This window comes from Halichoeres trimaculatus, unplaced genomic scaffold, assembly GCF_033239565.1.
Source record: "Halichoeres trimaculatus isolate MK-OKI-2021-1 unplaced genomic scaffold, fHalTri1.1 fHalTri1_scaffold_13, whole genome shotgun sequence".
Lineage (NCBI taxonomy): Eukaryota > Metazoa > Chordata > Actinopteri > Labriformes > Labridae > Halichoeres > Halichoeres trimaculatus.
This window is the reverse complement of record NW_027437191.1, coordinates 7,774,550-7,845,963: the sequence shown is the minus strand read 5'-3', so window position 1 is coordinate 7,845,963 and position 71,414 is coordinate 7,774,550. Positions and strand designations below refer to the sequence as shown.

The 71,414-nt window shown below is 39.8% G+C and overlaps 4 protein-coding genes across 5 annotated transcripts; 2 read left to right on the top strand and 2 right to left on the bottom strand.

Moving 5' to 3' along the window:
- Window positions 1-13,602: 13,602 nt before the first annotated feature.
- Window positions 13,603-22,636, bottom strand: LOC141802296 (poly(A) polymerase type 3-like). Its single transcript, XM_074685834.1, has 18 exons — window positions 22,578-22,636; window positions 22,327-22,393; window positions 22,127-22,208; window positions 21,892-22,001; window positions 21,725-21,778; window positions 21,472-21,583; window positions 21,259-21,348; window positions 20,952-21,090; window positions 20,645-20,717; window positions 20,399-20,519; window positions 20,115-20,199; window positions 18,834-18,887; window positions 18,499-18,618; window positions 18,230-18,330; window positions 17,783-18,000; window positions 17,119-17,367; window positions 16,886-16,977; window positions 13,603-13,752 (listed from the first exon to the last, which is right to left on the bottom strand). Exons 1-18 carry the CDS (start codon window positions 22,634-22,636, stop codon window positions 13,740-13,742), a joined length of 1,839 nt encoding a protein of 612 aa, XP_074541935.1. The 3' UTR covers window positions 13,603-13,739.
- A 3,724-nt stretch (window positions 22,637-26,360) lies between these two features.
- Window positions 26,361-40,400, top strand: agbl5 (AGBL carboxypeptidase 5). Of its 2 annotated transcripts, XM_074685177.1 has the most exons (17): window positions 26,361-26,464; window positions 27,711-27,996; window positions 28,096-28,267; window positions 28,416-28,582; window positions 28,724-28,901; window positions 29,035-29,213; window positions 29,699-30,281; window positions 31,454-31,623; window positions 31,829-31,964; window positions 32,196-32,413; window positions 32,512-32,714; window positions 34,006-34,182; window positions 37,850-37,992; window positions 38,114-38,166; window positions 38,360-38,553; window positions 38,783-38,916; window positions 39,008-40,399. In XM_074685177.1, exons 2-17 carry the CDS (start codon window positions 27,782-27,784, stop codon window positions 39,083-39,085), a joined length of 3,000 nt encoding a protein of 999 aa, XP_074541278.1. In that variant the 5' UTR covers window positions 26,361-26,464; window positions 27,711-27,781; the 3' UTR covers window positions 39,086-40,399. The 2 variants fall into 2 exon arrangements, with proteins under 2 accessions (XP_074541278.1, XP_074541279.1); XM_074685178.1 differs by lacking the exon at window positions 34,006-34,182 and having other exon boundaries at window positions 39,008-40,400.
- Window positions 40,401-40,564: 164 nt separating this feature from the next.
- ost4 (oligosaccharyltransferase complex subunit 4 (non-catalytic)) lies at window positions 40,565-42,124 on the bottom strand. The gene is made up of 3 exons (XM_074685043.1): window positions 42,121-42,124; window positions 40,856-40,993; window positions 40,565-40,687 (listed from the first exon to the last, which is right to left on the bottom strand). Exon 2 carries the CDS (start codon window positions 40,990-40,992, stop codon window positions 40,879-40,881), a length of 114 nt encoding a protein of 37 aa, XP_074541144.1. The 5' UTR covers window position 40,993; window positions 42,121-42,124; the 3' UTR covers window positions 40,565-40,687; window positions 40,856-40,878.
- Window positions 42,125-42,479: 355 nt separating this feature from the next.
- selenoi (selenoprotein I) lies at window positions 42,480-55,926 on the top strand. Its single transcript, XM_074685042.1, has 10 exons — window positions 42,480-42,689; window positions 46,107-46,175; window positions 46,683-46,791; window positions 47,285-47,359; window positions 50,862-51,124; window positions 53,241-53,349; window positions 53,430-53,478; window positions 53,573-53,753; window positions 53,847-54,026; window positions 55,290-55,926. The coding sequence occupies exons 1-10, from the start codon at window positions 42,633-42,635 to the stop codon at window positions 55,395-55,397; spliced, it is 1,200 nt and encodes a 399-aa protein (XP_074541143.1). The 5' UTR covers window positions 42,480-42,632; the 3' UTR covers window positions 55,398-55,926.
- The last annotated feature ends 15,488 nt before the right edge of the window (window positions 55,927-71,414 follow it).

Here is a 71,414-nt window from a genome sequence, read left to right as displayed (position 1 = left end):
AAAAAATGGACGTCATCTTACGTGGCTCAAAGTGAGGTTGACACAAAAATTGCTCCCCCTGGTGGCTGGCTGCAGTATAGGTAAAAAAATCTGGCTCGCCAGTCATTACAGATGGGCTGTGGTCAAACTTTAAAAAATTAGTACACCTAGTAGAAATGTTTCTCACATCTGATTGTTGTGGTGATTTAAAGATATTATTTGGATTCCTTGTATTCAAGTCTTCTTTTTTTCAGGAAAGTTTCGTTTTCAACAAGCATCAGTTAGAATTCAAAGTCCAGTTAAATTACGAGAATAGCAGTTGTTTCTGAGCATCCCCAATGTTTACAGCCTCATTCAAAATACTGTGTTTGGTATGTGGCTTTTTCAGTTATCCATACACACACTGTACTGAAGTCAGACTGTTTTGATAACCCAGCCATCAAAGTAAGGGTAAGTGTTACATCCAAATTTTTTTATCGGAAGCATGGCTAAATTGAAGGGTAGGTGATGAAATTGTTGCTGTTTGCTCTTGGTCTGAAAGCCTGAGTTTGTGTGCATAAAGTCAGATTTTTTTTTCACAGCATTTTCAATATGGCACCTGCCATGCACTTCCTTCCAGGTGATGTTACAGTGACTTTGTCTATGTTTTTACAGTCTGTTATTTTTCCCTCAAGCAGTCAAAATTAGTAAAACCCTTTAATAAAACTATAGTAAAAACTCTTAGCTGGCCTGAAGGTGAGGTGTTAACTGTTCCTTGAATTCAATTATTAGTGTAGCCAGCACAATGTAATCTTAGCTGTTAGAAATCATGGTTTACCCTCGGTTAAAATAACTAACATCATGTAAAATCATCATACTGTTAGGTGTACAGGCCCTGCTCAGTTGCTAACATTATAACAGGCATATTAGGACAATATCTTTCAGCATTCCCTTGCTCTGCAAACAAGTGTTTTACAACAGACACAGCAAGATCCATTAATCAAACTCCACTTGTTAGGCAGCAGTGGCCCTCGCCCATCAAACACTAAATACTTCCTGAAAAGCACAAGTTCTAGCTCCATTGATAAAGGCACTAAAGGCTTTTCAGTGTGTCACTGAGGCGAGCAAACACCAAAAAGATTGTTGGTGTCAGCCCACAGCATGCGCTATAAGATGGGACCTGGGCATGTAAAGTAGACCCCCCTCCTTCCCTTTCCATCCATAACTTAAGCAGAGATCAGTGGCTAACACTCTTAATCCCAAGGGGGTGCTTTCTGAGCTGTAATTTAAAAATAGCGTTTTAATAACACACCACTGCTACAGTACATTAATCTCAGAATTAATTATCTACCCCACCCCCAGCCTATTTACTTGAAAGAGGCTCTTTGCTGCATTTCTTGTGTTTTAGTTCTATTTATTCCAAGAGTGAGCGGATAAAGAGATGCATGTGGAGTGTCTTGTGTGGCGTGCAGTAATTATGCAGTTGCCAGTATATTACCGGTATGTATATGAAAACCAGCGAATACATCAGAGCTGCAGGGTGTCGTCAGCGTTAATGGTCAGATAGGTGAGATGTTTTTTAGGCTGCGGAACTGGAAACAACAATTCAATTACGGGAGGCATTAAATAAAACTGGAGTGTAATCTAAAGATATTGTAGCAAACAGCCACCGTATGGAGAATAACTTCATGTTCGTTTACATTTTTATGCAAGAAAATGTTTTTAATCAAACGTCACTCCTAGCGAAAGAAAATCAATTCCGAGGAGAAATTAAAGAGTGTAATGTGACTGCAAGCCAGGCCTAAAGGCACAGCAAATATTCAAAAACAATATTAAACTGCGATAAATAAAATATGAACCTTCTTTGGCAATATAACATTCAAGCGTCAGGGGACGAGGGCACTTAATGCAAGTTAATGAAACACAAGAATCACGTTCAAAGGCGCAGCAATCACCGAGCATTTGTGGAAAAGTGGTGATGGTGTTGCTGAGCCCTCTGGCAGAAGTTGCAGGCTGACAAGAGATCAAGTTGAACACTGACACTGATTATCAGTATATGAGCCCTGGATGTTAATAAAAAAGACGTTAAAGGAAAGAAAAATCCTCCTTGTTCTGTTTCCCCTGCGCTTCCTCCTCTTTCCCCTGATTGACTGACTGACTGACCTCTATTGTCATAGCCTCACAGCTGACAGTGATCTCCATACATACATCACTTTGTATGTTCTCGGCTGAATAGAGGCAACGTGCGCGCGCTCTGCATGAGGCAGGTGCCCCGGGTCTGTGTATCACAGATAACCTTTACAAGGAGGTGTAGTTCACGCCTCCAGGCCCCCGCACCTTCCCACTATCGCATCAAAGGATCTGGATGTGGTTAAATTCAGTCACTGGAGAGACAGTCGAGGCTTGGCATGCATGATTGATGTCGAGTTTGCAACATTAGGTATCATAAGGTGTAATATAGGAGATAGCGCTAAGTGCGAGATTGCATTTGAGCGTGTTGAAGGGAATAGGAACTGTTTGACAGCTCTGGGTGTTTTATGGTTTCCTGCTGGTCTTTTTTCCATTCTGGAAATCTGACCATAGCTATAAAAACAAAGACCTGATATCAAATTGTGTTATGCAATGTGCTAGTTCCCTTCTGCCTCACTTTTAGCCTGCATTTGTGCTCTCTCTTCCTGTCTCTTCAACAAAAAAAAAAAAACCTCACACTTGCAAAGAGAATCCCTGGCAGACTTTCATGTTTCAATTAGGCTTTGATTGAGTTATGAAATATACAAGACTAAGAGCCAAACCATGACAAAATGACATACATTTCTGTTGTTTGTGACATGACTCCACTCAGATTTCTGTGTCTCCTACATGACATCCTATTAATTTTGTTTATATCGAGGCAGGTGGTTGTCAGTAAAAGTCATTTCGTCAATCAATTTTTTTCGGACTGACTATTTTTCAAATGAAAAAATAAGTTGCTAATTTTGTCAGTGCTCTTTCTAGACACTGCAGGTTTAATTGCTAATTGTTAACTGGGAATGAATGCATTTGCATATTAATTAGTTAGCCCATTTGCATTTTTAATTTGCTGCCTTCAAAGGGGGTGAGATAAAAGGTCGCACAATTCTGAATAATTTAAATAATTTATGCTCCATTGGTGAAAAGAAGCTGAACAGAAGTGTTCTGCGGATATTAACCCCTGAGAGCTTTTACCGAATAAAGCACTCCAAAAATTGTTTTAACAAATCTAATTAAACGGAAAAAGGTCTGAACACACAACCACCCAGAGCACTAGGAGCTAGAGTGTGTCCTCGGGAACAAAAAAACGCTCAGGAGAGAGTGATGGAGGCTGTATGGATGTGGAGGACGAGACTTCCAGCCCTCCACCCGGATATGAAGGCCTCTCGTAGTCTTTTCATCATTCAGATTGATCAAATACCCCTACAGGAATGCTGATGGAGTCAGCGCTTGGTACTGTAATAGTAATTCTCTCTGAAGTTAAGCTGCTCTTTGCAACGTGTCGTACTTCATAAGCAATCAAAGAGATGCATGTGCTGCGGTGGATCCTTGAAAGTTAGCCGAGACTAATTTCGACGAGGCGTCTAAGTTGTATTTTTTAATGAATGACACTACCAGCACAAGTAAATTCATCAGATGATCACAGGGAAGAAACAACAAATAGACAGCATTTGTCAGCATGTGTTCCTCACTTCAACTTTCTTCTCTTCAAACTACTCAAGTGTCCATTTGGAAGAAAAACTTCTTTCCGTTTTTGGGTGCAAAGAGCTGATATATTCTCTCCCTCTTCTTCAACCAGGTCCCGACTGCATTGTGAGACTGTCTCCTCTCCTTTGTCCCAGTGATCTTAATTACAGGCCCTGGGCCTCGTGCACAGAAGCCCATTTAAATCAGAACACATCCAGCTTCCATTATGGGCTTGGCATTTGGTCTTTGTGCCCATGCTCTTAAATTACATGCTGCCAATCCTAGTGGGCACAGGCAAGATGAGGAGCGGAGGATGGGTGAGAGATGAGGTGAGGGGGGGGGGTCGAGAGGGGGCTGAGAGTAAGAGCGGCGGGGGCCACAGGCTACACTTGTCGTCTGAAAGCCCCCCTCCCTCTCTCTTCGTCTTCTTGTGCCCTCTTTATCACTAGATAACTTATGTAAAGTAGCAGATGAAACCCATTCCCATTCACGTCGGCCTGATTGTCAGAATAAGCTTGCATTCCTTTGAAAAGTGATTGACCGCCTGAAAGGGTACAAATTAGGGGCCTGTTCGTCTTTTCTTCTCCGGTCGTGGGGTTTATTTGCGGCAGATTCACCCAGGCCCAAAATTAAGTGAACTCAGGCAGGGATGAATGGGAGAGCTCTGATTGAATAATTGATTTCCTTTGTGCGGCCTGTGTTTAAGAGGGATAACTAGACATCCTTTGGAGTGTAATGATTGTAATTACTGCGATGACTGGTCATGTCAAATATGACACAGGAAAGGACTGTTATTAACCTTTATTCTCCACATGGAGGGAAAAAAAACTAACCCGATATCCTCTTGTCTCTTCCTTCTGTATATGTGTTTCACCTCTGGTGGAGGCTTGGCTGGCGTAAGTTGAATGCATGGATGAACTCGTTCCCTGTCTTCTCCTCCTGGCCCATGAAAGGTAGATGGGTAATTGACTGTGCAGTCGGAGTCACCGGTGTGTCAATGACTCAGATGGCTAGTGAGCCTTGGGCTAACTCTCAAAGTACAATGCATTATGGTCCCCGAATATCAGTGTAAAAGATAGGAGTTATAGCTCATGATATCTGTCAGTTTCCCATGAGCTGACCTCTCAAGCAGCACGGCCTGAAACAGGCTTTAATACACTCAGTGCATTCGGCTACAGCAGCGAAACAGACATTTATCACATAGCGATCAGAAACCGTCTGCTGGAGTTACCAGACATGTGGTCCGTGAGACTCTGAGATATGACCACAGTTTACTCAGACGCAAACAGAGAGGGCTAAAGCTAATTGTTTAAAGCTGCGTGGAGAATGTAACACTAACCAGTTTGAAGCTGGCCCAAGCTGTAAGACAAAAACTCTCAATGTATTTATTTTCTTCTCATTACAGTAGTGTGTGTACTTGCCTTCAAAGTTTGTTTTGATAAAGCAACTGTAAGGAACCTAATTTTGGCAGCCTCCCTCGGACTAAGAGCCACATCTTTTTTCTTTGCTGACTCAGACTGTATACAAAGACTTTGTCTCTCCAAAACTGTGAATTACTTGTCATAGTCTGACCTGGTGGCCGCAGTGAAAGGGATTGATATGACTATGCTGATAAATGAAAGACGTTCATACCCTTGTTTTTTTTTTTCTGTTAGTGTGTTTGTTTGGCAGGTCATATAGAGGAGACTGCTTTCGTGTCACTGCAAAAGCTAGTTGCTAATTTGCATATCCATTCAATTTGGAGCAATATTCTGATTAAGTGTAACTTCACAAATACATTTGATATGTTCATTCACCTAAAATATGTTAATACACCTTGTCTTAGCTGCTAAATTCTCCAGTATGTTTGATAGAAACAGTAGATGAAAATTTTATGTCAGTTTCTTGATATTGTGCATTCATTGTTACTGTATCACTATTGACAGCACGCCTTCTTCTCCCGTCGTAAAGAAAAAACTGAACCCAAAATACCCTCTTGAAGTGGGCTGACATACTCTGCTTTTGACATATTGTGGAGTAAAAGCATGCACAGAGGCAACTGGCTTGTGGAGCCAATAGCTGGAACGATGCCACTCCTCTACCCTAACCAAACCGCACATTTAACTCACAGATAGTAGATATTAAGGCCCACAGCAAAACAGATTCTCGTGTTGATCTGAAGCGGACACTCACGGTTAGGGAAAGTTCAGTTACTCTTATTTTGTTAGTCTGCAATACATTTCTCCGACCCATTCCACCTCGTCTTTGTTATTCTGATGGTACAGAGTAGGAGCCTGCATTTCAGTCGTAATACCACACTCCTTCTGGCATCAAATAAGTAATAAAAGCCAAACTTCCTTGGAAAATGCAAACACCTCCACATAAATCCGTGTGATTATGCTATGTGTTTTAGTTTTTGACCTATCTGTTACAATGGAGGAGGCTGGATTAAGACGATACAATGGCCAATGGCACAGAGACCTTTAAAGTTTGACTCCTCTTAAGGGGAGCTGTTGTTCTGTCCTTGTTTTTATACAGACTGGTCAAAGGCAAAGGGCGTTACAGTCATTTTATCAGAACCTGTTGGTCCGAAAACAGCTTCTTGCTATGTCGACAAGATGGTGATGGGAGAGTGGGCCAAAACAGTAAAGGTGTGGGTCATAATTGAAACCAAACAATGAGCTGGAAGAGGATAAAACACTTCTTAATCTGAAAGGAACTACGGCATTTGGTGGTAATTTCCTGGTGGGTTGGTCAATCCCTTCCACATTCCGGGGAGTCAGTGTCATTTGATCCTTTGCTGATATGAAAATAGAAAAAAAAAAGTTGCTTGATTCGGCTCTAACTTTAGAAGCTTCTCTTGAAACGTAGAAGATTAAAGGGAAAAAAAAACTCCCCATTGAGATTAAAATGTGCTTTTCGAGAAAAAAAAAAAAAAGTACTAATGCTCAGGTTTAATTTGTACTTTAAAATTGTCTCACTCCAAGCCAAACAGCAGAGAGAAAGGGCTACGGTTATGATCCTAAAGCTGCTCCAACGACAGTGAATTATGTGAATTATTAAAAGACTGTAGGGCCAGTGAGAAAGCCCCGTGGTGATTTTCATGCGATAAGAAGACATTTTATGATTCACAGCTGTAAGGCCTGAAGTCAAATAAAGCTCATTTGGATGTGAAATCTCTAAACTGTAAGAGTCCATGGAGTCAGTCACTTATTCAGCCTTAAAAGAGTGTCGAGAAATTACCAGTTCAAAAGTTGATGCTGTTGATTGTAGTTGAGGCAGTGAGATATGTCTGTATCTTTTGGGAAACTGAAATGATTGGGATAATTCCTAACAGGTGGATGATTTTTGTTTATTGGTGAAGGAGTTGTCCTGTTACTTGTATTTTACTTGACCATTTTTGGACACTACAATGTCTAGTTCCAACCCACAGCTTCTATGTAGTGCCAAACTTGGTTCAGTTTTCCAACCCTCGTAGCAACAATCAAAAGTCTTTTGGCCTGTCCAAGAGATCCATCAGGCTGCAGACAAAACTTTTAAAGACTTGTTCCCAACCTGTCACTGGAAACCACAGGCCTCATTGCCCCTCAGCTGAACCTCTGCAGTCAGTGCTGCCAGCCCTGCCAGCTGTGGAGACAACTGAAAAACTTAATTTGCAAATTCATTTGAAGCCTTTAATTAGGTACCACAAGTACTTGTACAGGAGAAGTGTGACCGGTGAGCTCAGACAGATGGCACCAGGGAAACAGAAATACATTTTCTCCAGGACCGAAGTGTGGCATTAGTAAGAGATACTTAGCTCAAACTGTGTGGATTGATATGTAGAGAGCAATAATCTTACATTTTGTAGGATTATAGATTTCAACATTGTGGTGTGTCACAGCCGAAACAAAATAAGCTAACAATACCTCTGTACCAGCAAGTATGCCTGTAAGCCACCATGCACAATACCAAAATCCTGGAGCTTTATTGTCTGTATTTCATTTATGATATATTACAGGACCTGTGAATTTCCTTTAATAGGTTTGCAAAATGTTGACAGAAAAGCTAAATAAATGTAGCTAATCAAACCTGCAGAAGTGGCTCTTTGCAGCCCAAAACAACAGGACCTCAAACGCAATCTCAGATCCATCATAAACTTTATCTTCAATGTGATACGTGCCTTAGAAAACTTAACTGTATGTCTGCTCAGTAGTAAGCAATAAAAAAGCTCTCAGCCAAAACGTCCTGTCCTGTGCACTGCATTGCAAAAGGCAATGTATAATGTAACTGAGTGTTTTTGATCAAAAGCAGAAAAAAATTCATTCTTCTCAGATTTATGCCAGGTTAACAGTATTGTTTACTAGATTATTATATCCCACAGAGTGTGGCCTTTCTATCTGTTTCTGATGAGTCTCAGTTTCACGGTTAATTATATGATACACACAGGCCTCCCTTTCGGCTCAGTTGCAACCTCTGATAGATACAGATTTTCTTGTGATTCACCTGCTGGTAAATCTTCACTTTGTTGTCATGGAAGAGTTTTGTAAAAGGTCAAAAAGCAAGCTTTATTTGATCTATCTTAAAGAGAAGACAAAAACTTTTGAAATGTGTGTTTTTCAAATGGAGGATGAGTTGATTCATTTTCAACGTATTCTAGGTCATTAAATCTCAAAACACATAGTCAAGCAGACTGTTTGCTTGAGTTGATTGTTTTTTTTATTCCAGAATGGTTATTTGGACAAACTAGCATGCAGATATCTTTTCTTAACTCTTTCCCTGAGAGCATTATTTGATAGTTTATATCGATTTGTAAACAGACACCTGACATCTGAAGTAAAGGTTTTATCATTAACTTTCAAAGTATGCTAGCTTTACTCTTACTGTACTCTACTCCCAATTTTTAATCAAAAAATCAATAATTCATGATGCTGGGTAAGTTTACCTTGATGTGATATGCACTACTGGAAATGGAAACCTATATGATCTGAGTTTTGAAGCAGCACAATCCAACATAACACCAGACACATTACAGCAGACTGCGGTCGGCTTCAGATGGTCAATGCTACTCTGACAACAGCATACTACAACATTATTCTTAGACTGATGAAAACTGATCTGTGTCAATTTTTTGTTTCCTTGATTTTCCTTTTATTAACTGTTCAAAATGTTTACATAGTTCCAGACCTACATAACCATTCCCATCAGTGTGTTGTGTGCGCAGTGCTAATTTTGCAAGACTGACTCTTTTTTTAACAGCAACATTTAAATGCAATCTTACATTAACTGATTTCTACTTTGGTCCAAAGGCGCAAAGAGTTGAAGCTCCTGCAAGGAGTTTAAAAGTGGTCATGGCGCACAATAAGACTGATACGGATGCTTCTTTATGAGCCAAAAAATGTAGACATGATGATTAGCGATAAGACCAACTATTTCTTTATTGTAGGTGTTAGACCAGGCAGTTGACAGAATGCTGAGGAAACAGCTTTCCTTACCTTTTTATAACTACAAAAATATTCACAATAACTGACGTGTCTAACCACTGAATGAAAGCAGGGTGAGATTTTCTCTCAGAAGACTTAACCTTGGCATGTTCAAGACAGACTCAGCAAAGTGTAGAGACAGTGTTAACATCTTTGACCACAGGGGGCGCCCTCATCAACTTACAGTATAAGTTCATCACAGGGGCTTAAAACGGGTATGGTGGAGCTCTGTTACTTTAACCCATTCATCGAGGCATAACTTTAAATCTTTGACCACAGGGATGCATAGATTTGAGAAGAAACCATCATTTTTGTGTTTTTGCTTTTGATTTTCTCAAACTGATGCCCTTAAAAGCTTCCACGTACTAGACAAAATTGTACCTCCAAGAAATGTTGTTAATACTGGAAAATTAGCGGTTCAGTCTGACCTTTGGATGAACAAAGAAAACTTAACTTTTTATATCTTTATTTGCACTCATGAGAATGATCTCAAAGAGAGGCTAAAATGGAAGTAAAAATCACACATAAAGAAAGACTCTGAATATGGAAAGTAAATACCATCATTATGACCAAAAAAAAGTTTGTTTTTTTTCCCCCTGAGTCTATAAATGAAGACACAAATTAAGTCTGGAGTTGGTTGCGACTGTGCCATCCTGCTATTTGTGTTCCTTAATGACTTTCTAATTCCTCATCAGTGGGTAGCGAGCCTCCACAGCAGGCAGACAGGGAGCAGTGGCAGGGTGCCATATAGGAACAGGTGCTCCTCCATGTCGTGCTTATGCTGTCCGTAGGCCTGGGTTACATCCTGTGGGTTGATTTTAAATTGGGAGCATTTCAGCGGGTTCACTGCTTATGCTCTCAGCCTCACTTTTTCAGCTTTTAACTCTGAGTGCCTGACGTAGACTCCAGATTTATTTTTGGCTTATGCTAACTTGGCTAGCCTTGTTTTGAACACATTGGCAAAGAGTAAGCTGCCTGAATCATCAGCGAGCAGAGAGAAAATAGGACACGCTTACCTGCTTCACTGCAGAGACCTTTTATTAATGGCTTCTAACAAATAGACCCATTGAAGATTTTGAGCTAATATGTCAATAACATGTTGAAATATTTTCATTTATTTATCAGAACCAGTCACATGTACCCACATTACTCAGATTGTTAAGTTTATCTTTGTTAATCAAGTTGTTATAATATGCAAATGATGTGTGGATAAAATAAAACAGACTGTAGTTTATTTTGTTAACACTTCTGACTCATGACCAATAAATGTCTCTGTGCTGTGGAAATAGAAAATGTGCAGACATTCAACTCCAATGGAGAAACAACCTGTAAATTACACAAAGTCACATAATTTGATGATGATAAAAATTGTCATTGGTGCATTTTTGTAGGATGGCCCTGTGTGCATTTTTCTACTGAGTAGATGTTGAAAGTATGTTGTGTCATAAAACTTGTGGCTCAGAGCTCTTGTAAGGAGCTCTGAGCCAGATCATCTTATGTTTGATATTTTGTCTTGATTTTTACTGATCTTGTCCTGCGGATTAAAAATGTTTATTTTTTCAAGCCCTTAATACCTGTGGACCTGGATTTGCAACATACCCCATCAGGTCTTGATGCAGCCTAAATGATCTTTTTATCCCACTGTTGCCCATTGATTCATATTTTACACATACCAAATGCACTGTGTCACAATATATTGGTCAGGGGTGACCTTCTCATACCTATATATGAATTTAATGTAACTTAGTTATGAATTTGTGTGTGCTATATTCACACTCTCCACTCAATTTAGCACCTGTTAGAATGCAAAACCACACAAAAAATGTTTTATATGTATATTATTTTTAATTGTTCTGGTAGTTAAGGATTAAACTGAAAAAATCTCACCTTGCTATCTTCTAACAAATGAATGCATCATTCATCAGTAACATGTTCGTCTCCTGTGACACATCAAAATAGCTTTATATTAAGAGTCAGTATTCTTGCAGATGATTATGTTTGCTTTGGTATGGATCAAAATTAACTTCAGACTATCTTATAACCAACTCCCTTAAGTAAATGTACTGGAATGGATCACAACCACCAATAAAATTATGTCTTTCCATAGACAGGGTTTCAAATATAGCTGGAATATTACTTTTGGAGGACTGGCATCATAATAATCATTTCCATCCTGCTTTCACTCCTTAAATATATATATATATATATTTTTTTTTTTTTTTTAATTAAACTAAAATGTGTTTTCTGAAATGCTAATGCCGTAACTGTGAGTTGAAGTAAAAACTTGTTGAAGTTAGATCTTGGTTCAACCAGATTTCAAAGTTAAATTTTCTACTGGGAGGTGTGCAGATGGCCTAGTGGTCGAAGTCACAGCTCATGAGATTCGCCCTTGAGCGGGTAGCCCAGGTTTGAGTCCAGCCTGCGGCCTGTTTCCCACATGTTCCCCCACCCTCGCCCCTTTGTGTACTCTATCCACTGTCCTCTCCCACCACACTGAAGGCATAAAAAGCTCCCAAAATGTTACTTTTTTTTTTTTTTCGACTGGGGTGCTCGACTTTCAGACATAATTGAATTATTGTGATGAGCACATGTAGAATAACCTCATTTGCTTGTTAACACAACTGAGTTTTCTGTCGTTAACTTTACATATTTATGTGTAAAATCTTTGAAAAAATCTGGACGACATCTCTGGATGAAGCTTTCAGAGGATGAACCAATGCAAGTCACTTGATTCTGGATACTGCAGACTCTTAAACAGATGCATGACGTGGAGTCGTAGATAACTCAGCAGATCTTCTTGCACCACATTTCTGTATCCTCATGTAGCTGCTGCCACTTCTCCACTTTGTAAGTATGATGTTGTTTATATCATGAAATAAACTCTTTCATTTTATCCCAGAAAAACATAACATTTCTCTCCACTCACTCAGGAAGTTCGCAATTTCTGTATTAATCTTTAACTTATTCCCTTCAGTAGTTTTGATTTAGTGAAATGCCTGACACCATAATACTCTGACTCATTATCTAATGTATAAGTTAAAAAATAGATAAATAAAGGCACTGTGAGTAGTTTTTATGTTGTGTTGAATCTGATGACCTTTTTTTCAGGATGAGGACTGCAGGATGCAGATCAGAGAGGTGATGTATGATTTCTATCTGTGTAAACTGACTGTTTTTATCAACCATAATGTATCAAAAAAAAAAAAACTGTGTACGCACTCATTAATCACCATTAGTTAGCTTAGATTGACTGGAAACCTTTTTGTTTTTTAGCCGCGTTTCCACCAAGCAGTCCGGGTCGGTTCGTCTCGGTACGGTGCGCTTTTAGCGGCGTTTCCACTGACTCATCCCTAAAAACCGAGACGAGCCGTCCCACTTTTTTGGGACCCTTTGCCAGGGTGCCAGACTGAACCGATCCGCTCTCGAGAGGTGGAGCAACACACTGCAGACGGTTGATTGGTCGAAAGAATCGTCACTTACCCCGACAGCGGCTGCATTTCTCCTGGCGGCTCACAGACTTCTCTGAAACAAGAGCTTGATTGCACTTTGTAACAGAGAGTTACATGAAAATCACAAAGAGGACGAAATGCTGCATGTCTTCCATCCGTGCTCTTTGTTTACTGTGTCGCGTTTTCTTCTTTGTTGGATTTAAAAGCGGGGTAAGCTTCTACGGCGTCGCGCTATTGTTTACCAGCTGCTGCTTCCAGCATCTGGCTTACACGCTGCCCACCACGAGAGGGCAGAGTTTGCTGTGAAAATGCAAACTTGATCAGACTTAACTGTCCCAAACCGTCCCATACCGTACTGAACCAACCCAGACTGCTTGGTGGAAATGCAGCTTTAGTGAATTCTGTGAGTTTTATATGTTTCCCCTCACTCTTGTTTCAGTCTTTTATCTGGTCAGTGCTGACAAGTTAGACATTTTTCCTACATCTCCCTAAATATCTTGCGGGCTTGGCAAAAACACTGTGGTTACGTAGCATTTTGCTACCAGATAGCTGTGACATATAGTGAGCAGTGCTTCTTTGCAAAACAGAGACTCTTTAAAGGGGAGGGACTAATCAAGTTTACTTACAAGATTAGGAAGCAAAAGTGTTTCTTCACATTGATCAGCTGTTGTCAGCTTCTCTCTCTTCCAGTGTTTTTGCTTCTTGTATGGAGTCTCCTAAGGTTATTAATTGAGCTTGATATTGGGGAGACTCTGAAATATGTTTGTGATGATGTTGATAAAAAAATGACTAAATTACACTGATATTAAAAACTCATTTAACCTTCTGCGCACAATCAAAGAATAAAACTTGTTAACCCTAACAAATCTCCATGAAAAGAACCTTATTCCTGAAGCTGCATTCAAACAGCAGAATGATCCTACCTCAGGTTTATCAAGAGAGAGGATGAAAACCCCCTGACAATTTATCACTGCAACAGTACAACAACATAGTGGCAATTTTTTTATTTGGCCAATCACATAAAACAAAAGGGACACATACTGACACTGTACAGCTCACTCGCAGTGGAGTGGGGTCATGAGATCTGCACCTAGCAGGTGAACTCTCATTTACATTTGACTTCAACAAACACTTAAACACAAGACTTTTCTTGATGGAAGGTTGTGGATGTTTTCCATCCTCGTCACCAGCTCAGTCAAAAGCGCCCACTGGAAGAGAAAGCACAGATATGGTTATGAGGTTAAGAGGTTCATGAACTGGTGGGTAATCCCCCAGAAATAAAATAACACCTTTGGGTGCCAATAAAGAATCGGTAGTCAAACTGTCAATGTCCACAAAACAAAAAATTGTGTAGAGAAAAAAACAGATATTAAAGGTTGATGGTGACTGTGTGCCAGGGTTTAGAGGTGCTGCAAAAAATGAGTAGATTATTTATTTATGGCTTTAAATACCATCAGGTAATCTGAAGATTTAAGTACAGACAAAACAACCATGAGCTGTTTTACTCCAGCAAAATGCTGAATTCCTTTGAGGAAAACTGACACACACATGCACACAAAATACACCCCAGTAAGTGTGTCTGCCATGACACCTATCCTCCACCACGCTGGTCAGATCACTCACAGCAACATAACAGCACACATCCACCGGGCCTCCTCTGATCTCACCCGGGAAGGAGACAACACTTTCATATCAACACCCTGTCATCTCTCAATGTGCCATCTCCCCCTTTGAAGGTACACTAGCATTGTTTCAGTTTCTCACATGTGAAACTCTGCCTTTTATCATTCTGTTTTCTTGGGGCACAGAGGAGAGGAATGGGAGATGAAGGGAGCGATTTCATTTTAACTCGGACCCACCAAAGTGGAAAGAAACGGCATGTTGACAGGCGTGTGAAAGGAGCACTGCGGGGTCAACTGGGGAACTTCACAGACCGGTTTAGAAGTCTTAACAAAGAGAGGACTCGGCAACAGAGGAGCAGGTATCAACGGTTTTGTACAAATCTAAAGTTACCTCTAAAGGCTAGTTTCTACGGACGCCTACACACACTCTGCACATACAGATTATTGTTCCCTCAGATTTAACCACATAAAGTCAAACTAGCTAACATGCCACCAAAGAGTCTTAAGACAGAAGCTGGAGAGATTCGCTCCTTGTCCTGAATTACCAGCCAGCTGTAAACTACAAGTCCCATCCCACAGCAGGAGGATCACTCCTCCCATTAGCCTTGGCAAAGTGCCGACTACAAATGCGAGATCTGTGGTAGTCTGGAGGCCCAGTTGGGACAAGACCCTCTGTCACTCACGGCGACACATGTCATAAACTCATTGTCTCGCCATCAATCCGGGGACCTAACCACCTCCACAGCAGATGGAGGCCCAGCAGGAAGACAGGGGGCCATGCCCTGAGCCTGTGCCCCACACAGAGTGCACACGGCGGGAGCATGAGGGGCCACAACTACAGGGGAGCCCCTTACCCTGGACTGGACCTCCTGTGGATACACCTCTGGATAAAGTCCTAATGCTGTCCATGATTAATTAAACGCAAATGTAAGTATGCAAACACTGCCCTGCTATAGACAACTCTGTTCCTGTATGAATCTGAACTGAGTGAATAACTATTTTAGAGTTTCAGATCATCGTTTAACTCCTTATTCAGTTTCTTTTATATGTCAGCTGCGACTTTGTATCACAATACAACTTGTGATGAACAACTTAAGGTCTAAAACCACCCTGAGTTCAAATCCCTCCACAGTTTAAAAGTAAAATAACGATAAAGACGGTCTGTGAAGGATAAAGATGTCTTGCCTCCCTTGAATGGGGGTATGTAATGATATTCATAAAGAGACCACCTACCGGGGGCACAAGAAAAACTGTTCCTAAGCAACAACATACACGCTCTTACAAGCTTCATCTTGGGAAATTTTGACCGGATTGGGATGCAAACAACAGAAAACCTTTAACTAGGCCATGTTATGAGTCTGCTCCCTATGGCTGAATATCTGTGTGTCTCGTCTGGCACAAATCCCTCAACTAATGATACACATTCTGCCTCTCAACAAGGAAACAATGAAGAGGGTAGAAGCAAGACTATGGTGTGTTACTGATAGAAATATCAATCTTTAAAAGGACTCTTTCTGTTTAAACAATTCATACAATTAAACTCATAATTAATGATTCACTATTCATACAGAGTGATGAAGTCTAAAGGGCATTTTTGAGCCCTTAAGGAAATCTTACAGGGCAGATTTTAAAGCTGCTCTAATGCAGGGGCTCAAATCAAAGGTCAAACAGTGGTCACCCAAACTCAATAATTCTTGTTCTCCCACTCGCACTCAGAAATCATTTCACATTATGACTCGATGAGAAACTCTGATGGCTCAGGTGCATTTAAGAAGTCTGGTGCCCATTCCATGTAATTAATTGTTGAGTCCCAGCCAAGGAACTGCATCATGGGATTACTGAATGTCAGAATCGAAGAAAAACGCCCAGAAAGAGTGGAAATTAATTCAAAACCCTGTGAAAATATGAATCCACAACTGAGGACGTTGTCGTTGTGTACATTATCTATGGAGGAGTGTATGATGTAAAGCCAGAGACTGCACTCTGTATTTCTCCAGCTCTCTCCAGCTGTCTGCTGTGCAGTTTGTGTGTTTAACAGTAACAGATCGAATGTTGATTTTTCGCTATTCTCAAATCTTGAGCGCGCTTGCTATTATCCTCTTCATCCAAAATTGGCCCAAAAACAATTACAGTTTGATAATGAGTGATGTTTGTTTCTTCCTTTTCCCTCATTACGATTAATCAAAGACTGCAGATGACTTAAAAGCACCACTCTGTGACGAGCTCACACGGGTCAACACGAAAAAGAAAAGGAAAAAAAATTGTGGGTACAGCACTTCCAGGAAAGTGATCAAAGAAGAAAATGAAGCATTCTGTTTCAAAAGCTCATGATAGATTATTCTCAAAATATTGTTTATATTTATTATCTCCTCACTGTTGCCGTCATGGTGTCTGTAAGTTGTTGCATGAAGGCAAAAACATCAGTCTATAGACAGCTAACTGAAAGTTAATGCTAATCTGTATCAGGTCCTCTGCCACTAATTGACTTCTCTGTGAACAGTGAGTCTGAGTACTTCATCCCCACCTACAGTTGAGAAAGAGGCCAGCAGAAAGGCTTCACTGCCCTCTAGTGGTTAGAAAATAATAAACTTGTGCATCCTTGAATCTACCATGAATACCGTATGTGTCTGTCATAGTGGGCCCAGTAGTGATTAGTAAAGAGAAAAGTGTACAGCAGGAGGGAAGTATACAAAGGAGTGTGTGTGATAATGTACTTTACCGTGAAAGTTTCAGTTTGATGGTGCACTTTGAAGTCATGGTAGGCCTTTGAGGGCTTTGAGGCTGGTCTGGCAGCTCTTTTTCAGGCACAGTCTGAGAAGAACAGAAAAAAAAACATACTTTTATAAGCACTTTTTCCATGCAATAAGGGGATCTTATGGCTCAAGTCATCCAAGCTATAGATGTTAATCAAGTACAAACTTAGAAATAACTTAGCCAGATATTTTAACATACCAGCTGGAGTTTCGGTTTCTTGTTCAGTGTCACAGGCTCAGAAGGGCAAGTTCTCTTATTGTTTGGAGAAGTTGCAGGTTTCTTGACAGGTGTTTTCATGGAGTGTTTGTTGATGACCCTGGTGAAAAACTCAACGCTAGGGTCCTGGAAGGTCTCAGTGTCAGGTTTCAACTTTTTGGTTGGAACCTCTGGTTCTGTTGCCTTGGTGCCCATTGATTGACTTGAGCTGCATGTCACGGAATTTAATTCCTGTTGTAAACAAACAAAAAAACATCAAGTTTAAGTGACAGAGAAAGTTTTTGTATCTTAATTTAGTTTAGCACAGATCCTTTTAGCGAACAACCAGCCTAACTTTAGCCAAAGGAAAGTTCTCAAGACTTTCAAATCTAAACAACACAGTTGTCAAAATGTTGGTGTAAATTTCTTGGATGAGGCCCTAAAAAAATTAGTCAAGTCATCGCAGGAAGGAGCAGCAAGAAATGTTGACTAAAGCTTGCAATGAGAAGAATATATATGATCCATAATCCAAAGACTGCTCACTAAGTATCTCTGAGAAAATCAATACCACATTAAATGTTTTGGTTTTATGCACATCTATATTTAAAGGTACGATAACTTCCTGGAGTTTTATGGGATTGGAGTGGAATACACCTAGATGAAATACCTTGTTTGCTTCCATCTTTGTTGCTGGCGTCAAAGGCTCAAGTGGAGCTTTTCTTTTCAAGCCCTGCACTGTGTCAGCAATATGGCATTGCCTTTGTGGACGGAAGATCATTTGGCTCTTGTTAGCCAGTTTCCAAGTTTGGTCTTCCTTTAGCACATATTTTGCTTCTAAGGTCGCTCCCTTCACAGGCATACCATGGCTTGCTGCCAGGCTATGAACTGCAGAAAAACACACAAAAAGAAGACCCTAAAACACATGTATTTAGGTTGCTTTTTTGTCTTTTTTTTTCCATTTTATTTTGTTGTACTTCCTAATATTTTCACTTTCAAATATCTGTATTTTTTAATCTTATATAGTATTTTAATTTTTCTGTGTGTCCTGGAAAATTGTCAATAAAAACCTTTGGTTACTTTTCTTAAAAACACTTAGAAGAAAGTAAAAACTTACTATGACTGAAGAGAGGTTGGAGCTCCGTCAAAAGGTTGACCACTTTGTATTTAAACTCGTCCATGTTCAAGACAAGTCCCATGAGCCAGCATGTAGTAACTCTAAAACAAACCAGAGAGATAAACATATAATAAACAAAATGCAATATGTGAATAAATTACAGGAGATGAAAGAAATGAGATATCACAACTGACCAACCAAGGACTAACTCTCAAGAGTGTATGTGTATGTGTATATGATATGGTCACAACCAAATCACATGTCCTTACTTTCCATCCTCCTTTTGGGGAGCAGGGAAGGCCTGTGTTTTTAAGTGGACCCTGGAAAAATGCTGATTTTTTTCAAGCGTTCCCACCAGGTGTCGGATTTTGGATTCAAAGAGGCTGGTCCTGATGAAGTGAACAAAAAAAAACAGGCTCAGAAAGGCAAAGGCACAACAAAAGCTGGGAATGAAATATTAAAACTGTTTTCTCCATCAAAGAGAACCACAGGCGTGAATAAGAAGTGCTCTCGCCCCAAGATGTGATATTATCTACAAAACTGTCTGCAGTTGTTCTAGTTTCACTTAAACTTGGCTTTTTGTTGTTCTTTGCCGTGTACTCACCACTCTCGTTGCTCTTCTTCTGTTGGTGAGGACAACTGCAGCATAATGTAATGCCTTTAAAAAATAAGAGAGAAGACAATTACAACAGATGATACAGGACTAGAATTGTGCTATATAAATCATGCTTACAGTTGCATCAACTGCTGAGAGAATTCATGATCAATATTTTAAGCAGACCTAGCTGCAGCAGAATAACTCAGACACATTGTTTTTATCATACCTCACGTACCATGAGCACCATTTTCAAGACAAAACCTGTTTTGGCTTTTTAGTATGGCCTTCATGAACCGGTTTGTTAAACCTTAAAAGTTACTCTTAAATTCAGTTTTTTGAGCTGCTGATGTCTTAAACACTCCTTACTCTAATAACCACATCAATAGCTGCTAAAAAAAAAAAAAATGCCTGCCCTGACCTTCTAAAAGCTAAACGGATGTCTAATCCTCAACAGCTAAAGAAGAGTATAAATGTAAGCATATAAAGTGAACAAAACACTTATTTATGAAAGGTTTATTCACATAACCACAATAGAATCAGTGCACAAGAAAACACAAACATTAGATACACCTAACTTTAAATGGTTTCAGGAACAAAAGGCTTACATAAGACAGCAAACATGAAAATCTTTTACACTTAATCAGATCTCAAACCATCAACATACCAGATCACTTGAACATGCTTAAGGCAATGTTCTGAGTTAAAAACAGCAAAGTGTGATATTTAAATCCATTAAACAGATGTTCATTCACACAGAGACAAATAGCCCTAGATTTAATTTACAAGTTAAGTCAATCAAAGACTATAAATAAAATACAAATCATGATACCAGCAAGTAGCAAAATCACTGTTACACGTTACACTGAAAGAGGCATCCAAGAAATGGATTAACAACAAAAACAAGAAAAATCACAACTTCTGTCTCTGTCATTAGGAAAAAAAAAAAATATGCTGCATTTTTCCAGCACAAACAATCATTAAATAAACTTTCATAGCACAGTGTGTACAAACAGTTTCGTATCATTTTACATAACACAGAGCAATGCTTTTAAAACAATATATCAATCGGCATAATGAGCACAAGATCATGTACAAGAACAATGGTATCACAACACTTCACAAAGGTTTTTCATTTTGTACAGCCAAGAACATACAAATCTAAACTTTTGATTATATATTTTAAAAGTGATACGACCAAAAGTGTCCACATGTAAGAAGAATTATACATCTCAGAATATTTCATACACATAATTATACATAGACTCCGCTGATCTCCACAATACATACTTGTACTTCTCAGAAAAATCTGAAGCTTCAAAGAGTTTGGACCAGTTTTCTGTCTTCTTTTGGATATTTTCAGTGATTTCATATCCTGTGGATGAGGCAGAGAAACTCGTTAAATTGAAGTACTTTGTAAACAGAACAAGATCACTTTGAAAAGTCATAAGTTTGTGATGTGCTTTGGTTGAAACTTATTCTGAAATTAAAGATTATGTAGAAATTTGAACTCATGACCAAGTAATGAAGCATTTTCCCAAATAGAGGAAAAAATTAGCTGAGTAAGTATGTACCTCTCTGAAACTCTTCCTTCATGATGGCCAAAGTAGAGCCGGACACATTGCAGGTGGAGTTCTGATGTGGGTATGCAGGCGTGATGACAGGCATCTGATGTGCACGGTCACTTGGATTTTTCTGTAAATACACACAAAGACAGATTTTCAGTGTTTCAGCTTCTGGGAACATGACTAAAATGGTTTTATTTATTTGATCATTTTTAGATTTGCAGTTGAAAATTCTGATAGATGTAGAAGACTTACCCTGGGATCCCACACAGGCAGGTTGAATCCATGGTCCACTGGCCTCTTCAATACAACCGGGATTGGCCACTCCCTGAAAGACAACACAAATCATCAAATCCTCCGCTGATTTTTTTCTCAATTAATTTTTCACCGTGGTCACATTTTAGATCATAAAAACTTTTCAATATCTCTCAGTTTTTATCTAACCAAGCAATATCTATGCCAACTTAATCGACTGTAGTAAACGTCACAGCTGAGTTTTCTTGTAGTGTGCGTCTTAATAAGGATTTTTTTTTCTCAAAGGGGCTGAAATGGATCAACTTACCACATGTTGTAGACTTTGAAAAATTTCTTCACAAGGGTTGATGCTGTAGCATTTGGGTAGACCTGGCAGACTCTGGCTACCATTATCGCCCATGAAACACCACCCAGGAAGCCCAGCATGTTGGAGTATATGCCACGTCCTGAGGAGTAAAGGGTAGACATAAAACACAGTTTTAGACCTTGAATCCAGATGACAGCAACTTTCATTTTCTTGCATAGAATTTAACTTTGTCTTTGAATGTCATTCTTGGAAAGATGGATGAGCTCAGAATAAGCATCGCTTAACTACATGTGATTGTGTTACTCACGTTTGGCCCAAAGCTTGATGGCTCTCAGGGCCAGCTGGAAGTTCATGACGTTTGGCACACTGCTGAGGATCTCTTTTGTGACTCTGAAGCCTGAAAGAATTAAATGGAAAAATTTGAATATTAAGACAGACATTGCTTAAAGGGTTAACCACAAAACTACAACTACTAAAGAGTTACAGACATCAGGTATTCATACTGAAGCTTAATGCTTACCATTAAGACTCCTGACACAGTGTTTGTCGAGGCCTCTCACAATGTTTAAGTCGAGGAGGTTTATGCTGTCAGGAACGCTTCTCTGGGCCACAATGGCAAAAACCATATCAATCTAAACAAGGATAAGACCACAAACAAAATATAAGACAAAAACTCAAAACGTTTCCAAAACAATAGAATTTGGGGTCATTTGTGTTTCTGTAGTTTTAGTTCAAAGTAATTTATTCATAATTTTTGTCTTTAGATATCTTACCTCAATCCCTTCAAAAGAAAATTGGATGATAGGCACAAACGCTTCTTCAACAGCCTAAAGAAACAAAACGCATGTCAGTCACTTGTGGTCACTACATATCAAAAAAAAGTGTTTTATCTGTACACACTTTATACACAGATTCATACAAAACTGTCAGTATGGCATACCCGTAAGTCTTTGACATCTTTATGGGCTTTAAGCTTTTCATAAAAGGAGGTGAAGAAGTCCTTCCTCTGTAGAAATCCCGGGCCGACACACAGGATGTCAATATCTGACCCTGTAAAAGCCAAACACTCAAATGAATTTAATGTTCTTAACTAAAATGATGTAACCATTATCCTCACAGTTCCCTGTCATGATTCCTTATTGGGTCAGTGTTTGAGAAAATAAACTTTTTCATACCTTTAGCATGAGCTCCCAAGAGATAAGAGCCGAAAGGGAAGATCTTGCCTCCAACTTTCGCGGTCACCACTTCAGGTAAGTTCTAATATAAAAAAAAATGAAAATTTAACACACAATCTATGCTACATGATGTTATCAGAGGTACATAATGAGTAATTTTTGAAACAGAAAAATGTATTGGAAAGAAAAAGATATCTCACCATACTAATGCAGGTTTCTGTAAGCCACTGCTTGTAGAGTGACTCCAAGCTTTTGATAACTTTCTCCCTGCAAATAAAACATACACAGAAGTTTCAACATATGTAAAAGTCTTTTCTTTCATCCTTTGATAACTAACCCAGGTAATGCACCAAAAGCACGTGTTCACAGTCACAATATTTTGAGTTTTTATTCCTCCAAGCTGCATCATTTTCAAAGGTTTGAAAGCAGACATCAAAAATATTTATCTTACCTGTGTTGCTGCTCTGCATCGGTCTCAAATATGCCGCAGGATCTCAACACATCAACCATTTTTCTGGTCTGGAGTAGGTCATCATCTTCTGGCACCGCTTCACTAATTGGGGGACTGACCCCAAACCAGTTGGACGTGTCTATCACTGGTGGTGGTGGTGCTGGTGAAGCTTGGTACCTCCTCTTAAAAGTTTTACTAAAAAAATTACATGTGTATATTAGTTGCACTGAATATTCAACAGTCATTAAACACACACACACACACACACACACGCGCGCACACACACATGCAAATATACAAATACACACAAAATTAGGACAGAGAGTTAACCACAGAGTTATAAGATTATTCTCATAGATGTAAGACTTTATTCTCATACATTTATAATTTTATTCTTGGTGATTTACAACTTTATTCGTGTTTATTTATGACATTATTTTGGTGGATTTATTTAGAACTTCTTTATTTTCAATTTTTCCTGAACTTTTTATATGGAATATCATTTGTAAACCCTTCATTTGCTCGTGATGATATACTTCGACAAAAAAAAAAAATTAAGAAAAAGTCAAAAAAAAATAATAACAATAACTTAAAGGTATATTAATACGATCTCGTAGATTTAAGACTTTAGTTTCGAAACTTTATGAGTTTATTCTCGTAGACTTTACTCCGGTGAATTTATGACTCAGTTCTGTAAATTTATGAGATTACTAATTCATGAATTATTGAGATTAATGTCGTAGATTTACCACTTTATTCTCGTAGATGTATTACTTTATTTTCGTAAATTGAAGAGATCATTCTCATAAGTTTCCTTTTTCCCTTCGACGAGGTCCAAATCCTAAATCGTACAAAATACTGCTATACAACTAAATCAAATAAATTTTGACTGCACGATATGTCTGTTGCAAACAAACAAAGAAATACCTGAATCTTTCGTACGTGTGTGTCAAGAAATACTTTTCTATACTGTATTAAAAATAGTTAACAAAGCTAAAAGCAGAGTAACATAAAATTTAATGTTGACTGACTCCAGATGCTTTGTACCAAGTGCTAACTGTTTGAAAAAGCAATAAAATTGCACCGCAAAAACTTACCGAAACATTGTAGTGATCGTTGAGAGGCGAATCACTGATGCAGTTCAGATCGAGACAGAAAAACTTCTTGTACTCTCAGCTGTCCAAGGCAAAATGAAGTGAGCCCAGTAGAGGTTTAATAAAAAATGTAGTCGAACCTCACAGTGTTATTGTTACGTCACAGCGTGGAATTGAACCGTGCACTGTTGTCGTTGTGAGAACCATAGAATTTAGCAACGTCATAGTGAACTTGTGTTCTATGCTAGGTTCAAAAATGGAGGAACTAGCTTAAAATAATATTTTATAACTGATAATAATATATTCCCTGATCATCTGTTTTGAGTTCACAAATCCTCAAAATGTGTAAGAAAGATGAATCAGAAGAAACAGTATTTGAAAAAAAATCATCCACCTAAATAAATCAATCAGCCATATTCACAGTGTTTCTATAATCTACACAAGATGGACTAAGACAACACTAAGATATTTGTTTTACTACAAGGAAACATACTGTTGTACTATTACAGCCTGATGGCATTCTAACTTGTGAACAAGGGGTAATAACAGCCTGAAAAAAGTTTCAAACATTGCAGCATGTTTAGGATTTTAATAAAAAAGTGTTACTTCTTCTGAATTCTAAGTGCTGGAGGATGTAAAACATGTTCTGTTTCTTATACAAACATGCATCAAATTAGTAGTTGAGTTATCGGTTTAAATAAGTCACTGTGTAATTAGCATTATTTTCAACCACGAAGTGCAGATGTTCTGGGAAAATGCTCAAAAATTATCTAACAGTGACATCTATTGTGAATCATAAAGGATCATCTTTGGCAGAGGTCTGCAACCTTTACTGTGATCAGAGCAATTTTGCTTTATCTCACTTTAATACCATTCCACAGCCACAAAATCTACTTTACCTTCCATAAAATCCATGGTGTAACTTTTAACACTTGTAAAATATATTGAGTAATTATCCATACAAAAAAGTTTTTATTATTATTATTATTATTATTATTATTATTTATGAAATTGTAGAACTACAAAAAGAAGACTTAAATTTGATAACATATATTGTAATGTCACTCTACACATCAATTTTCATTGTCTGCTAATTTCTTGCCATCAAGCATATGCTAGCACCTTGGCAGTTAAATGAACCCATCCACACAGAAATAAAATCTCCATTTTATTCCATATTTATTTATTTATTTATGTATTTATTTATTTATTTATTCATTTATTTTTAGATTTAGTTATCTTACAAGGGGTGTAAAACTTGAGGTTAGCCACAGGCGCAAGGAAAGCTGATGTTGTAGGATGTGAAGTAGAGAGGTGGCAGGCTTTATTGCAAGATGTGATGCATATTTAGTTCAACAAAAAGTTAAATCGTGATTTTATTTGGTGTCAATGTCATCCTTAATACCCTCCATGAGAAAAATAAAAATTCTTTATGTCAATGATAATTTTTCAAAGCTCCAGAGAGTGGCTGCAAAGGAGACAAAGAGCCACAGGTTGCAGTCCTCTAATCTATGAGCTATAAAAGCTGAATCCTCTGAGAGAGATTGTAGAGTGAAAGGGGGGGGTGTGAAACACCTGACTTGGTAGAGGGTCAAAACTCCAAATGAATGTTTCTCTGCGTTTTTCAAAAGTGGGAACAGTCTTGGAAAAAAGTTTACCATGGATGATGTGTCGATGATTTGTTTATAGCTTATTTCAGCTAGACTGAAAAACACATCCACAAGCTGTAAACTTACTTACAAACCAAGTGTAACTGATGCAGGACAGGCAAACAATACCTAAAAAGTTTAACCTTGGTTTTAAAAAATTACATTAAAAAAACAATTTAAACCATTAAAAAATACAAATCTGATCAATAAATTGTAAAAAATTTCCACAAAATTTATGTTGAACTACGCTACTGGAAAAAGCCAAGTTGTGGACACCCTTTTCTGGAGTGCACAGTACAAGGATTACTTAAAGATGAAAACACATAATTTAAATGTATAGATGCATTTTCTTACAATTTAACTCAAAGGTAATTCAAAATACATACACCTTGTCTTTGATCTGTTACTTTGCCTCTAAAGCCTAATGCCGTGCTTCACCCCCTGCCCTCCCAGGAAAGCTAAAAAGAAGGAAAGATTGACTAAAGGACCTGATTTTTTTTATTTTTTACAGAGTAGTAAAGCAGCAGCTTACTACTTGTTCCTGGGTTTGTCTTTGTTCACAAGGTGGGGTAGAGACTGCTTTTTCCAGTTATTCATTCTTTTCCTCACAAACTCAGTTGAAGTATTGTGAGTTCTCCATGTTTTGGCCCAAAATATGAACAAACTGTGTAAAAAAAATATTTCTAAAAAATTTGATTCATATCAAAGATATGAGCATTACTAACTGTTTTGTATTCAACCATTTTCTTTTGTGTATTTTGATTATGCTTTTCTTCTACTTGCCTATAACTGTCTGCTCAAATGTGAACTGCCCTGCAGGGACACCATACAGAGTCCACAGTCCAGTCATAGAAATCACAGTTTTGATTACTTTATCAGCAGTCGTGGTGGAAAAAATCAATGCGTGCATAAATGCCGCCTAACATATTATGTGTCACCAATTTACCCTGAAGCTTGTTTCACAACAGGTTTGCCTGGTAAGAGCTCATAAATAACAGGAATCTACTTATAACTGTAGTTACAGACGACATTTCAGTTAGCACTCGTTTTTACGAAGAGACGTAAACGCAGCATGTAGAGCTATGAATTGAGAGGTTGAGAAGGACGATGAAAACAAAAATGGGCATCGATCGAAAATAAACGAGTAAGACTTTCCATTCATTCACGCATTTAAGAGCAAGAGCATGACTACAATTAATCGACAGTGCATCATCCAGAGAGCGTTTTTTACCGTTTAGATTGTCGTTTCGAGTACAGACTGCTAGTTCGGGTGCTAAGTTAGCCTCAGCAGCTTAGAAAGGCAAATGCTAGCGTTATTAGCTGTTTGTAACATTCAAGCTACAACACTGACCACAAAGGTCAGCATTAATGGGAAGACTTGTCCGCATTTTCTGTTTTATGGAGTGTTTAACGAATAAGCGTAACGTTTGCAGCCTTTACTCCCGCTTCGCCGTCTGATGTGTCTGTCAGCTGTTGTTGTTATTACTTCGTTACTACAGCCAAACAGAAGCCATTATTTTACCTCTACAAACAGAGGTGCTGGAATGCTGTTATCACTAATTCACAGGAACGAGACAAAACATGAATTCACACCAGTGGTACTATGAGTACAGTAAGCTTGCTAATAATGGTTGTAAATGGTTAATGTTACATTTTTTTCGGCCTGGGATTGTATTTTCCTTAACGGCCTTTGGTTGTCGCTGTTATGTGTTGACTTGTATCCAAGGAGGTCAATCAGACACGTTCCCTGCTGTGATAAATCTAATTTCTGTTGGCATATTTACCTGTAAAACCGACTTTGCGGTGTTTATCTTTTTATGTATAGAGACTAAAATAGAATTGTCTGCTGTCCAAAAACTGTTCATCTTGAGCAGTCCTCCATAGAGTTAGAGAGTGCTGATAGAAGTGCTGTGTATATTACCTCCATCACCTGATTTTTAGATTGATATTACAGATCATATTCTGCTGTGCTTTAATGGCAAGTTACCATTGCCTTTTCCTCTGTCCCACCTGAATGAAGTAAATCCTGAAGTAAGCACCCATTCAGTCATGATTTTGAATCAAGAATGTATTTAGGATCAAATAAAATGGAGTAACTAAGATCATTGCGATAGTAGACCCGTTTTGCTAATGACCAACAGCTTAAAGTCGTATCTCAAGCCATCCATGTCAGCTGAGAAATCTTCTCACTTGTATTTGCTTAGCTTAGAAATGCTTACTAAAGGAGAAAATATTGTAACTTTGTCATCACAATACACCTGAACAATGTAGGAATGAGATCTGTTTTTGTTTGTTAGAGCCACAATTTTCTTGTATTATACATGTGTTTACCTTGAAGTTTCTTCCTTATATCCTGTCGGTTCACTTTTTTTTTCTGTTTTTGTAAACAGGCTGTCTGGGTCAGACCTCTGACTGGCACCACACAAAGAACCTGAGGGAAGAAAAACAGCAGGACAGAACCATGGAGGCTCGCTTTGGTAATATTGTGCTCAGCGCCAAATTTGACTCAGGTAACCTGGCTCGAGTGGAAAAAGTGGAGAAGGGCAGCTCCAGCCCTTCTAGTGATGGCGCTCCTGGTGGGGGTGTGCCCTCAGGGCCAAACGTTACCCCTGACTATGAGTTTAATGTGTGGACACAGCCTGACTGTGCAGGCACAGAACATGAGAATGGAAACAGGTAACATGTTTTGTAATGAGGAAACATTTGGTTTTTGAAAGGAACAGCTAATTTGAAATGTGTGTGAAACAACATCTGAAATCCTGTTTTGTGTTTCAGATCATGGTTTTACTTCAGTGTGCGAGGTGCAGCTCCTGGAAAGCTACTTAAGTTCAATGTTATGAACATGAACAACCAGAGAAAGCTTTACAGCCAGGGCATGGCTCCTCTCGTACGAACTTCACCAGGCAAGAACCGGTGGGAAAGAATCCGAGACAGACCCACAACTGAGGTAACTTACACATACGCTGGGGATGCTAGAGAGAAGATGAAGGTACCAGGGGCCAGCAAGGCAGTGTTGGTGTGAGTCTGGCTCTCTGGCAGCTATTAATATCTTTCTAAAAATATGCATCCTCTTCCTTTCTTCTGTCACTTTTCAGATTGTAGATAACCAGTTCATTCTATCATTCACTCATCGTCTATCAGAGGTGCGAGGGGCCACCACCTTCTTCTCCTTCTGCTACCCATTCTCTTACACTGAGTGTCAGGAAATGCTGCAGCAGTTTGATAATTGTTACCCTAATGCTGCTCAACTCAGCCCGATCAGGTAAAATAAGGTGCAAAGAAAACAAAGTGCTGTCCAAAAGTTAATCCATTCAACATTTCACCAACTGATTTTCCCCTAACTTGAACAATTTCATATTTCCCCTACTCACCACTCTCCATCCTCGACTGCTCTTCTTGCCAGTGCACCAGATACCGTGTATTACCACAGGGAGTTGCTGTGCAAATCCCTTGACGGCAACAGGGTGGACCTGCTCACTGTGACCAACTGCAGCGGCATGCAGGAAGAGAGAGAACCACGTCTGCCTAAGCTCTTTCCCGACACCAACACTCCAAGACCACACTGCTTCCCTAGCAAAAGGGTAAAATATGAAAACGCCAAGATTATAAACCTTAATAGCTGCAAACAGTGCCAACTCTTGAAGCTGGGACTTGTGGAAATTTCAGGATTAAGTTTTAAACTCTTGTTCCCTTTGTGTCTGTGTGTGTTTGCAGGTGTTTTTCCTCAGCAGTCGAGTGCACCCTGGGGAGACTCCATCATCCTTTGTGTTTAACGGTTTCCTCAACTTCATCCTGAGAAGAGACGACCCTCGTGCCCATGTTCTTCGAAACATGTTTGTGTTCAAGCTCATTCCCATGCTCAACCCAGACGGGGTTGTTCGTGGACACTACAGGTGAGAATTTTTAAACAACTCTGTTATTAAGTTCCTCAATCATCATCACTCCTTTTTACCTGCACCCTAAACTCCACAATTGAAATTTCAATAGCAGGGAGCACACCATCTAAAGTAACTAATTCAGCAGTAATTTATTGATTTAATTTGAATTGATATTTTAAATTTGAGGTTGAACTTCTTGTAGTTGCTGATTTTGGGGAGCATGCAAGATGTGTTGCTCCTGTGCAGGTGTGAAAGAAAAACATGGCATTGTACAAAAAATTAAATGAAATAATATTAAACAGCCAATTTATGCTTCATAGTATGCTGTTCTTTTCAATCAACCAGTCTTTAGTTATATAGCGCCAAATCATAAAAAAAAACATTTTCAAGACACTTTCCAAAAACAATAACAGGTCTAGCTCTGTTGATGTTAATAACATTTTATTTTTTAAGGGTTGAAATGCTTTGTTTCTGTTAATAATGATTTGTCTTTTTTACAGGACTGATTCAAGGGGTGTGAACTTAAACAGGCAATACCTTAACCCAAGCCCCGAGCTGCACCCTTCTATCTATGCAGCCAAAGCTCTTCTGCTCTACCACCACACGCACAACCGTCGTCACTCCACACAGTCATATACTCACTGTAACAGCCCCTCGCACACACGGGCCCCTCCCCTAAATATCAAAGCCTCCAATCAGCATCAATCCCCTTCCTTCACTGCCCGCGAAGTAAGCTTGAACCAGCGAAATGCAGAAAAAGATGCAATTCCAGTACTGCCAGAGGTTCCCATGGTAACAGAGGAGAACGTTTGGGTCACGACAGAATTGGGAAAGGGGGATGAGAACAGCTCGTCAAGCTCCTCAGAGACTGTAGCACCTGTTAATGTGGAGGTGACCGTATCAGAGACTGTAGCACCTGTAAATGTGGAGGTGACGATACCAGAGGAGGAGGAGGAGGAGGAGGAGCCGGAAACCATTCCACCACAGGAGGGAGGCGTGGCTTATTATGTGGACCTACATGGACATGCCTCAAAACGGGGATGCTTCATGTATGGAAATAGCCTTCCAGACGAGAGCCAACAGGTAAACATCATCTAATACATTTTCATAGGAATGGCCCTAAATACCAACATGAATTTGCAGAGGCGGGAATAATACGATGGGGTCAAATGTGTTTTATATAAACATTATCATAAGTATTAGAACATTTTATAACAAAAGTAAATACACTGTCTAAGGCACTGCAGGTTCATTTATCTTCCTCTGTCCCTCCTTTCTGAAGTCATTCACTGAGGCTGTGGCTTAATTCAAGTCAAGCTTTTGCAATGTGCATAAAAATAAACCATATTTTTCCAGGGATTTGTCCATTTCCTCTGTTTAAAATGCCCTAGTTAACCCAGTTTATTGAGACCACATTTTTGAATTGTCTTGCTATAAGGAAGGAGGCATAAGTAGTTTAACAGTGAAAGTCTTTGATACCCTCACAAACCACACATTAGAGTTAAACTTAAAACCTTTAGTTCTTAACTGTTTCAGTAAACTCCCTCCACTTACAAATATTCAGCCATAGTTAAGTGTAAACCATGTCTTTATCACTCCAGGAAACTCATTCTCTGCATTGAGAATGAGCAGGGCAAAGGAAAGCAGGAACAACTGTAGGCCAGCACTGGTTGATGAACACCTGGTGTGGCAACTTAGCGTCTTAGTTCATTTTCACCCATTTAAATTCTGACTTTACATCTGCTAGCATCCTAAAGGTATTTCATGTTTATTGAAATCAATAATTGATGGGGTTCAGTCAGTTCATACAACTTAAGTTAACAATAAAAAATGAGTAAAATAGAGATTATACTGCAGAGTGAGAAGGAAAGAAATGTGTTTCATAATCGGAATCAAAAGTCAGAATGAAATCAATTTGATGCTCTAAAGGCTGCAATACTAGAATAAAGGTGACTGCCCTTTGTTTTTGGTTTTAATGACATCTGTTCTCAGTTGTTATGATAATTAGTGCAAGCAGGTAGAAAATATATAGAATAAAAAAATATATGAAACACTTATAGTCCAAGCCACAACCACTTTCAGTTTTGTGTCTGAATGTAGATACACATCATGACCTTTCTGTACATCCTTCGTATAAAAACACCTTCTGTCTCCAGTTTTTTGAAAGTTATCAGATGACATTGAGATTTTATTGTTATTTCGGAATTACTTTCATTCTGCGTTAGAAAAACTCACATCCAAGCTTCTCTCTGCAGGTAGAGAATATGCTGTATCCCCGGCTGATTGCAGTGAACTCTGCTCACTTTGATTTCCTGGGCTGTAACTTCTCTGAGAAAAACATGTATGCACGGGACAAGAGAGATGGACAGTCGAAAGAAGGTAGCGGGCGGGTGGCCATGCACAAAGCCATCGGACTGCTACACAGGTCAGAGTTTAGTCATTTTGATAGACTTAAGAAGTTGTTTTTATTTACCCTGAAGGCGATGCAACAAAACTGCTTCTTTTAAAGCACAGTGAAGCAGATTTGGCAGTGTTGGGTTAGGCTGTAAAACTCTTGAGTGTAACTGAATTTCTGTAAATATATGTACACAGTCTTTTCAACTTTAACATTGCTTTTGGGTTGCCAATAGCTACACTTTGGAGTGCAACTACAACACAGGAAAAACTATGAACACCATCCCACCTGCTTGCCATGACAATGGACGGGCAACCCCACCTCCACCTCCGTCATTCCCTCCGAAATATACTCCAGAAATATTTGAACAGGTGAGAAAGCAACAGTGTGTGTTTTTTTTTTTTTACAGAGGAATGCAGATCCCTGTGTAATGTTAACAATCATTTGGGAGGTTTTTTGTACACGTAGCTAAATGTTACATTGATATCCAAGCTCTGATTCAGTAAATAAAACGTAAAGTAGTAGAGTTTAAGTTTTTGATATGTGATAACTTTGAACCGTTTATTTAGACATAAGTTAAAAGCAGAGGTCTTCCTCATCAGGTGGGGCGTGCTGTGGCCGTCTCAGCCCTGGATATGGCAGAATGTAACCCCTGGCCGAGGCTGGTGCTGTCTGAGCACAGCTGTCTGACCAACCTTCGAGCCTGGATCCTCAAACATGTCCGCAACACCAAAGGTCTGAACACACATGTGCACGCCCATCCTCCAGTAAGATTACACCACAATGGCAGCAGGGCCTCACCGCCAAAGAGCTTAAACAAGTGAGTTTATACACATGCAACAAAACTAGTGTCTTTCTTGTACCTCTCACTTGGTTTAAGGGGGTCTGTATATGTCTGGTTCTTTTTTTTCCCCTCAGCTGTCTGTCGGGCTCAGCATCAGAGAACACCCTCAGTCGAATTCGCTGCAACAGCCACAGCAGCAGCAGCCAGACGCCCTCCCCGAAGATGCACAATTCACCGAGCTTCACTTTTGGCTGCCCCCCGCCTCGATCCCACACACAGCACAATAATACCCACAGCAGCGGACGTGGAGGCAACAAGACACTCGGGCCGGTCAGGGGTAAGTTGATCTCTCACATATCTGCTTGTTTTGCTGGCGGACATTATCCATCACCTGTGAGTGTGTGTGTGTGGCTGTGTGTTTGTGTCTGTGTGTCTGTGTGTTACCTTTGTTTTCTTCTTTGTCTCTCTGACTGTCACAGTTTTTCTGTACTTGTAGCTTTCTGCTGCTGGAGTTTCAAAAATACCTGAGGGGTGATTGAAGTGTCAATCAGTGTGTGTGACAATCAGAATTGTAGTTTATACTTATGGCTGGGTACAGTTTGACTCAGGTCAGAGATTAGCTTTTCCGAGAGATTTGAATATATTTATTCCTGGGTGTCCAAGGCCTTTAGGGCCAGCATGTCCACTGCATGAAGCTGACATTTCTCCATCTGCTGCTTCTGCTTCTGTCTGTGTGTGACTGTAGTTTAACCCCGATTTAGGAATGAAGCCTTAAGAGCACTGTTCCAAGACATAAAAGAATTAATGGCTTATGGAAAAAAGAAACTTCAGTCATACTCACTTTTTATGATACAGACTTTGACTTGCATCTTGTTAAATGACTCCTGTCTTTGTACATGTTTCTTGTGAGAAACCCTTTCAGTCAGTAATTTTTTCACAGTGCCAGAAATGCCAAAGATACAGCCTTTCATGCAGTATCTGGTAGCATCTATAAGTCAGACAATGCACCAGTCTGATACTTTATTTGTTAGACTGTTTGTCTTTCTCCAAAACATCTGCATTAGTATGGGATGGGTGCAGGGTCCTGGCTAATAATCCAATCTGATATCAGAATCAGATAGAAAATAATGTAGCCGGGACATCACTGGTATGTCTGTGTTTGTACACTAGGGCTGAACAGTTTAAAAAAAATCGAATTGTGATATTTTTGGGCCAGTATTGCCACTGCAATTTAGCATGCAATTTATTTCATTTTATTTATTTATTTATTTTTATTTATTCATTCATTTATTTATTTATTTTGATTTTTTTTTTTTTTTTTTGGGGTGGGGGGGGGGGGGGGGGTATCTTGTGCATTATTCACTAAACACAAGCAATAAATCATTCTATAGCACAGTCAACACGGCAAAGGATTCTGTTAACATATAAACAATTCTTTCCTGCACTTTGTACATGAAACTTTTTTTTAATTTTTTTTAATTGCAGTCTTTGTGATTTGAAAATTGCATTCTGTTACGTTGCAATGTTGGCTTCAATTCGATTAATTGCTCAGCCCTATTTCACACAATCCCTGCATGTTTCTGAGTTAGTGTTTGTGTGTGTCTGTGTGTGTGTCTCCCTCTCTGTAGACCCTAAGGCTCAGGAGAAAAGACGCCCCCCACACCACCGCTCCATCCTACGGTCTCCCAGCAACAGTCACACACCCTCCCGCCCCCCACACTCACCCCCTTCCTCTTCCTCGTCCTCATCTTCCTCAGTGTGTGCAGCTGGTTCGTGTCCACTCCCAGCCTCCGTCAGTATGACAGGTCTGTACTCCCTCCAGTCTCCCAGCCTCTCCACCTTGCTCCCCTCCCTGCAGGCTCTGCCTCGCCCCGGGCTCCTCTCCAAACTGAGCCCCCTGCTTCTGCAGGGCCTTCCACCAGCCGCTAGCACTCCAAGTGGGCCAACCCAGGACTGAATTTAAACTTAACCGAGAGGGCAGAAGTGTGTGTGTGTGTGTGTGTGTGTGTGTGTGTGTGTGTGTGTGTGTGTGTGTGTGTGTGTGTGTGTGTGTGTGTGTGTTTGTGTGTGTGTGTGTGTTTGTGTGTGTGTGTGTGTGTGTGCAGGGGGGAGTTTGAAGAGAGAGAGTAGTGAGAAAAAGGAGTACCAGACAAGTTCTTTCATCAACAGACTGTGAAGGTCATACTTCATATTTGATGTGGTGTTTGTGTGTGCATGTGTATGTGATTGGGAGTATGTGAAAGTATGAGTGTGTGTGTGAGAGTTTGAGCGTGTGTGCCTGTGAAACATCACCGGTGCTAGCTTTAATGATATTGTTTTCGTCTTCTGCCCATACATTATCTATGAATTCCTTGTATCCACAGCATTAGCATCTTAGGTTGAATAACACAATGCAGGTTTTCTTCTGTCACAACTGTGACTGACATATGTTCAAAGCTGTTCTGGATTTCGTACAAACTAGTAGACCGGTTCGTGGGACACTTAGCAAATAAGACAGTCACATTGCCACCTTATGTCCATTGACCCTGTGCACATGGAGACTGTGGAATAGATCTTTGCATTAAAGATGAATGTTGCGGTTATTATACAAATATGACACTACATGGAGTTGCTTTTCAAAGATCTGTTTACAGGAAATAAGCAAAAAGGATCCACCATGCTACTGTGCTAAACATGAAACTGCTACGTTTAGGTTTTAATGTGAGCTGTTTTGTGGTCAGCTGCAGTATGAGTGATAGTTATTGCAATGTCACACGTTCACCTTTGAATTATTAATTGGTTTCCCAAGACCCCAAAAAAGTCAGTTATGCTTTTCGTGTCAAATCATTTACAGCACCTTCTACACTTCTCTGTCTTTTTTGTTTAACATATTTGAAGTTTGCTATGTACTGTTTGTAAGTTCAACAGTGCAAGATGCCGGCAGGTGACATTGTTCTGTAGCTGTTGGCTGGAGTCAGTGAGGACAGGTTAGGACAGTGTATTCTGCAGACAGTCCTTAACAAGTAGAATTTCAAGTCCTTAAAAATCATATGCTGATTTTTATCTTGTATGTATGTTATGCCCCAGGTAATTTTTTCAATAGTGTCATAGTTTTAATCCAGTCCTCATTTGATCATATGATATAAACAGTAAATTCTACTGCCAGAAACCTAAAGTAGAGCACCCTTGGTATAAATCTTAATGGAGAGTGAACTTAAAGAATGAAGGCTAAGAGGTGTTAGGTCACTTTTTACCAACAAGATTGCACAAAGACATGCCTCGACTCCATGTTTGGACAGTTTGAGTCAAAGTCACCTTTATAAAAAAATATGTTTTTAATGTGAATTTGTATGTAAATAAACTGTAGAGGGTTTTTTTATTTTATTTCATTACATGTTTCATGAAAGTTATGTAAAAAATGTATTATTAACATACCTTTTTTTTTTTTCAACTTGGCCGGCTAGATTAACTTTACTTGAAGGATAGCCGAGGTGAGAAATGATCCCATTGTTGTGGTCTGTATACAAACATCATATATTAATGGTGAAATTCTAGTATCTTGTCTGTAATTCAGTTCTGTGTGCTGACATTTAAGTGCGAGATGATGGTTTGTGTTTTCCTGACCAGCCGTTTTGTATTCAGAGGTAGAGCTTGTTTGACTTGGAGAGCTTTTGTAAGCAGCAGATAAAGAAGATTAGTAACGGATTGGGTGAAAACAGCCTTTAGAAAAGCTGGCCTTTCTCGCTGTAGCTTTCATTTATTTCAGTGCTGTGCAACTTTGTAGTAATACTGTGCCTTGCTCTGGTGTCTGTTGTGAACAGTAGGATTGAAGGCTTTAAATTTAATTTATATATTTATGGTCATGTGGTGGGTCATCCATCCCACCACCTGCTTTGTGCTTGAAATGGAAAACCTAACTCTTGTGAGATGCTGAGGAGATCGAGGATAGGGATAAGATATTTATAAGTTAGTGGCTTTTTGTGTACACTGGCCTAAAACCTTGTATGGGTCAAAAAATACATAATTGACCACACTCAAGGTGGATGCTCAAAAGTGATACCAAAACACCCCGTGGATGGTTGCTGGCTTCTTGGCGTTTAGAACCAGAGTCTACACAGTAGCAATCGGGTCATCAGGCTGATTGCTATGGACAGAAACACACATTTCAGAAGCAACATTAGTCAATGAAACAGTTATGTTGTAAACCATTAATGTATCACATATCTACTAACAGCAATACATCCCAGAAAATATTTTATTTGAAATTAAACTTGTGTAATAACAGCTAATCATAATGACAGGATCCATGTTTGAAAAAAACATGTGTTTGAATTGTGAAGGCTGACCCCTGCTGTCCAGTCTGGTAAAATGAAGAAGTTGGTGTTTATGACCTACTCTGAAGGGGAGGCTCTGGGTCTTTTGGATTCACTTTTGAGGAGCCATCACATCATCCATCTTTTTATACAGTCTGTAAATTATAAATGTTAGTGCAGGTAATGGTGGAAGTCAAGTGAGTGATATATACTTAGGACTTAAACCTTCAGAAAAGTAAAAGTGAGCTAACTAGTGTAAAAAATAAAGAACTGATGCCTTTATCAACCTCACATAAATGTTTCTCATATGGGATTCTCACCCTAAAAAAGAAGCGTCAGTACACTGAGAACAAATTTGATGGTCATTTGGTGCTCTGGGGGCAGAGAGGTCTTCATGCTCCTTTAACATCACTCAGCAATTATTTTCATGTAGCTTTTGCTCGCTGCAGTCAGAGCGGTGGGAAGGATGTTTATAAGCTTTCACATTAGATCAACGCCCTGAAACAATAGGTGCGTGTACTGTAGTTTACTCTGCTTTCTCACTGTGATCTTGGATGTCCTGTTTTCTAGTTTTTCCACCTCTAAAGCTCACACCTGTCTTTATTCAGAAAGTGAAATAAGCTTTAGGTCATAACACACTGTATGCATAGTCACATTCTCATTAGGTCTCTCTGCTTTATATTCCTTATGAGAAATGTGCTGTTTCCTTCAATGTGGTGCTAACCCCATACCCTCTACCTGACTACAGTTGTGTGTTTGTCTGTGTTACAAATATCAACTTCTCGAATGTGCTGCTGTCTTTTACCGCCTCTCTGTTTAACCTCTTGAATAAAAAACTATCTCTTTGTGAAGAAACTCCTGCGTGCTGTTCCTCGACTCTATTTCTCCTGTATGTGTGTGTGTAGGGGTGTTTGTGTGTGTCCTTTACTTTTCAGCTTGTGTCTACTGTGCAGTGGGTCACCATAAGATCATAGTTACCACAGACTCATTGTTATTTTTTGTTAACATTTATCAAAGGGTGTATCACATTTATTAACTTATAGATACAGTTTTATTTGATTTATTTATTTATTTTACCATGGCCATTTCAAAATGTTCTGTTTCTCATCTGGCATCCAATTTTTCTCCTTTCCTCTCTGTTTTTTTTTTGTTCTTGTCTGTCCCTCCCCCTGGTCAACAGGCCTCAGCTGCCCAGACTTTCAGGCTGGTACCCCCACTTCACCCGTCTGGTCCAGAAAGCCTTTCCCCATGCGTACTGGGCGTATGGGAAAAGGGAATCAAACTCTCACAACCACTTATCCTCCAGGAGAGGCTCCCACAGAGGTTAGTTGACCCTGATGGCTTCCTCACAGAGGCTTCTCATCATATTGCTGCTTTTCTTTTTCATTACCTTCTTTATAACTTATATTTGTTTTTGAAAGTATCATTGTGTCTCCTGCCACAGGCAGCTAAAGAATCTGGGCCTGAACACATCCTCTCGTCCATCAAATTTAGCAAGTGAGTCCACTCTTGTTTTTGTATCTTCATCCAGTTTAAGTATTTTAGAAAAATAAGCACAATGTTGGGCTTCGTAAATTGAATACATCATCGAGAAAAGAAGCTTATTCAATTGTATCATTTATATTGGCTTGAATCCTGCTGGGATGCATCACTGAGTGATAAAATATATGAACCCCTGTTTCCTGCCCAGGTGCGAGCTTCAACCTCCCCTGAGCCGTATCCCCATCCGCAGGGTTGAATCAACTGACAAGCCACCCACACTTTCTGGTAAAACATCTCTTACCAGCTTAAGGTCAGTCTCACCAGGAGAGAAGGAAAAGTCAGCCACCATGAAGGTCTGGAAGCTGCTCAAACCTGGCCTCCATCGACACCTGTCGCTATCAGGCAAGTCTACAAACATTATATACTTTTGTTACATGTTGCCACATATCTATGAGTGGGCCTTGGTTGGGCCTAGGCCCACCCACTTCTTGCCTCCACCCAGCCAATCAAGCTGCTTTTTCTGTAAGAGGGAGGTTTAAAAAGTTTAAAGGAAAGCATACAACATTGCTTCCTCTCTCCCATTGTAACACTTGGTGCTGTCTTCAAACATGTCTTTCATTTACCTCTACAGGTGTGTCAGGGAGAGAAGCTGCAATGCACTTGGCCTCTAAAGCACTAAGGAAGAAGGCCAATGACAGGAGTTTCTACTGCAAGGGAACTTCTATCATAGAATCCATGCCAGAGAGGGATGAAACTCTGCATCAGGTAAACATTAACACTCACTAGTACTCGCTGTTGACCATGAATGCCACACAACGCTTCATGTTAACCAGATTGTTTGATGTCATCTTTGCAGATTGAGGAGACTCTAGCAATGCCTCCCCCTGAGACTGTAAACGTGCGTGAAACAGTGGCGCTATGTGGAGAAGCTTAGGAGCTGCACCGAAGAGGAGGCACTGGTGTCTGTTTTTGATTAATGTGAGCCCAAATCAGCATATTTTCATGGAACCCTTTTTGAGGAAAAGATTATGTAAATATGAGATCAATTGGGGCATTTTAATGTGCAATACAATATTTATGACATTATCTATTCAGATATTCTAGAGGATAGAGTGTTTGGAACAAATGCAGTTAAAGATGGTCAGACTTTTGGAAAGACTGTCCTTTAAATCCTTATAGCAGCTTTACTGAAGCAGCTGGGAGCAAAAGTGCCTTGCTCAGTGTGATAAGGAAGAAGAAAAAGAGGTGAAAACTATCCAACTGATCAATACTCTGTAGACTTGAAACAACCATAGACATTTCATTTCTCATCTCTGCACCTCACATATCTGTATTTACATTTTATCATTGCCTCCTAATCACCTTTCCCCAAAACAGATGTCAAATGCACTCAGACCGGCACTGTAATGCACTGATATGTATTTTCACATACAGCAACTTAACTAATAAAGCAAACACTTGATTCTCACTTAAGACTGATGAGCACAGCAGCACCTTTACAACCACCTGATTTTCACTGAGTTTAGACACAAAAATGTGAGTGAAGTGTGTTTAATATAGTTACTACAGAAGAGTTAATTGTGATTGCATTGTTTCTGTAATAGGTATTCACTTGCTGTTGAACTTTTTCATGGTTTATTTAACACCAGAAATGATATGGAGCTATGGTAATTGTAAGAACAATTATGTAGCACCCCTGAGTGATCTCTGGTGGGTTCATTTGTCTTTTGGAATGGGAGTTATCCATGTCAGAGTACTGAAAGGTGAGCTATTGAAACACTGCACAGCTGTGTATCTATATCATCTATATGTCATATAACAGTTAATTTTCAAGAAGTTCTTACATATGAGAGGTTACAAAATAGTAGCCTCTGTAGGGCTGCCGAAAATCCTGGGTAGTAAGAAACAAGTACAAGGTTTAAACAGGCTCAAACATAGACGAAGAGAATCACCAGAAAGTTATCTAGTTGATTTGAAGAAATGTTCATCAAATTTAGTTTTGTTCAAACATAGTTATTTAAAGTGATGCAAACATAAAAGTCCAAAGGGTGGAAGTACTTTTATACACACTATGTCTGATTTGACTGTATTTTCCTTGTCTCATTCCTGTCAAGATTTATTCCAACCTGTTCCAGTATTGGGAACACATCTTGATATAACACATTGTATATTCATATAATATACAAATTTTGTGCAAAAAGCTTTGTTTTTAGATGTAATAAGCATATCTTATACTAAGTGTTAGATGGACTGACTTTGACCAAATTACTTTATCTGTTACTGGAAAAATACTGTGTTGGAACTCAAATAAAACTTGAAAAATAAATCATCTTGAAAAAAGTTTCATTGGTTAAATTGTAATGGGAGTGTATTGTGTATTTGCCATCAAACAGAAACAGAAACAGGAGTGGTATCCATTTCAAACATTTTTATTAGAAAAGAAAATCCACTGTGCAATGTTATAAAGAATTTTTTGAAAAGGGACTTGAAGAGGGGAATGTTGTGTCCATGGTGGTGGTACTGACTTCCAGTCCATCTGTGGAGAGAAAGTACAGGTTCACAGGTGCTACAGCTTGGAAAGAGAAATCCTGTTCCTGCAGAATCCGATTTGACTATGAGGGGTATGCATTAGGAGGAGACTTTATGTGCCCTCTGAGCAAATAAAAAAAAAGATCACTGGAAAGCAAAGCTTTATTGCTCTTACCTCTTCAAATATATTGGCAATTTCTACTCCTGCTTCTTAGGATTGTTGACAGCCACATAGTGATATAACACTACCAGCAAAAATAATGACACGCCAAGCATGTTGGCAAAAATGGCCAGCTGCACGTCTGTCACCATTCTGAAAAGGAAAAGAGTTCATTTGTCAAACTTCAAATGTAACTGCATCTTTCAGAACATTACATTAAACCATTAAATTAAACTAAACAAGTATTTATAAAGCTTAAGAGAATGTACAATATTTTGAATGTGATGATTGAGAAAGTTAGAGTCGATACTTTCAGGTGTAAAAAGCAATAATCAACCTCATTTTTTTAACCAACTAGTTTCACTTATTTAAAATAACTATTTCAATAGTTCTTCGGCCTGATTTGTAATAACCGGAAAGCTCAAAATCATATTTGTGTAATATATAGAACTGAATCACATACAGCATTCAGAAATAGTACTATCTATATTTCAACTTTAAAATAATTAAAAGCATAAATACGGCTATTACCCGATCTTTTGCTTTTTCATTTCACAATCTGCCACAGCTATCACTGACAGAGTGTTTGCAGACAGGCCTTTATCTGTCAATAGTGCAGGTTTTGGGCAATGAAAATACTCCGTCTAGTAATCAGGTGCATCCCTGATTATTTTGTGTAAGCCCTGTCCGATAAAATATTACAACGCATTCTATTGTGGCTGTCACTTAACAGTAACAGAAATGCTGAAGTCATAGCAGGTAACTACATTTCAGAGTAACTGAAAGGGGTCGTGCTACTTTAATTTGGAGTAAGTACTCACGTACCACATTATAACAGCCTGCACAGAAAAAAAAACGTTTTAGGGAACATTTTGAATTATTTTAAAACAACGTATTTAACCATAAAATTGTGATATTCAACCTCAATTACACCTTTATTTGATATAATGCTGCCTTGGATATAATGTTTAGCTAGTAATGATCACCATCTTCGTTCAAAACTGGTAATGTGCTTGAAGCTGTGTTGTGCATGTAAATGTTCTTCATATGAATCAGAAACATAAGCCAGAATTTGCAATAACCATCAATGATTTAGTATTTAAAAATCATTCATAATGCTGGACGGTCAAATGCTCTGACGTTTACAGCTAACACTGCTAGCTTCCTGGCACGACTCAAGCAGGTACTAAGATACGTCTAAGTACAAAGACAGCAACACACAAATCGTCAGAGGAATAATAAACATTTTGCAATTCATTGAAATTAGTCCCATTACTTACATTGTATCAGTGATTTGGGTTTTAGCCCCGGGTTCAGCGGATGTAGCAGGCGTTCAGCAGCAAGGTAAGAAAGCTATTCTCTCTTCCGGCTGGAGGGGAAAGCCACGTCACGATTAAAAGCACCATAGAAGTAGTTTCGATAGACCAGCTGTCAATGGACAGTTTACCTTTACATGTGTTTACAAAAAACTCAATTTAAACCATCCATGTACGTTTACGTTAAAACTCCTATTCACGATATATTTGACCACCCTTACAGTATGACGCTTTTTTAGAACATACTAGTGTTTACGAACTGCTCCTCCAGTCCACTTGTGGCACTGGTGAGCTGCCGTCTGTTGGATGTTTGCTGACTGTGGGAGTGGCCAAAATGTTTCGACATCGCCTCACCCGGCGTGAACGGTAACGACCAAGCTAAATGGTGCTTCGACACGGCAGCTAACGTTTGGGATTTCTATTTCCTTAAGGCAGAGATATTCATATATGTTTTTGTGGAGCCCGACTGAACCACCATGGCTCTATATGAATATGTCACTCAGGAGCAGCTCGCGGGCTTCGACAAATACAAGGTATGACAGATCGCTGCTGTTAGCCTGTTAGCAGTTGGACACTGATCTGTAGTGAGTGTGTGCGTGAGTGTCTTTTAGTCTGCGAGGTGTGTGTGTTAAACAGCTTACATATCTGTCACGATCTACAGGGTGCTTCTCTGGAAAGAAAAGTTAAGTCAGCTGAAGTAAGCGGGTTGTAAACGAGATACTGGACAAAATCTTTGAAAAATAAAAGCTTGATCAATCGTTGGGCTTATCGTGGGTTCCAACAGTAGATGGATCTATTCCGGTTCTTTCGGTTGGTCTATAAAGCTAGTATATCCAGCTCAAGGATGGTCAGAGAAACCTACTTCCTGTCAGTCATCAAAGTTTGAATCAGAAATGGAACCTGAAGATAGGAAGAATTTACATACCGTGTTACTCCATGACACTTAAAACCACGAACACTCCTTAGTACACGAAGGCTGATATATTCTCCTGAAAATATCATCAGTGACCACATCAGACGACTAGAAATATACAAAATTATGTTTTGATACATAGAAATATATCCTTAAAAATGTGGAAATGCCAGTGTTGTGCAAAATGTGATACATAGCACACACCCGGCAGTAATATGAGATATGTATGGAAAAATACATATAGCCATTATGCATTAATTGAAAATGGCTGAACAGTTAAACTAAGCGATTGGTATTTTATTATTTAAGAGAAACTTCATAATTAAAGCATAGGACTTGGCTATAAGCACCAGCAGGTACAGTCATCTTGGAAGGGAAATTCCGTAGATGGCTGCATTTTTTTAATAATTAAATGTACAGCATGGGTTAAGCCAATGATACAATACCGTATTGACATTACTTCCCACCCAGATCCACCGTTTAAGTTGTTTTTATAAATAAACGCTCGAGCAAAATCCCCAGCACATTTTATTTTGAAGGGGGTAACGGAAGTGACTGGATACAATCTCGTGCATGACACGGGTGCATATCAAGCTAATGGTTAGCTCGCCCCTCCTTCTGTACTGCAGTGCTACGAAGCAAGACTTTAACCTGTGTTTTCATACATTACAGACACTTTTTTTCTTGATTTATTCATAATGATTTTCACACTGAATCACAGCAGGGAGAAAAGTAGTAGCTTTTATGTTTAAATAGAGTGAAATCAATCATCTTGAACCAGCAACTCCCAGTATTCCCAGCAATTAACATGAACTGACAAGTGGAATCCCATTTTCTAAGATCTCCAGTGTCAAACAGTGTTCAGTGGTTTGGATATATAAAAAGGATCAGTCTTTCTGCATGTAACAGACCTTTTAGTGTTCTGTAAATGACTGTAAAGTTGATCATCACTGAGGCACCAGCGATACAAGGAGCCCGTTGTCTTATCACAAGCTGTAGAGGGCTGAAGAAATCAGGAGTGACATTTCCTGAAGCGTATATCATCACATGACATTTCAGTTTTGATACGGTGGCTACCATTTGATTTGTACACTTTGTATATATTAAATTTTCTTGGGTAGAGGGCACAATGTACCCCTTTATTGTCTCAGGCTAAATGTAAATAAGAGCTTCATTACAGAACTGAAATCATAAAAACCCCAAAGCCTTCATTCATTGAACACTTTTAGCCTCCTGATGACCATAATCCCTCATATTTTTATCATTCTATTGATGTTTTAACCTTTAAGTGCCATACACCTCTGTTGTTTTAACACCACCTCCTCTGATCACTGTGTGAAACTGCTCCCATGAGCTGTAAATCATGAGAGACTCTTTTCCAATAATTGCTTTTTAAGTAGCTCCCTCCATGTCTCAGCTACTGCTCGCAGCATCAGTTGCTCAAGGAGACCAGAGGATGTGAAATGTGAGTGAATGAAAGAAAAGTGATTTTCTTTAACACACTGTTTGTGCAGTGTTTCAGCCCTGCAGTTTGAAAGCACATGAGAGCCAGGAGATTATCTGACAATTATTGCAGTCATTTATCTCTTCCCCTCCCATCTTTTGTCTGACCATCAGAGGCTGTCAGCCTGTCTTAATGTTATAAAAACAAGTGAATCTGTCTGTGTATGCTTTTTATTTTTTTCATTGCTGTGTTTGTACAAGATGAGGGTGTGATTTATGGTCACAGACTTTTTAAAGAAGGAAGTGCTGAATCATAGAGGTTGGCCTTGTTGAACACTTCATGTTACTCAGCCTCATGATGATTAACTCAATACACGGTGGACTTGGTGTGGCCAATTTAATTGTGTTGTTAAATTTGTAAATACAACCTTTTCCTTTCTTACTTCAAGATTGATATTTGCAATGAGGGTAATGACACTCGACACTGGTTTCACACTGGTACTGATCCAGCTACACAGTTGTGTTAAAACAGCCTGCACATTGATTATTTCAGCTACTGAAGTGCTCCAGTGAAATCTTTACAGGGAAAGAGGATTCATTTTCAAGACCTGAAGTGATCTGCATCTTCGTTCACTTGGTGTAGTGTCATCACAGATTTGAAGTTGTTAGTTTAAATCAGGAACACACAAGGAGAGGAAACACTGCATGGTGTACTTACATTGTTCAGTAATCTGTTGACCGTTTGATTTTTAGTAAATAAACATTTACAGCAGAGTGTTAGTCATGGTGTTAGAGGCAGGTTGAATAAAGAAATAGGGAGCTTAAAGCCAGAATTTTCTGTTGATTACACAGGAATTTAAAATACTTGTTTAGAGGTTAGAAAGCGCTCAGAAAACAGACTAAACCAAAAATATTTTGTGTTACAAGCTAGACATCAGATGACGGAGTCTGCAGGGAAACACTGTCATATTGGTTTGTACAGTGCGGCTAATGTTAGCAGAGCTAGCACCACCAGGTTTTGGTGCAAGTTTGCATACCCAAATCAGTTTTGGCTGCTTTGGTTAGATGGTTATATGTCCGTTGAACCACATTCATACAGCTTTATCTCCATCGTCTTTCCTCAGAGTACTGCCAAACTGTGCCAAGCTACCAGAGTCTACCTGTGCTTGTTTAAATCCAGGTAGTGGTTCATTACAGCAGTATGGCAGCAGCTCTTAACTTAAGTGCAAGTATGCTGTAATAGGACAAATAGTTAATAAAGACAAGATTTTTTTAGTTTTGCATTTTATTGCACATGATAAAAAATGTAGTCCATCATGCTCTTGTCTCATCTGGGCTGAGTCACACTTGTCAAAATAAACGGGCAGCAGTAGCAGGCTCTCACGTGGGGCTCAGGCCTGGATAAAGTAACAGAGACTGGCATCAGGTTTGTTTGATATGCATGATGAAAGGCTACAAAATCATCTAGTAAACAAGTTATGTAAGGTCATGTGATGTCTCCTTTACAACTCTCGAGTTGTATTATGACATGAAGAAAAAATTACACAATTTGTGTGTCTGTTTTTTCACATTTTTTCTTATTGTTCCGTTGCAGTACAGCGCAGTGGACTCCAACCCCCTGTCCATCTACATCATGCACCCTTTCTGGAACTTTGTAGTGAAGGTAAGAGAGGCCTGTAAGGCGTCTGTGTGTGTGTGTGTGTGTTTTCTTTGTGTGTCTTGGCATACATCATTCATGACGTTTCCAGCCGCATGCTGTGATACAGTAACAAGGCAGCCTCATCCAACACCTCCACCTCCTTCTCCTCCTCCTCCTGTGTGTGCCAGAACACATCAGTCATTGATTGTTTTGCTTTGTTCTGGCCTGTGAAGATACTGTTTTCTTCTTATCTTTTTTTTGTATGTACATTTGGCTGATAAAATGCACACTTTGTTTCATTTTTTGTATATGGGCCTCTCTGTCAAGAGTATCACAAGGTGCTGACACATTTATCTGCTTGTAGAGCCTTTATTTGTCATGCTGTTCCTGCTTGACTGCAGCCCGATAAACAAAAAACACATCTCTTCTCTTCTGTATGGTCAACACAATCAGCACTACCTCTTTACTTTTCCATCAGTGTCTGTTAGGATGAGAAGTATCTTCATGTTCTTTCTTTGTCTCTTTTAACAGTTTTTACCCACATGGCTGGCTCCAAACCTCATCACATTTACAGGATTTATGTTCCTTGTCTTGACTTTCTTAATGTTGGCCTTCTATGACTTCGACTTCACTGCCTCTGGTAGGTCCTCCTCCACCTCCTCTCCTTGCTTCTTCTTTTATTCCCAGCCGTGTTTGTCTTGTGCTTGAGGGCAGCAACAAAGAATAGAATGAAACCAAAGGGGTGTATTTTGACAACACTGTTTATGAAAGGCAAAGTCCATGACTTGGTGTGACACGACTGCCAGTTATGCTCAGGGTAAAAGCTAACTCATTGCATCAGGGCCACACAAACACAACACATCTCTGGACTACGGACAAAGTATGATTGGAAGTTTCTTGCTTTTATCTCTGTAGTCATCACAATAACTGATAAAGGTGTATTCAAACAAATATATTCTGCCAAGTTTTAGCCCAGTGTTACTCAATCACCCAATGTGCTCCTAACCTTATACTGGATAGAAGTTTGCGAAACGAAGAGAAAACTAACAAGTTGTTCATGCTGATCTACAGCAGAAGGTTTGTCTTTTTTGACTGGGTGGTATTCTGTATATTTACATTATGTTGTGTTGCAGCTGCAGGACATGATCACGTGCCTAGCTGGGTCTGGGTTGCTGCAGGGATCTTCAACTTTTTGGCCTACACACTTGGTGAGTTCTCACCCCTGTGACCCCCTGCGTGTTTTCCTCTTCCTATGGAATGTATGTATGCTGGGGCTGTATTCATGCACAGTATGGAGGTGGTGAGGGCTGTTAGTGAGAAATACATGCTTTCCTGTCAAGATACACTTTTATGATATCCTGGAGGTTTTTATACCTCTCCTTTTATCTCATGATACATTTGGGTTCAGTTTATATGTAGAAATATGACTATCAACACATTATCAGTGGGGTCATTTAAATACACTCATCCAGGGCTCCAGACTGAAGTTTTGCATTGGCTGAACTTGTGTGCCTAACTTTTATTGTAGTTGCACCAGCACAAAATTTAGGTGCATCCAAATTTTTTGAGCTTTGAATTCACTCACGTACAGAAGCCCATACATACAGAAAGGTGACTCCCGTAGGAGTGGGAGGAGTATTTACAATCAGCTGGTGCTTAATGTGTGCAAGTGAATTCACAACATGAGCAGCCCACTGATCATCATAACTGTCTCCACAAAGTGATCAGGGTGAAGTTTTCAAGTAAATATAAACCCCAAAGAGTGATAGGAGCACTACTGTCTTTATACATGGATATAAACATGGGAATAGCCATGAAAACTAAAGTTTTCTCCAAAACTTATGGGATATTTGCATTGTCACGTGCATCATTAGCATATAAAAATTAGTATTACCTGAAACATATCTGTAAACAGTGGTAAATGATCATAGTAAACGCAGGACCAACTTTCTGCAGTGTGTGTGTCTATTGTGCACACATCGGGGCGGGACTCTGCTGTCCAGGGCTTGGCATCTTACCAGATGCTGAGGGCTCCATGTCTTGGCTGGGTGGACTCTCAGACGTGGGGATAGATGGAATGACAGCAGTAGGACTTGTTGTAATAATGGGCTTAGTTTTCTCAGTGAAGAAAAACTTTCCTTTGAATGTTTTTACCTCTCTTCATCTTCTCACATTTTGTTGGGTTTATTATCTTTTTCAGTTTCAGTTTGACTACTCTGGCGCTCAGGTCTTTTGCTAAATTTTAAACACACAACTTAGAGCAGTGAGTGAGCAAGACCACAGCCAATCCGAGGTGAAGACCCATCCAAGCTCTGTTTCTTAATGGTTCAGATTACCATATTATCCTGAGTGTGAGTTCAGTCACAGAATAACACAGAGAGATGACGGGCTTGTAAAAGAAAGCAGTGTTTTCAACTGGGAAGCCTTAGGTGCGTCAGTGCAACCTAGTAAAAATTTTAGTCACCAGGGCTGGGACCATATGCTATTCTTGCGATTCAATTCTATTACAGTTTTTGGGGTGTAGATTTTAATTTGAATTGCCAAATTTCGATGTGTATGATTTTTGCAATTTTTAGTTTGCTTTTTAACACCAGACCATGTAAAAAAGTTAATGATGATGATAATGTCTACAGACCATATCAGGAGCCATATTTTCCAATAAAATGCACATCACAGGAGTCAGAGAGAAACATTTCACCCTCTGCTGGAGAAAAGTGGTAACTTTTTCCCATTCAGTTTATAAACAAAGACTAAAATAAAGGATTTGAATTTGAAAAAAAAAGATTTTTTGACAAAGAATCCTGATTTTGATATTGCCAAACATAAAGTTGAAGTTCCGATATATCTTTTTTTTTTTTCTCACAGCCCTATTAGTCGCACTCTTAAAAATTTTGCTCACACTCTGGAGCCCTGTTGTCTGCAATCACATATTATTGATAAGAAAATATATCTTAAACAATACAAAAGGTTAAAATTAAAATTTCTTCAAGGACTTTGAGAGTTTATTAAACAATGAATTTCGTACAATTTAATATTAACACTTCTTTATGAACCAAAGAAACAAACCAGACCATCATTGTTTCAACACAGTTCCAGATATAAAAGGGAGACATTAATGTTCTTTGGGAAGTTCCTGAAAATCTCATGATTATTTCAAGGGTGCATATGTAAAAGTGAAATGAGATTGAGTTCCAAATAAGTTATGAGAATGGTAGTACACTAAATTAGTTGTACTTACCAACACCCATCCTGTTATTGAAAGATTCAACAACAGTTGAGTCAAAGATTCAGTTAAAAACAAAAAAAACCCCATCTGCCTAGAGTAAGTGGACACAGGTCACAGATATTTGTCAACACAATCTAAGGTTACACTCTTTTTTTTGTTGTTGAAATGAGCTACAGGAACAAATAATGTCTGCTCTAACTGTCTGTCAACATGCGTGTTATTACTGTACACTGTCAGTGTGAGCCCCATCCTGCTCATGCATCACGGCAGCTCTGTGTTTATAGTAAATATGGTTCTGGAGTTTGTATTTAGGTTGAACTTATTAAGAGTTTTACAAACAGTGGATATTTTTTCTCAGCAGAAGTAGGGTAAATACAGAACATGAGATATTTTATTTTTATCTTGGAAACATTTATCTATTATAGATGGATGTTTTGTTTTTAACTTAGTTGTTGAATTCAGACAAGAGGTTTTTTTAAACTATTATTTCCCGAGGAGAATAACCCTTTAAGATTGATCCTGGGAGTGTAAACTGTGCAGCAGCACAATTTACAAAATTTCGGTGAGACTTACATTGAAGCATTCAACGATGTAAACAAATCGTTTAAACACATAACTCTTCAGAATATTTATATACATTTTTTGTGCAATGTTTGTATGTATGGCTGTTCTTTGACTTTGATTAAAGATTCATGTTGAGCTTGCTGGGTTTTCAAAGGAGATGGGGATTTTTTTGAGACACCAAAGTGACCACACCACACCCTCCTAACTCCACACCCAATATCTTCCAGTGGGATGAACCACTAAAACAGATATTTATTCAGCTTAGTGTCACAGTAAGGATGAGGAATGTGTCACAAGAAGCCCCGAACAATGATGTCTTTGTGCAGTTTGTGTCTGATTATTTCAGTTTTTTATGAACCGAACCTTCAAAGCTCAAAGGAATTAATAATTAAAGTTTAGGATCAAGAGATTGAACTTCTCTGTAGCTTGCTCACTCATAGAAATAATAGAAAATCATGTAGACCCCCCCCCACCCACCCCACCCCCAGCTGTTGGTCAGCAAATCTAACTGCAGGCAGATAAACACAGATTTATTCTGCTTCCACATTCTCTCTGTTTGTGTGAACTCTGTGAACTAAAGTCCCTTTAAAAGTGCTGCCCACCACTTTTTGAGAGACTTGAAATAAAACATGTTTCCACATGGCTCCTGTGATGGGAATGTGTGCAGAATACTTCCATGTGTGAATAAATGGGTGTCATCCAGTTCAGTTTCTGTGACAGTGAATCCAGTGGTGGGGAGAGGAATGTGGCTCCTTGGAGACTCTTCTGTTATGCGAGCGTGGGCAGCAGCTTTGGCTGAAGAAAAATGGAAAATCTTTTTTATTTTGTATTTCAGTGTTGAATCTATGTTAACATTTATTGACATTAACATTTATCAATTAAACTTACCTTCCTTTCTATGTCTTTTTTGTGTTGTGTAGATGGTGTCGATGGCAAACAGGCTCGTCGCACAAACTCCTCCACACCACTAGGAGAGCTGTTTGACCACGGCCTGGACAGTTGGGCCTGCATCTTCTTTGTGGCTACAGTCTACTCTGTATTTGGTCGCTTGGAAAGTGGCGTAGGCGTGGTAACATTGTACTACATCCTGTGGGTGGTGCTGTTCTCTTTCATACTATCTCACTGGGAGAAATATAACACTGGCATCTTGTTCCTGCCCTGGGGCTACGACATTAGCCAAGTGGTAAGGACACACAAACACTTTGATGAGCCTAGATATGAAATGAGATAAACCACACAGTCAGATAATCAGTTTGAGCATTGTCCTTTTAGTTACTGTTGATAAGCCGGCCAAGCTTTCTATTCTTGCAGTTTGCACTAACTTACTTTTAAAACTTATCTTAAAAATCAGTTACTGCTACAGAAATCTAGGATTCTCTTTTGTAACTTGTATCCATACCATCAGATAAAGGCTCAGATTGTGTTGCAAGAAGAATTTATCAGCTGTGTCCACCAAGCCATTCCTAGTCATTGAGAAAGTGTCTGCCATCTTTTGAATATATGTTTCTGAAACTCCCCAAGATTCTTTATTAGTCTTTTTATGCCTTTATTCAATGAGGGCAGGACAGTGGGTAGAGCAATGAAACAGGGCAAGAGTCGCGGGTGACATGCTCGAAAGGGACTGCTGAATTTGGTCCGACTGTTCTGGGGCAAATCCCATGAGGCGTGCAACCTAACTTCTAAGTCATACCTGTGCCTCATACATGCCTTTAGAGGCTCCATTAATAATATCAGAGTAAAAGCTGAAACTAAGAGTGTTTGGAACCTGGATCATTTTAAGAACCTATTTTGTACATTTGGGAACACAGCTGTGTCCTCTGATGCAAAAGAAGTGAGCTGAGAATAGCCCACGTCTGAATGCAGTAAACCAAGCAACCAGGACAAAACTCTGCTTGACACATTGCTCTCCAGAAGCAAGTGAGCAGTAAGAATAGCAGTTGTGGGCAACTGGTCATGGATGCAGTAATTCAGCCACCAGGCACTTTATACTGCAACTGATCGTTAGCAGTAGACTGACAATATTTACATCCTCCATCTAACTTAACAACATCAGAGGAGCCAATGCTTGATATGTCAACTAGGGATGTAACGGTTCACAAAGTCTACGGTTTGGTTCCTATCACGGTTTTGTAGTCACAGTTTTCGGTTCAGTTCAGTGTACATTGTTGTTGTTTTTAACACCTTTATTTTTACCATGAACCCTAGTAATCAACTATTACCCCAGAAAAGGCCAAAGAATTGTCCTCTTTGAAAAAACTCTCTAGAGGGGTCTGAAGTCTAATCTAAAGTGCTCCCAGGCAGCTGAATGACACAATGCCATTGGTACACCCTCTAACTCTGCCTTCTCCGCTCGTCATGTAGTCAACACGCACACCTCCCCACACAACTGTTCCACTGTATCCTTTGCCGCGTGTTGTGCATGCGTATGATCAGAGCTACATACTCGCTTCAAATTGAGCTGCAAAACGAAGAAAAAACAGAGCACACTTGTCCCCCTGAACAGAATGAGGGAAACCGAACAGTTGTTTTTTTTCATCCCTAATGTAAACATTATAGGACGTGGCTTTGCTTTAAAGAAATATGTCTACCTTATTAAACCAAGAAATTTCCTCCTCGCTCGTCACTGGAACCTTAACTTTAGCTGAGCTGGTCTTATATGTTTTACATATTGTGGAAGTTTCTAGGCCATTCCACGGTACCTCTCGGCTAAAGAAAGGCCCTTTGTTTCATGAGCCAACTTACAAGTTTGTAGGTTTCTGCTTTTTTGTGAGTGGTATCCAACACTTGACAAGTGTACTCATCTGTCCAGATATTAATGAGACATTGGACCACATGGCAGCTCCTCGCTTATCCACGACTCATTTTGTCAGTTAACAGGCTATCCTCATTGGCGTCTTGATGTTTGATTCCTTTAATGCAAAGCTTGTGTGGACAGTAGGTGGAAGCCTGTGACACACCAAGGTAACAATATAAAATTTGGTCACCTGAATCAGAACTAAGAAAAGAAGCCAAGGGTGTGACAGAGCATTAAATAGCATCCCCAACACTTGACAAACTGGAAACAAAGTGCAAGCATTACTCTTGAACAGAAGAACAAATTCAGCCTTGGGGAAAAACATCACTAGATTACTGTCTGTATAAATATAGTTTAAAGATTTTAAAGATTGATATCTTTTACACTCAGTAAACTGAGTGCTGACAGTTTTTTGTATGTTACAAAGACTACCAAGCTCTGATAGGATAGTCAAGATGTTAAACTTTCACTACATCAACAAGCATCTTCTACGCCTTTCTTTTAGACCATCTCCCTTGTTTATTTGGTCACTGCTGTGGTTGGCGTGGAAACTTGGTACAAACCGATCCTGTGGCACTTTCTGTACAGAGACCTCTTCACCTTCATGATCATTGGTGAGCTGTGATTGGTCACACTGTATACAGGGTTTTCATTGGCTAAAGCCGCAACCATAACATGTCTTTTTGGTTTCCAGCGTGTTCCTTCACTGTGACTTTACCCATGAGCCTCTTCAACGTCCTGAAGTAAGCTCTCCTTTAATTGGCAGTTACTGAAATGGCCTGTTATTTAATGTCTAACAGCATGCTGAGTTCTTCACCTTCTGTGTGTTTTGTTCAGAGCTCATCGCAGTAACACACTGAAGCACAGAAGCTTGTATGAAGCCCTCCTGCCCTTCCTCTCTCCCGTCCTCCTCTTCATCCTGTCTACAGTCTGGGTGGTCTTCTCTCCCACCAACATCCTCGAGCAGCAGCCCAGGATCTTCTACCTCATGGTGGGAACAGCCTTTGCCAATGTCACAGTAAGTGTTTGCTGCATTTTTAAACCACCAATGTCTGCATTTGAGTTTTAATTTCTATTTTCTGATGTGTGAATGTTCTCATTTATCTTGCAGTGTAAGCTGATTGTGTGTCAGATGAGTAACACTCGTTGTCAGCCGCTGACCTGGCTGTTGCTACCGATGGCAGCAGTGGTGTTACTAGCAGTGACAGGGGTGGTTGGCAATGAGACACTACTGCTGCAACTGTGGACGGCTGCTGTCGTACTAGCACACATACACTATGGAGTGTCAGTGGTAAGAGCACACACAGTTTCTCTGCTTAATTAAAAAAAATAAAATGTGAAAATCCCAGCTTAACTCTGCATAGCTTAGCTTGAAAGTGGCAACCAGCAAGTGTTAATGCATATCATCTTTAGCAAGGCTGTCCAATTTGGGGCCCCCGCTAGTGTTTTTTTTTTTTTTTTTTGGCCCGCTGCCCATGTTTGAATTTTATGTATATATATTTATGTGTGTATATATATATATATATATATATATATTTGGGCTGCACGATATGGCCAAAATCCAATATCTCGATACACGATATATATCTCAATATTCTGATTTCTCATCTAAATCACTATATTAATGTTAAATCCAACCCTTTGATGCAGTTTTATACATCGCACGTGCAAAAACCTGCGATACATCGAGTGTACATATATATATATATATATACATATATATAGTTTAATTGTTATTTTCCCACTGCAAACAGCCTGACTTTCTTATTCATTATTTATTTATTGTTGCACTTCCTCTCCTGACCACAAATTAACACTGTGTTACATTAGGAGTAGGGTGGTGCTAGTCCCGTCAGGTCAAATCTGGAAGTCCATAACCAGAGGGTGAGAAGATGCAGGGTCATGGCTGGGATGGAGGGTATAGACAGTAGCACTCTGACATGAGGAAGTTTAAAAATTGTTGGGAACATGAGCACTTTTTTACAGAAATTGTTCCCACTGCAGTATGTCCAATATGTAGGCAGAAAGTTGCTGTTTTAAAAGAGTATAATCCTCGTGAAATCATGTAAATGCAGTCATTTACAGGGGAAAACAATCTAAAGCAGATGTCCAGTTTCATTACCATTTCTTTTTTTAAAAGGATGGAAAATGCACTATTTTGGTTTCAAAGGAGCATGTTGTGTCCCATGTTGTTTAGGTTATATTGCACTAAATGTCTTTGAAGACAGAGGCCTTGTATTTGTGCCTTGTGGATGTTTAGTAATTCTATGCTGTGCAACACAGTAAAGAAAAGTTTCTTTCATTTTTAAAATTACTGATATGAGTATTTATTTTGTGTAATTATGCTATAGGCATATTTAATATCATGCAGAGCTACATGAATGTTTAGTTTTGGCCAGCGGCCCTCCACCCTGATTTATTTTTGGCCCTAGACTGAAAAAAATTTGGGCACCTCTGATCTCAAGTGTAGAAGATGCCGCATTCTTTCCTCCAGTACCTTTACAAAAGTGGTTTAGAAATGGTGTTTGAATGGGGACTTTTTTTCTGATCACAGGTACAGCAGCTCAGCGGCCACTTCAACATCCTGGCCTTCTCCCTGAAGAAGCCCAACAGTGACTGACAGGAGGAGGAACGAATCGGCTTGAAAGGAGCAGAGGTCTAGGCTTCTTCCCCTCCTCTGCTCATCGACACTTCACTTTCATCACCACGGAAACCGCATCCCCTCCATCTCTGAGGACACTGCAAGTGGAAGTGACTGTGGCCCCTTTTCCACTGTCCCCAAGCACGCACACACACATTTTCTGACACACATTTCTAACAGACGCACACCAACCAAACTCTGGTCTTGGCGATGGGGCAGGCTCAGGGGCCCTGGCTTCCGTCATTGGTGATTGGCTGACTCGGTTAAGCCAATGAGGTGCAATTGTTTCCTACGGAAATGTGCTTCAGTCGTGAGGACAGGCGCCCTGATGACACACTCATACGAACACACACATTATGACACGTTATTCTGCTTTGGTGCAGATTTCAGTGGCTTTTATTTCAAACACAAACACAGCCACACACTCACACACATGTGCACTCACATAGTCTTATGAATGTATAATATGCCTTGGGGGAATTGCCATTTAAGTTTTATTTTATTAACAGGAATGCCTCAAGAAGTGTTGTTTTGAACTTGACCTTTAAACCTTGAAATTCTGGCTCGTAATAACCACAGCTGTCCAGAGGTGAACGGGTCAGTCACCTTTTATTCATCACATCAGTGATGTGTGTTAATAGTTCTAATTATGAAATGTGTGTTTAGGGTTCGGGGCATTTTAATTTCAAACCAATATGAAAGTTAAAGAAGATTTGAATACTCCTATAAAAGTTAGTATAAGTCTCCCTCTACTAAATAGTTAACTCTGCTCTGTGGTGATGGCTCTTTGATGTGAACAGAGTCAGGTTATTATGACCCATCGGGGCAAGAATCAACCAGGCTGACCTTTAACCATTACTTACCTTCCACTCTGACCTCTGTCTAAGCACTGGCCTCTTGGCTCTCCCTTCCTTTGAGGTGTCGTGTCTTTATGCTGATTCGTTTGGTTACTTCTTTTTTTTAACTTTCTTTTTCTACACATATGAAGTGTTTGCTTTCGTTTGTGTGTTGCCCAGCCATGGTTTGTGGTTTAGTTGCGCAACGCTTGAATGAAGAGTGTGTTCAAAACCCGTCAACGGAGCGGACTCACTCTGAGGGAACAAGCAGTCGCACAGGGCACCGCAAACGCCACAGCACCACCTGGCAACGCACTTATCTAACACACACACATGTATTATCACACCTTTTATACCGCCTGACTGTCACATAACTAGTATTTTCATCTTTGTTTGTTTTCTGTCTGTCAAACACTGTTTGTTCGTGTGACTCAAAATATGTCTCAAGCAGGAGATGGATTTTCAGTTGTTGCAGACTGGACTTCAGTTACTGATCAAAATAGTTTTCACATCAGGGCTGAATAAGATTTAATTTCTCATCTGTGTAACTTCTCAGTGTGAACCAGTCAGTCTGCAGGTGGGGTTGTTTGAAAGACATAAGTGATTTCCTGTTTAACCAAACCCTCTGAAGACCTGGGTCTTTTGGTTTCAAATTTCAAATCTCTGCTAACTTTAGTTGGAGGGTTCCTAGCTGTACTCACTACTTTCTTATTCAAGCTTGGACTGGTTTTAAACTATGTAATTTCAGCCGCCTACATCTGGTTAGGCTCTGGTTTGTTTGTCACACTCAAACTCAGCAAACAGAGGGATTCCCCTCATTAAACTATTTTTTCCTGTTGACTGTTTATCAGTGTGGAAGAAGTGCTCCAGTGTTCCTTCCATTGTGAGATGTGAAAACAAAGTATCAGGCCAAATATTAGGCCAAGGCAGGAAGTACAAGTGATCTGGCTGGTGGAGCTGTGGGACTCTTTGCTCAGTGTTCAAGCTTTCTGCACAGTAAAGGAGAAACTGCAGAGAACGCCGCAGGGGCTCAAATTTGCAAACAGAGCTGTCGATCATCAATTTTAAGTTTAATGGCTAAATGAGAAAACATTTCTCTAAGAAACCAACCTAAAGGCAAATCTGCAAGAAGAACCACCTTTTATATCTTAACCTGTGTCTGTAAGTAATTAATCACTGTGTAATTTCATTTTGTAGTTTGACCCACGTTCCATCCGTTAACATGAAGCAGACGGGGTTTATCACTTTTACTGCCAGTCACCTGGGGGTTAACATCTGTGGTGTCCATTTTAAAATACAGTCTAAGATTTGTCCAGTGTCTGTGAAATGTGTTCAAATGAAGCAGAGTAACTGTTGCTGGAAAGCCTGTACCTGTTTTTGTGAACAGTGTATCGAATTAGGAAGACTGAATGTTCATCATCTCAGTAAACTGTGACTGTGGACATGAAAAGTTGATGGGACACAGCAGATACAGGAGGGTTGGGAGCCTTTCAGCTTCTGAGGATCATTTTTACTAATCATCTTGAAATTTTGTACATAAAGTTTTATCAAGCAGCACTGAACATTTAGACCTCAGCTTTGCAGTGTCCCTGCAGTCCTCTTATGACTAAGAAAAGCAATGCAAGATTCAAATCTACTGCCATTACAGCCTGTAAAGAAGCTCACTTTGGCTTGCAGTAGTTCTGCCACTGGATGAAGCTTGTTCTCACCTTTATAAATCTGAATTCTAATCAGACACCCCTCATCTGTGACTCTAGAGACTGTAGATTGTAGTGAAGTGTGAACAACTGACAGACTTAACTGTTTTTCTGGTGAGTACGTGCACATCTGTGTGTACATGTCTGTTAATGTACTCTGTACGTGTGCATATCTGTGTAAATACATGTATTATTTCTGTAATTTTTGTTATTTTTTTTATTTTAAATTTTAAGTGGTATTGTTTTCTGTGAGCCTGATTTCACCTTACATGGAGCAGGTGACTTTTCAGAACAAAGGATTCAAATCAGCAGTTTTATTATTGTCAGCTACAAAACTACCAAGGTACAAGTCCTACATGATATGCATCAGGTTTTGTTTTAACACTTTTTACGTCCATTGCCCATCTCAGCGCAGGCTCTGGGTGATAAAACCTTAAGCCCAGACTACTAAAACTGCAAATAATGCAAAATGTAACACAGGATCTCATTTCATATCAATAAAGCTGGATAAGAAAAAAAAGTGCCATCTGTTTAAGCATCAAAAAAGCGGCAGATCAAATGATAAAAGATGTTATGAGTTAATCTTATCCAGCTTATAGTTCTAAGTTAGTTTTATTATAACAATTCCTTGTTAATTTTCAGGGCATTTTTGTAGTGTGCCTCACTCACCACTTTGTAGGAAACCATCTTAATCCTCTCTGGATCAATGAACTGAGCTGCTCAAATTGTGACTAAGATGTTGTTCAAGCTGCTCTGCCAGCAGGGCTCCAGTGTGGCTACTTGTGATGTTGTATTTAACCAGTGAGAGAACAGACTGTCCAGAAACAAATAAAGAACATTTTTCTTTAACCACTTTCCAGTGTCACACCCAGAATTGTTCATTTGCATATGCTGACGCTACTTTAACTTCCACAAGGGAGCAGCAGAGAGCTGGTTGAAGATTTGAGCACTGAGTGGATCGACTGATGAAGTCATGGCTATGGTCACCAGATGTAATCTGTGGTCTTTGATTTCATAGTGTTAAAGTCTAGATGATTCCTAAAACACACACATTCCTTCTGTGAAACAATTACCTTTTCACATACACTTATAAAAACGCTTACGTTTCTTATGTCTAAGCAACAGGTTGTTGTAAAACTGTGAACAGTGTGATAACAGGATCAGTAAGGAGACTGTAAGATGAATAGAAACTGAAAGTTACTAGTGTTTGATATTCAAGGTCAAAAATGGGAAAATTGGAACACAAGCTTAAAAAATTCTATTTGAATTAAGGAAAGGATTTCTGTTTTTTAAGTACCTTTTATTTATATTCATATTTCACTAAAAAAAGAGGCAATGAGTTTCATTTTGTTGCCCCTTGCAGGTTAATACAGAATATTTATGACATGTCACTGTATCTAACCAAAATGAGATGATCCATTATATTATTGCACCTAAATTAAAAGGAGATGAAAAGTGGAGTTTAAATAAAGTAACTGTTCGGAATTAACAGTAAATAGAGGTGGCATATAATATTTTTATGCTAAGATAAAAGCATTAACAAATGATGATGATGATAACACTAATAATAATAATAATAATAATAATAATAATAATAATAATAATAATAATAATAACAATAGTAATTATTATTATTATTATTATTACTATTATTATCAATAATAATAGTAATATGATTCTTAGAGAACCAAAACTATCTACAGACTTGAGAAGAAAGTAGGGTTAAACAGTTGGATGAGATAAAACAAATTAAAGAGAGCGGAGAAATGAATTCTTACTTTATAAAATACACTAAGACATTAAAGTCAGTTAAAGGTTTGAAGAACAGTAAACAGACTGGGGCATCGAAAGTAGATAGAAACTAAAGATGGAAATACATCATCAGGAAGTTAGTATGAGATATAACTTATATGATTTAATAGATAGACTAATCATTTATTGTGACACTTAACATTTATCCAGTTTATATGTGGTCAGTGCTTTGGAGCATTGCAGCAGGGGGGCAGTAGATAAAAAGATTTGTGCAGAGCAGGGGTGGAGCTAGAGGGGAGGCGGGGGTAGCACTGGACCCCCCTGGAATCTGATTGGACCTCTCAGGTGCCACCCCAGATGATTGACATGTCACAGCACAGCACGTCTTGTTGAAAGGAGGCGCTTGCATTTTGTGACACCTATGATTGCTAAGTCCCTCCTGTACTGTGGCCATTTTCAAAATTTCATACCATAATAGCAGTGGGTACTGATTCGACCAAAATGTAGTATGCAGAATGCAGTATGCAGTATGTGAACAAATGTCAAAGTTGTAGTACCCAGATGATGTACTGAATCGGGAAAAATCCACAGTATGCATCGGACCAGTCTGCTTCGCCTACTGTTACCCACAATGCTACGTGCCTGGTCCCATATCAGAAGTGAAAATGGCAGAGAGCTGAGCAACAACTACTAGAGTAGCAGAGGAATATAAATGTAAGAGCCATTCCTTTTTTATCTTTAAATCTTCATCACCTCCACCGTGGTTTGTTTATTTTGTACATTTTCAATAAAGTTTTTTTGGGAAAAAAAGGTCATCCGTAGCCAACTTCCGTTGTCTTCGAACTGAAGACCAGCGTAGTATACTACAAAATTAACCCACCTGAACAGTCATACTACATACTGCTTATGAAAGTAGTATGTACTACTTTCATAAGCAGTATATAGTAGACAAATTCAAAAACAGCCACTGTTTGGTGCTATGTACCACAAAGAGCTGCAATACGTTTTACAAGGAGAAGAAGAAGAATCACTGCAGAAGAAGAGTAAATTGAAATCAAAACTAGATGCTCAAACAGCAAATAAGACGGTTATCTAGAGTGTCTCACAGCAAACTGAGACAAGTAAGGATAAGAAGAGGAGGAGGATAACCATCGGCGTTGTGCATCCTGAATCAAGTCTGAGGGCTAAAACCTCTGTTTTTGGGTTTTACCACATTGAGCTCAGAACGTAAGGTCAGACCTGAAATTTTAAGCCAAAATTAGTCTTTTCAGTTTGGCTGAAATTGTATGAAATATGTGTCCACGTGGAAGCCCATGCCATCCCAGGTGAGAAAAATGCATCCTGAATCAAGTCTGAGGGCTAAAACCTCTGTTACTGGTTTTACCACATTGAGCTCAGAACGTAAGGTCGGGACCTGAAATTTGGAGCCAAAAATCAAATTTTTAGTTTGACTGAAATTACATGAAAAATGTGTCCCCCGTGGAAGCCCATGCCATCCCAGGTGAGAAGAATGCATCCTGGATCAAGTCTGAGTGCTAAAACCTCTGTAACGGGTTTTACCACATAAAGCTCAGAACGTAAGGTCCAGACTTGAAATTTGGAGCAAAAAATCAAATTTTCAGTTTGGCTGAAATTGAATGAAATATGTGTCCCCCATGGAAGCCCATGCCATCCCAGGTGAGAAAAATGCATCCTGAATCAAGTCTGAGGTCTAAAACTTCTGTTTTCGGGTTTTACCACATTGAGCTCAGAACGTAAGGTCGGGACCTGAAATTTGGAGCCGAAATTCAAATTTTCAGTTTGGCTGAAATTACATGAAATCTGTGTCCCCTGTTGAAGCCCATGCCATCCCAGGTGAGAAAAATGCATCCTGAATCAAGTCTGAGGGCTAAAACCTCTGTAACTGGTTTTACCACATTGAGCTCAGAACGTAAGGTCGGGACCTGAAATTTGGAGCAAAAAATCAAATTTTCAGTTTGGCTGAAATTACATGAAATATGTGTCCCCTGTGAAAGCCCATGCCATCCCAGGTGAGAAAAATGCATCCTGAATCAAGTCTGAGGGCTTAAAACCTCTGTAACGGGTTTTACCCGGTGGCTCAGAACATAAGGTCCGGACCTGAAATTTGGAGCCAAAATTCAAATTTTCAGTTTGGCTGAAATTACATGAAATCTGTGTCCCCTGTTGAAGCCCATGCCATCCCAGGTGAGAAAAATGCATCCTGAATCAAGTCTGAGGGCTAAAACCTCTGTTTCGGGTTTTACCACACTGACCTCAGAACGTAAGGTCGGAACCTGAAATTTGGAGCCGAAATTCAAATTTTCAGTTTGGCTGAAATTACATTAAAAATATGTGTCCCCCCTGGAAGCCCATGCCATCCCAGGTGAGAAAAATGCATCCTGAATCAAGTCTGAGGGCTAAAACCTCTGTTTTGGGTTTTACCACACTGACCTCAGAACGTAAGGTCGGGACCTGAAATTTGGAGCCAAAATTCAAATTTTCAGTTTGGCTGAAATTACATGAAATATGTGTCCCCTGTGGAAGCCCATGCCATCCCAGGTGAGAAAAATGCATCCTGAATCAAGTCTGAGGGCTAAAACCTCTGTAACGGGTTTTACCACATTGAGCTCAGAACGTAAGGTCGGGACCTGAAATTTGGAGCCAAAATTCAAATTTTCAGTTTGGCTGAAATTACATGAAATATGTGTCCCCCGTGGAAGCCCATGCCATCCCAGGTGAGAAAAATGCATCCTGAATCAAGTCTGAGTGCTAAAACCTCTGTAACAGGTATTACCACATTGAGCTCAGAACGTAAGGTCGGGACCTGAAATTTGGAGCCAAAAATCAAATTTTCAGTTTGGCTGAAATTACATGAAATATGTGTCCCCCGTGGAAGCCCATGCCATCCCAGGTGAGAAAAATGCATCCTGAATCAAGTCTGAGGGCTTAAAACCTCTGTTTTGGGTTTTACCACATTGACCTCAGAACGTAAGGTCGGGACCTGAAATTTGGAGCCAAAAATCAAATTTTTAGTTTGACTGAAATTACATGAAAAATGTGTCCCCCGTGGAAGCCCATGCCATCCCAGGTGAGAAAAATGCATCCTGAATCAAGTCTGAGTGCTAAAACCTCTGTTTCGGGTTTTACCACATTGACCTCAGAACGTAAGGTTGGGACCTGAAATTTGGAGCCAAAATTCAAATTTTCAGTTTGGCTGAAATTACATGAAATCTGTGTCCCCCGTGGAAGCCCATAAAATCCCAGGAGAGAAAAATGCATCATGAATCAAGTCTGAGTGCTAAAACCTCTGTAACTGGTTTTACCTCATTGAACTCAAAATGTAAGGTCAGGACCTGAAATTTGGAGCCAAAAATCAAATTTTCAGTTTGGCTGAAATTACATGAAATATGTGTCCCCCGTGCAAGCCCATGCCATCCCAGGTGAGAAAAATGCATCCTGAATCAAGTCTGAGTGCTAAAACCTCTGTAACGGGTTTTACCGCACTGAGCTGAGAACATAAGGTCAGGACCTGAAATTTGGAGCCAAAATTCAAATTTTCAGTTTGGCTGAAATTACATGAAATATGTGTCCCCCGTGGAAGCCCATGTCATCCCAGGTGAGAAAAATGCATCCTGAATCAAGTCTGAGGGCTTAAAACCTCTTTTTAAGGTTCTACCTCATTGAGCTCCGAACGTAAGGTCCGGACCTGAAATTTGGAGCCAAAAATCAAATTTTTAGTTTGGCTGAAATTACATGAAATATGTGTCCCCCGTGGGAGCCCATAAAATCCCAGGTGAGAAAAATGCATCCTGAATCAAGTCTGAGTGCTAAAACCTCTGTAACGGGTTTTACCACATTGACCTCAGAACGTAAGGTCGGGACCTGAAATTTGGAGCAAAAATTCAAATTTTCAGTTTGGCTGAAATTACATGAAATATGTGTCCCCCGTGGGAGCCCATAAAATCCCAGGTGAGAAAAATGCATCCTGAATCAAGTCTGAGTGCTAAAACCTCTGTAACGGGTTTTACCACATTGACCTCAGAACGTAAGGACGGGACCTGAAATTTGGAGCCAAAAATCAAATTTTCAGTTTGGCTGAAATTACGTGAAATATGTGTCCCCCGTGGAAGCCCATGCCATCCCAGGTGAGAAAAATGCATCCTGAATCAAGTCTGAGGGCTAAAACCTCTGTAACTAATTTTACCACTTGAGCTCGGAACGTAAGGTCGGGACCTGAAATTTGGAGCAAAAAAATCAAATTTTCAGTTTGGCTGAAATTACATGAAATATGTGTCCCCCGTGGAAGCCCATGCCATCCCAGGTGAGAAAAATGCATCCTGAATCAAGTCTGAGGGCTAAAACCTCTGTAACTAATTTTACCACTTGAGCTCAGAACGTAAGGTCGGGACCTGAAATTTGGAGCCAAAAATCAAATTTTTAGTTTGGCTGAAATAACATGAAATATGTGTCCCCCGTGGAAGCCCATGCCATCCCAGGTGAGAAAAATGCATCCTGAATCAAGTCTGAGTGCTAAAACCTCTGTAACGGGTTTTACCACATTGAGCTCAGAACGAAAGGTCGGGACCTGAAATTTGGAGCCAAAATTCAAATTTTCAGTTTGGCTGAAATTACATGAAATCTGTGTCCCCCGTGGAAGCCCATGTCATCCCAGGTGAGAAAAATGCATCCTGAATCAAGTCTGAGGGCTTAAAACCTCTTTTTTAGGTTCTACCTCATTGAGCTCCGAACGTAAGGTCCGGACCTGAAATTTGGAGCAAAAAAATCAAATTTTCAGTTTGGCTGAAATTACATGAAATATGTGTCCCCCGTGGAAGCCCATGCCATCCCAGGTGAGAAAAATGCACCCTTAATCAAGTCTGAGGGCCAAAACCTCTGTAACAGGTTTTACCATATTGAGCTCAGAACGTAAGGTCGGGACCTGAAATTTGGAGCCAAAATTCAAATTTTCAGTTTGGCTGAAATTACATGAAATATGTGTCCCCTGTTGAAGCCCATGCCATCCCAGGTGAGAAAAATGCATCCTGAATCAAGTCTGAGTGCTAAAACCTCTGTAAGGGGTTTTACCACATTGACCTCAGAACGTAAGGTCGGGACCTGAAATTTGGAGCAAAAATTCAAATTTTAAGTTTGGCTGAAATTACATGAAATATATGTCCCCCGTGGAAGCCCATAAAATCCCAGGTGAGAAAAATGCATCCTGAATCAAGTCTGAGTGCTTAAACCTCTGTAACGGGTTTTACCACATTGACCTCAGAACGTAAGGACGGGACCTGAAATTTGGAGCCAAAAATCAAATTTTCAGTTTGGCTGAAATTACATGAAATATGTGTCCCCCGTGGAAGCCCATGCCATCCCAGGTGAGAAAAATGCATCCTGAATCAAGTCTGAGGGCTAAAGCCTCTGTAACGGGTTTTACCACATTGACCTCAGAACGTAAGGTCGGGACCTGAAATTTGGAGCAAAAAATCAAATTTTCAGTTTGGCTGAAATTACATGAAATATGTGTCCCCCGTGGAAGCCCATGCCATCCCAGGTGAGAAAAATGCATCCTGAATCAAGTCTGAGGGCTAAAACCTCTGTAACTAATTTTACCACTTGAGCTCAGAACGTAAGGTCGGGACCTGAAATTTGGAGCAAAAAAATCAAATTTTCAGTTTGGCTGAAATTACATGAAATATGTGTCCCCCGTGGAAGCCCATGCCATCCCAGGTGAGAAAAATGCATCCTGAATCAAGTCTGAGTGCTAAAACCTCTGTAACAGGTTTTACCACATTGAGCTCATAATGTAAGGTCGGGACCTGAAATTTGGAGCCAAAATTCAAATTTTCAGTTTGGCTGAAATTACATGAAATATGTGTCCCCTGTTGAAGCCCATGCCATCCCAGGTGAGAAAAATGCATCCTGAATCAAGTCTGAGTGCTAAAACCTCTGTAACGGGTTTTACCACATTGACCTCAGAACGTAAGGTCGGGACCTGAAATTTGGAGCAAAAATTCAAATTTTCAGATTGGCTGAAATTACATGAAATATGTGTCCCCCGTGGGAGCCCATAAAATCCCAGGTGAGAAAAATGCATCCTGAATCAAGTCTGAGTGCTAAAACCTCTGTAACGGGTTTTACCACATTAAGCTCCGAACGTTAGGTCCGGACCTGAAATTTGGAGCAAAAAATCAAATTTTCAGTTTGGCTGAAATTACATGAAATATGTGTCCCCCGTGGAAGCCCATGCCATCCCAGGTGAGAAAAATGCATCCTGAATCAAGTCTGAGGGCTAAAACCTCTGTTTCGGGTTTTACAACATTGAGCTCCGAACGTAAGCCCGGACATGAATTTTGGAGCCAAAATTCAAATTTTCAGTTTGGCTGAAATTACATGAAATATGTGTCCCCCATGGAAGCCCATGTCATCCCAGGTGAGAAAAATGCATCCTGAATAAAGTCTGAGGGCTAAAACCTCTGTAACGGGTTTTACCACATTAAGCTCCGAACGTTAGGTCCGGACCTGAAAGTTGGAGCAAAAATTCAAATTTTCAGTTTGGCTGAAATTACATGAAGTATGTGTCTCCCGTGGAAGCCCATGCCATCCCAGGTGAGAAAAATGCATCCTGAATCAAGTCCGAGGGTTAAAACCTCTGTAACAGGTTTTACCACATTGACCTCAGAACGTAAGGTCGGGACCTGAAATTTGGAGCAAAAAAATCAAATTTTCAGTTTGGCTGAAATTACATGAAATATGTGTCCCCCGTGGAAGCCCATGCCATCCCAGGTGAGAAAAATGCATCCTGAATCAAGTCTGAGTGCTAAAACCTCTGTAACAGGTTTTACCACATTGAGCTCATAACGTAAGGTCGGGACCTGAAATTTGGAGCCAAAATTCAAATTTTCAGTTTGGCTGAAATAACATGAAATATGTGTCCCCTGTTGAAGCCCATGCCATCCCAGGTGAGCAAAAAATGCATCCTGAATCAAGTCTGAGTGCTAAAACCTCTGTAACGGGTTTTACCACATTGACCTCAGAACGTAAGGTCGGGACCTGAAATTTGGAGCAAAAATTCAAATTTTCAGATTGGCTGAAATTACATGAAATATGTGTCCCCCGTGGGAGCCCATAAAATCCCAGGTGAGAAAAATGCATCCTGAATCAAGTCTGAGTGCTAAAACCTCTGTAACGGGTTTTACCACATTAAGCTCCGAACGTTAGGTCCGGACCTGAAATTTGGAGCCAAAAATCAAATTTTCAGTTTGGCTGAAATTACATGAAATATGTGTCCCCCGTGGAAGCCCATGCCATCCCAGGTGAGAAAAATGCATCCTGAATCAAGTCTGAGGGCTAAAACCTCTGTTTCGGGTTTTACAACATTGAGCTCCGAACGTAAGCCCGGACATGAAATTTGGAGCCAAAATTCAAATTTTCAGTTTGGCTGAAATTACATGAAATATGTGTCCCCCATGGAAGCCCATGTCATCCCAGGTGAGAAAAATGCATCCTGAATAAAGTCTGAGGGCTAAAACCTCTGTAACAGGTTTTACCACATTGAGCTCAGAACGTAAGGTCGGGACCTGAAATTTGGAGCAAAAAATCAAATTTTCAGTTTGGCTGAAATAACATGAAAAATGTGTCCCCCGTGGAAGCCCATGCCATCCCAGGTGAGAAAAATGCATCCTGAATCAAGTCTGAGTGCTAAAACCTCTGTAACGGGTTTTACTACATTGAGCTCAGAACGTAAGGTCGGGACCTGAAATTTGGAGCAAAAAATCAAATTTTCAGTTTGGCTGAAATTACATGAAATATGCATCCCCTGTGGAAGCCCATGCCATCCCAGGTGAGAAAAAATGCATCCTGAATCAAGTCTGAGGGCTAAAACCTCTGTAAAAGGGGTTTTACCACATTGAGCTCAGAACGTAAGGTCGGGACCTGAAATTTGGAGCAAAAAAACAAATTTTTAGTTTGGCTGAAATTACATGAAATATGTGTCCCCCGTGGAAGCCCATAAAATCCCAGGTGAGAAAAATGCATCCTGAATCAAGTCTGAGGGCTAAAACCTCTGTAACGGGTTTTACCACATTGACCTCAGAACGTAAGGACGGGACCTGAAATTTGGAGCAAAAAAATCAAATTTTCAGTTTGGCTTAAATTACATGAAATATGTGTCCCCCGTGGAAGCCCATGCCATCCCAGGTGAGAAAAATGCATCCTGAATCAAGTCTGAGGGCTAAAACCTCTGTTTTGGGTTTTACTACATTGAGCTCAGAAGGTAAGGTCGGGACCTGAAATTTGGAGCAAAAAATCAAATTTTCAGTTTGGCTGAAATTACATGAAATATGTGTCCCCCGTGGAAGCCCATGCCATCCCAGGTGAGAAAAATGCATCCTGAATCAAGTCTGAGGGCTAAAGCCTCTGTAACGGGTTTTACCACATTGACCTCAGAACGTAAGGTCGGGACCTGAAATTTGGAGCAAAAAATCAAATTTTCAGTTTGGCTGAAATTACATGAAATATGTGTCCCCCGTGGAAGCCCATGCCATCCCAGGTGAGAAAAATGCATCCTGAATCAAGTCTGAGGGCTAAAACCTCTGTTTCAGGTTTTACCACATTGACCTCAGAACGTAAGGTCGGGACCTGAAATTTGGAGCAAAAAATCAAATTTTCAGTTTGGCTGAAATTACATGAAATATGTGTCCCCCGTGGAAGCCCATGCCATCCCAGGTGAGAAAAATGCATCCTGAATCAAGTCTGAGGGCTAAAGCCTCTGTAACGGGTTTTACCACATTGACCTCAGAACGTAAGGTCGGGACCTGAAATTTGGAGCCAAAAATCAAATTTTCAGTTTGGCTGAAATTACATGAAATATGTGTCCCCCGTGGAAGCCCATGCCATCCCAGGTGTAAAAAATGCATCCTGAATCAAGTCTGAGGGCTAAAACCTTTGTTTTGGGTTTACCACATTGAGCTCAGAACGTAAGGTCGGGACCTGAAATTTGGAGCCAAAATTGAAATTTTCAGTTTGGCTGAAATTACATGAAATATGTGTCCCCCGTGGGAGCCCATGCCATCCCAGGTGAGAAAAATGCATCCTGAATCAAGTCTGAGTGCTAAAACCTCTGTAACGGGTTTTACAACATTGAGCTCAGAACGTAAGGTCCGGACCTGAAATTTGGAGCAAAAAATCAAATTTTCAGTTTGGCTGAAATTACATGAAATATGTGTCCCCTGTGGAAGCCCATGCCATCCCAGGTGAGAAAAAATGCATCCTGAATCAAGTCTGAGGGCTAAAACCTCTGTAAAAGGTGTTTTACCACATTGAGCTGAGAACGTAAGGTCCGGACCTGAAATTTGGAGCAAAAAATCATATTTTCAGTTTGGCTGAAATTACATGAAATATGTGTCCCCCGTGGAAGCCCATGTCATCCCAGGTGAGAAAAATACATCCTGAATCAAGTCTGAGTGCTAAAACCTCTTTAACAGGTTTTACCACATTTACCTCAGAACGTAAGGTCGGGACCTGAAATTTGGAGCAAAAAATCAAATTTTCAGTTTGGCTGAAATTACATGAAATATGTGTCCCCTGTGGAAGCCCATGCCATCCCAGGTGAGAAAAATGCATCCTGAATCAAGTCTGAGTGCTAAAACCTCTGTAACGGGTTTTACCACATTGCGCACAGAACGTAAGGTCGGGACCTGAAATTTGGAGCAAAAAATCAAATTTTCAGTTTGGCTGAAATTACATGAAATATGTGTCCCCCCTGGAAGCCCATAAAATCCCAGGTGAGAAAAATGCATCCTGAATCAAGTCTGAGTGCTAAAACCTCTGTAACGGGTTTTACCACATTAAGCTCAGAACGTAAGGTCCGGACCTGAAATTTGGAGCCAAAAATCAAATTTTCAGTTTGGCTGAAATTACATGAAATATGTGTCCCCTGTGGAAGCCCATGCCATCCCAGGTGAGAAAAATGCATCCTGAATCAAGTCTGAGGGCTAAAACTTCTGTAACGGGTTTTACCACATTGACCTCAGAACGTAAGGTTGGGACCTGAAATTTGGAGCCAAAAATCAAATTTTCAGTTTGGCTGAAATTACATGAAATATGTGTCCCCCCTGGAAGCCCATGCCATCCCAGGTGAGAAAAATGCATCCTGAATCAAGTCTGAGTGCTAAAACCTCTGTAACGGGTTTTACCACATTGAGCTCCGAACGTGAGTTCCGGACCTGATATTTGGAGCCAAAATTCAAATTTTCAGTTTGGCTGAAATTACATGAAATATGTGTCCCCCGTGGAAGCCCATGCCATCCCAGGTGAGAAAAATGCATCCTGAATCAAGTCTGAGGGCTAAAACCTCTGTAACAGGTTTTACCACATTTACCTCAGAACGTAAGTTCCGGACCTGATATTTGGAGCCAAGATTCAAATTTTCAGTTTGGCTGAAATTACATGAAATATGTGTCCCCTGTGGAAGCCCATGCCATCCCAGGTGAGAAAAATGCATCCTGAATCAAGTCTGAGAGCTAAAACCTCTGTAACGGGTTTTACCACATTGACCTCAGAACGTAAGGTCGGGACCTGAAATTTGGAGCCAAAATTCAAATTTTGAGTTTGGCTGAAATTACATGAAATATGTGTCCCCCCTGGAAGCCCATGCCATCCCAGGTGAGAAAAATGCATCCTGAATCAAGTCTGAGGGCTAAAACCTCTGAAACAGGTTTTACCACATTGAGCTCAGAACGTAAGGTCGGGACCTGAAATTTGGAGCCAAAAATCAAATTTTCAGTTTGACTGAAATTACATGAAATATGTGTCCCCCGTGGAAGCCCATGCCATCCCAGGTGAGAAAAATGCATCCTGAATAAAGTCTGAGGGCTAAAACCTCTGTTTTGGGTTTTACCACATTGAGCTCAGAACGTAAGGTCGGGACCTGAAATTTGGAGCAAAAAATCAAATTTTCAGTTTGGCTGAAATTACATGAAATATGTGTCCCCCGTGGAAGCCCATGCCATCCCAGGTGAGAAAAATGCATCCTGAATCAAGTCTGAGGGCTAAAACCTCTGAAACAGGTTTTACCACATTGAGCTCAGAACGTAAGGTCGGGACCTGAAATTTGGAGCCAAAAATCAAATTTTCAGTTTGGCTGAAATTACATGAAAAATGTGTCCCCCGTGGAAGCCCATGCCATCCCAGGTGAGAAAAATGCATCCTGAATCAAGTCTGAGGGCTAAAGCCTCTGTAACGGGTTTTACCACATTGACCTCAGAACGTAAAGTCGGGACCTGAAATTTGGAGCCAAAAATCAAATTTTCAGTTTGGCTGAAATTACATGAAAAATGTGTCCCCCGTGGAAGCCCATGCCATCCCAGGTGAGAAAAATGCATCCTGAATCAAGTCTGAGGGCTAAAACCTCTGTAACAGGTTTTACCACATTTAGCTCAGAACGTACGGTACGGACCTGAAATTTGGAGCCAAAAATCAAATTTTCAGTTTGGCTTAAATTACATGAAATATGTGTCCCCCGTGGAAGCCCATGCCATCCCAGGTGAGAAAAATGCATCCTGAATCAAGTCTGAGAGCTAAAACCTCTGTAACGGGTTTTACCACATTGAGCTCAGAACGAAAGGTCGGGACCTGAAATTTGGAGCAAAAAATCAAATTTTCAGTTTTGGCTGAAATTACATGAAATATGTGTCCCCCCTGGAAGCCCATGCCATCCCAGGTGAGAAAAATGCATCCTGAATCAAGTCTGA

Coding starts and splice junctions, on each gene's coding strand:
- LOC141802296 (XM_074685834.1), bottom strand. CDS start 22,636: ATGGTTGATGTGTTGAGATCCTGCGGCATATTTGAGACCGATGCAGAG. Junction 22,394..22,577: donor GATGCAGAGCAGCAACACAG/GTAAGATAAATA, acceptor TTTTATTTGCAG/GGAGAAAGTTATCAAAAGCT. Junction 22,002..22,126: donor CTTGGGAGCTCATGCTAAAG/GTATGAAAAAGT, acceptor TGGCTTTTACAG/GGTCAGATATTGACATCCTG.
- agbl5 (XM_074685177.1), top strand. CDS start 27,782: ATGGAGGCTCGCTTTGGTAATATTGTGCTCAGCGCCAAATTTGACTCA. Junction 29,214..29,698: donor GTTGTTCGTGGACACTACAG/GTGAGAATTTTT, acceptor TCTTTTTTACAG/GACTGATTCAAGGGGTGTGA. Junction 31,624..31,828: donor GCCATCGGACTGCTACACAG/GTCAGAGTTTAG, acceptor GGTTGCCAATAG/CTACACTTTGGAGTGCAACT.
- ost4 (XM_074685043.1), bottom strand. CDS start 40,992: ATGGTGACAGACGTGCAGCTGGCCATTTTTGCCAACATGCTTGGCGTG.